This window comes from Arabidopsis lyrata (genome assembly GCF_000004255.2).
Source record: "Arabidopsis lyrata subsp. lyrata unplaced genomic scaffold ARALYscaffold_1, whole genome shotgun sequence".
Classification (NCBI taxonomy): Eukaryota; Viridiplantae; Streptophyta; class Magnoliopsida; order Brassicales; family Brassicaceae; genus Arabidopsis; species Arabidopsis lyrata.
In genome coordinates this window covers 8,337,569-8,397,848 of record NW_003302555.1, presented here as the reverse complement: position 1 = coordinate 8,397,848, position 60,280 = coordinate 8,337,569, and the positions used below count along the sequence as shown (strand labels likewise).

The window sequence follows — 60,280 nt, the reverse complement described above, 5'->3', positions numbered from 1 at the left end:
AAAAGGGAGATTAGGCAACTAGTTTAATCATTGAAGATCCGGTCATCAAAGTTAGGAGAGCAACCTCAATGGGAGTTTCTAAACATGATCTTTAATAAATAATAAAATATATGTTATTTAAATATTAGATGGGTACTTTAAATTTGGAGAAACTTAGTTCAATTGTTTCTTAACTAAGAAACAATTAGGTTAAGTTTCTCCAAATTTAAAGTACCCATAATTAAAAAATATTATTTATCTATACTTACACTTTGATATTATTTAAGAAACCAATGTTTAGAAACCTCCATTGAGGGTGCTCTGAGTTACTTCATGCTCATGGTTTCAGTTATGATAAAATATTATTATTTGAGAAGATTATTAATACAAACAAATTACTTACTTTTTCTGTTCCTAAAAGAATGATGTTTTGAGTTTTGCACATAAATTTTTTAAAAATAATTTTATATTTTTAATTATTATTTTATTAGTTAAATAATATTATTTTTATTTTTCTCCTTTCTATATTGGTCACAAAAAAAAATTATAATTATATTTTTACAAAACATCAATCTTTGTAAAACAAGTAAAAAAACCAAAACATTAAATAACTATGAACAAATGGAGTATTATAGAGTCCATACAAATAAAAGAATAAAAAATTCCCACGGTCTGTTATTATATACGTACGCATCTATTTTTACCATCGTAATTGGCTCTTTTTATCTTCTACTACGTTTTTTTTTTTTAAAGATTTAATTATAGCATGGGCGACACTTTCTTCCACCGGTATTTCTTCCGATCTATGGTTTTCCTTCGGATGGTGACTTTATCCGTGTTCGTGCTTACACCGGCGACAAACATTCACCACTTTCATGTCAAGTGGATATCAGATCCGAAGGCAGAAGCGAACCCGTCTCATGGGACGATAATACCTCTGGTCGATGAAAAAGGAACCGTTTTGTGGGAGTCTCAAGTCTATATACCATGTCTCATCCGGTCTTCCGTGGTGAAGGTCTTTTCCGGCGAAGTCGCCGAGGCATATCCGGTATGTATTACCGAGTTTTTATCGAAACTAACATATTTTGTTAGTTTTATGGTAGTCTCCGAAGACCACTGTTTCGTGGCTTTTCGATGGTTGATACAAATCTCTTTGAATTTGTTAATGAGACAACGACCACCACGAAAACCGCCATGGAATCAACCCACAACGGAGGATGGAGATGCGACTATGATGCGAATCAGAAGATCAGATCAACAACAAGTATGGGTTTACGCTACAATCACAAAACTTCATATCTCTTTCTTCAGGAGAGTTCCCAAATCTAGGGTCTTGCGATGTAACGGATGGATCGCAGACTTTGACTTTCGAAAGCGTAAAAGATGGTGCATCGATAAAAAGAAGATGTTTCCCAAGCTAGAGAGTCACACAAGATTGACGGATACGACGAAAGCAACTAAGCATATCATTCGGATTGCGACGCTTGAACTTTTTTGCTTTTTCGTTACAAATCTATTTGATTGTGTTCATACCTTTATGTTTTAACAATGTAATCTTTGGTCCACATTAATAAAGTTACGATTTGATGTTAAAAAAAAAAAAATTTTAATTAAAGCGTAATTTGTTACTATAACTCGTAAGTCGAAACCCATAATGACATGTGTTGAATTTTTTTTATGGTTGTTATTTGAATTCAATGGAAGTTACGTCATTGATGGAGAATGGTTGCAATGTTTCATTGTATATATCGTGTATATTAAATATTGGTCGGTTGCTAACGATGCATTTGTTGCATCTACGAGAAGTCAAAATCTCAGTTGAGTCGTGACTTTAGACTGAACTAAAAATACCACTTTACATCAATACTAATTAGTTAGAGAAAACCGTATATAGTCATGAGCCATGACTCATGAATTTGGGTTACATATATCAATTAGTTTTGCATCTGGTTTTCTCGTGGATTATAATATAGTAGTTATAGAGGGAGATTTTATATACAAGCAAGGAAGATTTATAATTTAGGGATAAACGTTTAGATGTAAAAATAAATAACTTACAAAAATAAAATGTCTATCTTACGGACCAGTTATAATGGATAAATTATGTGTATAAAATTATTAGTGGTATGTCTTGTGGCTCTAGACAGCGAAAACGTATTCGATTGATGCAAATTTGTTCGGAGCTATCCATGAATATAAATAATTTTTGGGGGGTCAGATATGTCATTTGAATTTATTTTACTATTGACTTTTTGACTTCAAATTTTATCGACTTTATAGTATAATTAACACCAAATGACGCTAATTTACTAATTAACATCAAATTGCGCCGCTAAATCACGCGGTTCCATGTGATCAAAGTCCCTGGAGTGGATTTGCTTGTTTGGTCTCATTCTCACGCCAATTAAAAGGTGTCTTTAAAGACTATGATTTGGCCAGGGATTACTTAACTATACCACGAATCAATTATCTCACTGATTTATAAGAGATATCTCAATAAAAGATCTAATAAATTTTAATTAGATCAAATCTATGATTTTAATAATTCTAAAACCTTTAAAGTTGTTGAAAAAAAAAAAAAAAAAAAAAAAAAACCTTTAAAGTTTAAACCATGACCATCTAATGAGTAGTTTGGTTGGAGAACGAAATGGATCCTATCCATCCGTTGGTTGATAATTATTACTCGTGACCTAAAACTTAGACTATATAGGGTTTGCTGTCAAGCAAGTATTCAATAAAAAAATGCACATTTATATAATTACTTTGTTTAACCGCATTTTCACAGCACTTGTTAAAGTTTCAATTATGAAACAGCTATAATTTTATAGTGATTATGTTCACATTAATCTCATGAACGGCAATATAGAGATCGATGGATTGTTGGGTTAGATAATTTGATTTAAGAATATAATTCTCTTACAACAGGACAATAAATATTTTCAAAAGAAAAAAAAAAAACAGTATAATAAATAATTGTATTGTTTTCGATTCAACTTATTGCTTTGCAAAATAATGTAAGAAAACATGTGAAATTATTATAGTAACGGCCTAACGGGTAACATACCAAAATGATCTAATTATTTAAAATTTTCGTAAGATTTTTACTTTTAGAATTTCATTTCAGCCAAATAGTATTTTTGTTGTGGTGTCTTATCTTGATTAAGCCAAATGAAGCAATTGCCGACAAAAATAAAAGAAGCAAAGGACGCAATTAAATATTAAAATATTACCGCACGAGGCACCTTTTGAAAAGAATTATTCCATCGCATTGGTAAAATTATGTCAAATGACCGTCTAATCACACCATCTGATTAAGCGGTAACGTTTGTTTAACTAGTTCTAAATCCAACTAGTGTTTTGAATTCTGCGTGATCCGGCCGGTCGGACCTATAAACATGCGACTTGAACACTGGTTCGGTTTGGTTAAGTTAAAAAAGCGGGATTTTTTCTTTTACCCACTAGAAGTCTAGAACTCAACAAGAAAAAAGTTCGGCAAAAACCAGTGATCCGGTTAAAATCCACACTAGGCCGGTCTTTAACACGCCAAATCACAAGAAAACAATTATCCTGGTAACCTTTGATTTTTAAATCACAAAATTTTTCATATATCTTCCTCTCTCTCTCTTTTTTTTCTTTCAATTTTTTATTATGTGATTAATTTATTTATTGATAATTTTTAAACGTTTAAGATAATTTAATTTCTACAAGACATACAAGAACTAATAAAATCACACACACACACACACACACATATATATATATATATATATATATATATATATATATATATATATATATAGCATGTTATTTGATCAAATTTGATTTTCTTGGATAATTCTTATGCTGATCTTTTGAATAATTTTAGGAATAATTAATTTAGTTTCAAATGATTACTCTAGAAGGCATTTACTTAAACATAGCCTCTGATGATAATAGTTCCGACAAAAATGAAAACAAAACATACTATATATATATATATATATATATATACACATACATGTATATATATTTAATTTAATTTTACAAATTTAATATATATTAAAATGTGTGATATTTATTGTGATGGGGATTCATTGAAACTGGAAGACAACTGTAGAGAAAGTGCCCCATAGAAGAAGATCTTCATAGTACTATCCATCTCTTTACTCTCCTTCTCTCTATCCCTCTATATCTCTCTCTCTCTCTCTCTCACCCACATAGAAAACCAGCAGTAGTAGCAGTAAATTGCTTGAGTTCTTGATGACAGAGACAATATCTTAAATGATGAAGAGAAGAGAAGAGAAGAGGAGCAATAAACCTTGGCGGCGTTTGCAGCAGTTTCTTAAATTTCCCCACCATCATTACTCTCTCATCTGCTCCCAAATCTGCTCCTTCTAAATACCAAACACATCTCCAAGTCTAGCTAGAAATTAATGAGCTAGAGAGTAAAACAGAAAGGTAAACACAAATCCCCAAAAATAATTCATTCACAAACCCCCAAAAGTCTCATAAATCCTCTCTTTCTTTTGGTTAGTGTTGGGGAAGTAGAAAAAAATGGCTGGATTGTTCTATCTTGGAGGGAGAGATCACAACAAACAAGATCATCATCAAGACAAGGATCATAATGAAGACAAGAGCAACAATTATCTCTATCTATACAAAGACGAGATCTACAACAACAACAAGGGTTTTGAGATTTTCCCACCTCAATATTTTCAACAACAACAACAACAAAATCATGTGGCTGCTCCAACAAATCTCTACTCTTTTGGTATGGTCCCGAGTGGTGGTATTAACATTAACAATAACCGGAGTACTAATCGGAGTTTGTACTTCAACGTCGTCTCCGATCATGAGCCGGTGAGATCCTCGACGGGAGGGTTTACGGTAACTAGGCAAGGAAACATGAATTGCCAAGACTGTGGGAATCAAGCCAAGAAAGATTGTCCTCATATGAGATGTCGTACTTGTTGTAAGAGCCGAGGGTTTGATTGCCAAACACACGTGAAGAGCACGTGGGTCTCGGCTGCTAAACGCCGTGAGAGACAGGCTCAGTTAGCTGTTTTGCCAGCTAAGCGGATAAGAGACACTAACTCAAGCGTTGGTGGCGATGACGATGATGACAGAGAGGACGAGAAAAATGGCGGTGGAGACGACAGTTGTGGGGGTGGCTCGGCTCTTGCTTGCACCCGTGTGGTTAATGGTAATTCTTCAGGTATGAAGACGATGAGTTTTTTAATTAATTAACATCGAGTAAATTTAGAAACTTTTATTGAGACGATCTGATTACATAAAAAATAAAAAAAATTATTTGACATTGTATTTTGGACAATGAGAAAGCAACAATATTATTTGATTGTGAATAGATGTCCACCGGCATTTTGCTGCTTTTTTTTTGCTGTTTGATTTTGATTAATACTTTTTTTAGTCACTGTTCTTTGGTAAACCTGACGACACAAAAGTTTTAATCGATTTTCATGAGCCTATATACTTATCAAATTAAGATTTAGTTTTTATTCAATACGTGACAGAAATTTTTTTGATGTAAAAATAAACAATGGTCAATTATGTTGTGTTTTCAAAGATTTCGACTATAGGATCAAGAACCAAAACGTTTTATGAGTTTTATAGTAGTTATTTGTGTTTATGAAATTAGGGTTAGAGAGTAGTCACTTACCGCCGGAGATAAGTTCCCCGGCGGTTTTCCGGTGTATGAGAGTCAGCTCAATCGACGATGAAGAAGAAGAGTATGCTTATCAAACGGCTGTGAGCATTGGCGGACACGTGTTCAAAGGCATTCTCTACGACCAAGGTCCATCAGATCACCACCGATACAGCTCAAGCGTCAACGCCGAAACTTCTCAACACCATCTTAACCTCATGGATTCAATCGCTTCAGCCGCTACTACAACCGCCGTGACCGCCGTTAATAGTAACAACGGATCGATTGACCCTTCTTCAATTTACACTGCGGTGGCGGCTCCGTTTAACGCCTATGTCACCGCCGGTACCTCTTTCTTTGCACCTCCTAGGTCTTGATATTTTAAACATTTGAAGATGTTAAAATCTTTAAAATTACGTTTGTGATTAATTATAACTACTCTTATAACTACCAGAGATCGATCTACCGTCTACGAGTACGAGAGATTATTTATTTGAGTATTTTTATTGTTGTCGGACAATATGGTGACTGTTCTGTTCGTACCTAGCTAGGGTTTGTGTACTGATTAACATGCACATCGTACGTTTTAGAGATAAATGAGATATTATGACTAAGTTTTTTTTGGGGATAAACGAGCTATTAAATTAATGTCAGAGTTTCAAATTTGATCTTCTGCTTGTTTACTTTAAAGTTTGATCTTCCCAATGTGATCAACATAACTTCTTTGTTTTTTTTATTCACCATTTTCCTATATATGTCTGAATTATTTTCAAAAAGTTTGGTCTTCTATATAAATAGGGTTTTAAAAAAAAAACTTATTTTCTTCTAAAACAGGGTTGGGTTTGATAGTGAGTTAGCTTTCTGGCTGGTGATGAACTCGAAGCTGCTTTTTCCCTGTTTATCCGTTTGCTTGCCGGATCTAAACAGGAACTTTACTAGGTTTCGTGTTCCATTGAGCAAACAATTTCAAATCTATTTATATAAAAGAAAAACTTTTCTGTTACCCAATCCAAATTTCCGCAGTAAAACAGTGGAAACCATCATTATAGTTCACGAATAATTTGTTATTTTTACATTTATGTATTATTAAAATTTTAATTTGTTACGAATAAGTTTTTTAACAAAAGCGAAGAGTAGGAAACTGCAAAATTTCATCATAAAAAAACTTTCCACGCTTAAAACAATTTAAGTAAATCCAGTCGTATCGTGCTAATGCTATATATTGTTTATTAAATTTTTTTTTTTTTTAAATTTGTGAATTTTCAATTGTCGGCGTTTCTTGAATGAGTAAGCTTGATCAGTTTTAGTGTATGAAACAAACGGACTAAACACTAATTAATCCTTGAATAAGTTTTGTTGTCGTTCTCACATGGAGATGACGACTTATCGCGGACGTTAGGTGTGATTATTGTGGAGAAAATAACATCAAAATTATGAGGACAACTCAGTGCATGTGAAGTATTAACTGTTGTAGATGAATGAATGTAAATGGAAAGTATTTTAGGGTACTTAAATCTACTAAACTACTTCTCTACAAAAACTTAGCATTTTAGCTATTTGGATGTAACTTGCATGATGTGACTATCATTGGATGTAGTATTATAGATTAACCTGATCTTAATTTTGTAACTTGTTCGATATCATTTTCATATACACATTGGTTTTATGAAAAGTTTCAAAAGATTTTAAATTTTTTAGAATTTTATTTTTAACGACATTTTTTGCCTAGTAACTACTAAAAAGTAGGTGAACAAAAAAAAAAAAACTACTAAAGAAAAATGGTATTAAGTATATCTTTAAAGGAGGTTTGGCAAACTTTGAAAATGAAAGAAACAGTTACTTGTTTAATTATTAGAGGAAATGTGGAAATTTATGTTGGAAATAAAGGGATACAATTGGGTCAAGAAGCTTAGTAAAAGTCAATGGTCAATGTATAAAAGACCACATAGATTTTAAAACATAGGTTTTTGATGCATCCCCACAACATCTGTACACCTAATTCGATTATGACTGATATGACATTCTATTTAACAAATCCTTTACCAAAAAGTCTTTACATAGTAAAAAATAACGACCATACGAAAATGTTCGTTCCTTAGATTTGATATTTTATTTTTGGTGTCTTAATACTTGTAAAAAAATACTACAAAAATTTTGGCCGAAATATATAAAGATTGGTCACTTATTTTTGTATCGATTTATATAAAAAAAAACTTTCGCATGAAAAAATGCAATTCCTACCTGCATTGGAAAAAATATAGAACAATCATGTAGAAATTGGCAAAGACCAAAATATTGTTTTTGCTCAAAAAAAAAAGTAAAGTGGATTTTGCATCTAATTTGTGGTGACACTGCCCTAAAGTCGCATGCAATTTCTAAATGGGCTCGGCCCAGTATGCATCATAAAATCGTCGGAATTTTCCTAGAGGACTTAATAATGGAGCTAAGTTGTTCTGAGTCTTCCCATGTTTATTATTCTCAGCCCGTGTAAATATGGAGAATTGGGGTCTCTTATTGATGTTAGGCTAGCTCAGGATCTTCTTCTGTTTCTTGTTTTTTTGGTGGTCTGTCTTAGTTGACTATGAGATGGTTGATGCTGAGTTATGGAACATTTCGAAGCTCTAAGTAATTCAAGAGTTTACGTTTTCTGTACTTGATAATGTAGTCACAGTTCCTATGCAAGAAAGAAAAGATGGGTTAAAGAATTATGTTTTCCTTATTTAGAAAGAGTCTCATTCAACTATTTGATATTTGAAAATTTCTTAATTTTCCTTATTTAGTGTTTTAAGAAAAGTCTTACGTTCTAAACTTTTTTTTTTCTTTCTCATATTCACTTTGTTTTCTCGTCACAAAACTCCAACAATATGTGATCCATTCTCCAAGAAAATGTACAAATCTCAATATATAGGTGGCCAGAGAGAAAAATTCGTAAGGTAAAAGAACAAAATCAACCCTTCTTTCACGATGTTAATTCAGATTTCTGTTAGATCTATGAATGTGAATTGTTGCTAACATCTTAAAAATACAGATTAGATGATACAGATTCGAGGGTATCAATGTCATCTAATGCTACGGGAATGAAGAAGCGATCATGTTTTGGATTGTTTAACCTAACTAGTCGTGGAGGAGGGAAGACAAAGAACACATCGAAATCCTTTCGAGAAGGCGTTAAAATCGGATCAGAGGGTCTAAAAACGATAGGAAAATCATTGACATCAGGTGTGACAAGAGCTGTTTTCCCTGAAGATCTAAGAGTATCTGAGAAGAAAATCTTTGATCCTCAAGACAAAACACTTTTATTATGGAACAGAATGTTTGTTATCTCTTGCATTCTTGCGGTCTCTGTTGATCCTCTGTTTTTCTATCTACCGATTGTCGATAACTCAAAGAACTGCATTGGAATCGACTCTAAATTAGCTGTGACAACTACTACTCTAAGAACGATCATCGATGTTTTTTATCTTACGCGAATGGCTCTTCAGTTTCGTACAGCTTATATTGCTCCTTCTTCTCGTGTGTTTGGAAGAGGTGAGCTTGTGATCGACCCTGCAAAGATTGCTGAACGGTATTTGACTCGCTATTTCATTGTCGATTTCCTCGCGGTTCTTCCCTTACCTCAGGTAGTTAATAAAATCCTTCAGTCTCTTGTGTTTTGTGCATTGGTTTCTTGAATTGATGATTTTTGGCGGTGTTGATGCAGATTGCGGTGTGGAAGTTTCTTCACGGATCTAAAGGAACAGATGTATTACCAACAAAACAGGCGCTATTACACATTGTCATCACACAGTACATACCAAGATTCGTTAGGTTTATTCCATTAACATCGGAGCTCAAGAAAACAGCAGGAGCTTTCGCTGAAGGTGCTTGGGCTGGTGCTGCTTATTACCTCCTCTGGTATATGCTTGCAAGCCACGTAAGCGTTTCAAAATCCATCCATCAGCATTAGGTTAAATACCTGAAAACAGATTTATTGTCTATTTGGTTCTGTTTCTAAAAAATGTTGTTATACTTTGACAGATTACTGGAGCGTTCTGGTACATGTTGTCAGTGGAACGTAACGATACATGCTTGAGATCCGCTTGTAAAGTCCAGCCTGATCCCAAGGTTTGTGTTCAGATTCTGTATTGTGGCAGCAAATTAATGAGCAGTCGCGACACCGACTGGATCAAATCAGTCCCTGATCTTTTCAAGAACAATTGTTCTGCGAAAAGCGATGAGTCCAAATTCAATTACGGAATCTATAGCCAGGCTGTGTCTTCTGGAATTGTATCTTCGACAACGTTTTTCTCCAAGTTTTGTTATTGTCTTTGGTGGGGTCTCCAAAATCTCAGGTAAAACACATTGAAAAACTGACGCATAAATGTTAACTTGTGGTGTAAATTTTCCTAACTTGGGTGTTTTTCGTGTACAGTACGTTAGGTCAAGGGCTGCAAACAAGTACCTATCCAGGAGAAGTTTTGTTTTCAATTGCAATTGCTGTAGCCGGACTTCTCTTGTTTGCTCTTCTCATCGGGAATATGCAAACTTATCTGCAGTCACTTACGGTTCGTTTAGAGGAAATGAGGATTAAAAGACGCGATTCCGAACAGTGGATGCATCACAGGTCACTTCCACAAAACCTGAGGGAACGAGTCAGACGTTATGATCAATACAAATGGTTAGAAACAAGAGGAGTCGACGAAGAAAACATAGTCCAGAGTTTACCAAAAGATCTTAGAAGAGACATCAAACGCCATCTCTGTCTGAACTTAGTTCGCAGGGTAGGTTTTCAGAAATGTGAATTGCCTAAGAATTCTACACACTTCAATCACAAGGAACAATGTTCTTTTTGTGTTTTTTGCAGGTTCCTCTGTTTGCTAATATGGATGAGAGACTACTAGACGCAATATGTGAGAGACTAAAGCCAAGTCTATACACAGAGAGCACTTACATAGTGCGAGAAGGAGACCCGGTTAACGAAATGCTGTTCATAATCCGAGGCCGGTTAGAGAGTGTAACGACAGATGGTGGAAGAAGTGGTTTCTTTAACAGAGGTTTATTGAAAGAAGGCGACTTTTGTGGTGAAGAGCTTCTGACTTGGGCACTTGACCCTAAAGCAGGCTCAAACTTGCCTTCTTCCACAAGAACAGTGAAGGCTCTAACTGAAGTAGAGGCTTTCGCTTTAGAAGCTGAAGAGCTCAAATTTGTGGCTAGTCAGTTCAGGCGTCTTCACAGTCGTCAAGTCCAACAAACGTTCAGGTTTTACTCTCAACAATGGAGGACTTGGGCTGCTTGTTTTATCCAAGCCGCTTGGCGTAGACACTTAAGAAGGAAAATCGCAGAGCTTAGACGTAAAGAAGAAGAAGAAGAAATGGATTATGAAGATGATTACGAGTATGATGATAATATGGGTGGTGTGGTTACAAGGAGTGATAGTTCTGCTGGATCAAGTTCTAGATTACGTTCCACGGTATTTGCATCAAGATTTGCTGCTAACGCGCTTAAGGGTCATAAGCTAAGGGTCTCCGAGAGTTCAAAGAGTTTGGTGAATCTAAGAAAGCCATCAGAACCTGATTTCGAGGCTCTTGATACAGAGGATTTGGGCTAAGTACTTATCATCAGGAAGATAAAAGTCAGTGATAAACACACTTCCAAACATTTCATTGTAAAACATACAAATTTACATCTATAACCAAAGCTATTACACACTTACACTTAAGACAAGATAAACAATTAGAACATATGATTGATATAAACACAAAAAATCAAGGAAACAAACATTTTTTAAGAAATTCAGGAATCCAAACCTAATTGGCCATACGATTCTCTTTGTGAAGCCTAAAGAAATAAGCTGCGGCGCTTAAGACGGCAGTAACCAAGGCAACACCTTTGAAGGCATCAAACTCATCATCCATGAAATTGAAGAAGATCACCACAAGAACCGAAACAATCGGCCATGTAATAACACTGATCACATTCGACAACACGCTCGAAACAGAGTAGACAAGTCCCACAATGCCAACCCAATAGACCTGCCACGAAACAGCTTGACCAACCATAGCCATCACATAAGAACCTTTCCCCTTTGAGAATCCATTCATCTCCCTCTTTAATTCGTGTTGCTCGCCGGCGATAAGCAGACCCACGACGGAGATGATTGTGGCGACGAGGGAAGAGAAGATTATGACTTCGAAAACAGAGGCAAAGCTTGGTTTTTTATTGGTCGATTCGGTTCTTTTGAAGATGTAACTGTCGAAGACGTTTTGGATGTTACAGAGAAGAAGAGCGAAACAGATTCCAGCGAACAGAGCAGCCCATGAGCCTCTGGCGTAATTCTCCTCTGCTTCATCAGGCTCACCGCCGAATGAAGAAGACAGAGTAAGAGCTCCAGTGATAATAGCTAAGATCACAGAGATAACAACCCATCGATTGAATTTGATTTTGTTGATGAAAGCTGCGAAAATCGGAGTAAAGAAAAGCTGTGTTGTGTAGATCAGAGTAAAAACACCAAATGGGATCTCGAGTTTTCCCATGGCGGCGAGTCTTCCTTGGACCGCCATGATAATTCCGATGCAAATGTAGATCACGGCTAAGGATTTGACGTGGATTGAATCGGAAGTGATCGGAGGTTGTTGATGATGATTGCGTTTGTTCTTGGTGATGAAGATGATAAAAGGGAGAAGAAGAAGAGGGAAACCAACGGTTTGGAGAAGAGATTGAGTCCAAACGCCATCGTTTTGACGGTTTTCGTTGTATTCGCTTCGGTTGATTTTGTCGTAGTAGAAGTTTTCGAGGAGTTTTGCTATTGATTGGCCGATGATGACGAAGATGATCGAGATGGTGATAGTTGGCCAGTGGTTTGGTTTCCGGTTTGTGTTTCCGGTTTGGTTCATGCGTGTGGTTGAAGAATCACGCTCGATGTTGATTGGTATTTGCACAAATTGTTCTGAAAAAAGAGAGGAAATTATAATAAGAATCAAATTGTTTTGCAAGAAGAGCGGAAGAGGAGATCAAGAAACCAGAGATCTGGTTTGTTAATTGTTAGTATTATTACCTGGTGGCTTGGTCTGAAAAATAGGTTGCTGATTCTGAGCCATGGATTGGAACTGATTGTCGGAGATTCTAAGCGATTTGAGTTCAAAGTATGTCGGCGATTAGATTTGGTTGTGAATATGTGATATTTTGAGTGGATGATGGTGTGGGATAAAGGAAAGAGAAGGGTTTATTATATATGGGTAAGAAAAGTCTACCCTGGCGGCGTAATGGTCAATCAAGCGAGCCTCATGTCTACGCGTCGTCGTTTTCAACTTGTTTCCGAGTTGCTTCGTCATCCAAAAAAGTGTGTAATTAACACTTAGAAGTAACTTATTCTTGTCTTAACAAATTCCAAGCATAATCGAGAAAAATGATGGGAATATTGAGGTTTTGAATATTGATTGTTTTCTCTCAACGAATATTCCGGATTGGATTTATGATTCGCAAGTTCTTAAGAAAATGGTATAGTTATAATTTATATTGACTTTGTTTGTTTTGGCCTTTCGGATTATCCAACATCCTACGTTTCGGAAATTTTGAACAAACACGGTGCCCACTTGGCAGCTCACTACTTGTAATATGAATAATCTTAAATGCGTGTCTTCTTATGACTTGATTTACAATAGCATACTTTCTCTAAGGATTTCAAATGACAATATTTTCTAATGTTCAAGATATAATCCGAAAAGGTGCGTGATTAGAATGAACTTGAACTTCGAATCATATTGTTTGCAATAACTAAGCATATTTTGAACTCAGATTCAATGTTGTGCAATGTAACATTGATCATTTTTCAACCAAATGAACTCGGAAAGTTTGGATTTAACAAAACAAGAGATTAAGAAGGGTTAACAAAGGCAATTCCCTTGGTGCTCCTTTGACACATTTTAAAGTCTCTTTGAACACAATCGTCTCGTTTAGACTTTATAAACGTCCTCACACTGTTTCCACGACGCTATACCCATTAGAACGTAATCTATCTTTTAAATATTGATGATCGAAACTATATATGAACCATATGCATAAATGCTCTCAAATATACACTGAACGCATAATTCAAATAACATCTTACTTAATACTAAACAAGTAAGCATGTCTTGACCAAGAAACTGAAGCAGCCAAAGTTGTCCAGAGCAATAACTCAAGTAGGCATAATCTATTTATGTGTGAATGGATTCACAAAGGCAAAGCAACTATTACTAAACCTTCATGGATTACTCATCTATATCAGTTTTAAACATGTGTTTTGAAATCCCCGGTTCATCATCGGTACAACAGTTTCAGAACTAAAACGCTATGGGGGCATTGAATTTGAAAGTGTGATCCTTCGATAGCATTTTTACAGGCTTTTCAATGAACATGCCAACTCAAGAAGTAACAATCTGGAACCTAGAACCTTACTTGCATCAGTAGTCTATTCTTTGATCTGAGGAAAAACCCATATTGTAGATCAATCCAACTAAATGGTCCTATGATCATAGAGACAATTAAAGATTTGGCACTGAAACTTTGATTAAGCAAACTTCTTTAGATAACATGTTGACAGGATTTCAATAAAAGTGCCAACTCAAGAAGCATGGATTTGATATTAAGAACCATAGTTGCATCACTAGACTATTTTTTTTTTTTTTTATCACAGAGGCAATCAAGTAAAAACCTTTTTCTTGATCAATCCAACTATAAACGATCCTATGAAACATCTCCACAATCTATTACCTAAGTTTCTGAAACTTTACACATTGATCAAATATAATGTATCCAATAACTGAAAACGCTGAAAGAGAGACCAAGAAATTTTCTAAATACCGATTTAACTATGGCTGCGATGGGAACACATCTTTCACTGCAGAAGCTGCGGTCAAGTAATTGAGTGTATTCCTCAGCGTCTCCCTCTCTCTTTTTAACCTAGCCGCCGTGTCTTCAAGCTCCAGCAACGCTTGCTGCTCCATCGGAGCTCCTTCGAACGTGCTTCCGACGAAGAACGAAAACGGAGTCGGGAACTGATTCTTCCTCAGATCCTGAGATTCCTTATCTGGTTTCCCATTCAATCTATTCGACAATCGAATAACTTCTTTCATCAAAACCTCAACCTCATTCGCTAATTCGTCCAGATTCTCTTCACCGGACGGTCGATCTTCAAGCCACGTCACTTTCGCGACGAGGTAAGGTTTCGTACGGACTAGATCCGTGACGCGGAATCGTTCCTGACCTTTACAGATTAAGAAGAATCGATCGTCGACGAGACGCTCGTGCTTCACGATTTCTCCGACGCATCCGATTCCAGCTGCGGAGCCTGAAACGGCGTCGGAGTAGACTACGCCGAATCTGAGATCGGATTGGAGAAGCGTTTGCATCATGACTCGGTAACGGAACTCGAAGATCTGAAGCGGGATTGTAGCGCCGGGGAAGAGAACGAGAGGTAGTGGAAAGAGAGGAAGCTCGACTAGGTCATCTGATTTCGGCGGATTTGCGTTGTGGTGCTTCTCGGAGAAGGAGGAGGATGAGCATCGGAAGGAGAGGAGTTTACAGCTTCGACGGTTGATGCTCCGGTAAGTAGCTGAGAGATGTAGAGGTTTAGGATTGAAGGCGGAGAGATACGGCGGAGTTGATTTGAAGGAAGGAGATGAGACTGTGCTTGGAAGCGCCATTAGAGAGAGTGAAGGAGGAGAGATTTCACAAGTGAAGGGCGAAATTGATTTAAGATTTTATTACAGTAGTTTCTTCTTATCTGTTGAGAAAATATATTTCATCAGATATTTTTATTTCATTTCGTGTGGCTACAGATTTGTTTTAGAAATTTTCGTGTTCGAAGAAAATAAATAAATAGGAAGAAGAACATAAATGCGAGCAATTTGGTATCGTGTGAAGTACATGCATGAATGAGCCGTAGGCGAGCCACCGGTCCAGGTGGATAACATTTCGTAGTAACCGTAAATAAGCAGGGGTAATTCTGTCAATATCTCTTGCTCATTTATGAGGAACGGAAGAAAGAAAAAAGGTGATCGGAGATTTTAGATTAGTCCTTTATTTCTCTCAGATTTCGAAGAAATGGCGGCAGAAGAGGGACAAGTGATTGGTTGCCACGCCAACGATGTATGGACCGTGCAACTCGACAAAGCCAAAGAATCCAACAAGCTGGTCTCGATTCTCTCCCTTTTGTTTTTGCTTTTGCTTCTGTTTGATTTGGGAATTAGGTTGTTGTTTTAGGGTTACAGTTTCTAGTGTCAAAGAAAACATTAGGGTTTCCGGTTATGTTTAGTATAGAGATTTTACGAATTACAAGGTTTTGATTTCGATTAACGTAGAGGGGTATTTAAGGATTGTTTGAAGGAGATCACAACATTAGATCGATTGATTCATCTTTGTAATTGTATCTTTTGTTGTGTTCCTCGTTTCGCTATTGCAGCTCAATCCTCTGTTTTTGATTGCTGCTTAGGTTATTTAGGCTTCTGATGGTATGATAATGTCATTGTTTTCAGATTGTGATTGATTTCACTGCTTCATGGTGTCCACCATGCCGCATGATTGCTCCTATTTTCACCGATTTGGCCAAGAAGTTCATGTCAAGTGCAATCTTCTTCAAGGTCGATGTTGATGAACTTCAGGTGAACAACACAAATACCACACTTTCCTTGCAAATTAATCTTCCCCACTCTTAGGCTCTAGAGTTACACTTTAGTGGCACATAGACACACTGATATATTCTATATACTTGTGATGATGTTTAACAGAGTGTTGCTCAAGAGTTTGGTGTGGAGGCAATGCCGACCTTTGTGTTCATTAAAGGCGGCGAGGTTGTGGATAAGCTCGTTGGTGCGAATAAAGAAGATCTTCAGGCGATAATAGTGAAGCATACTGATGTTGCCACTGCTTAAATCAGTTTGAGGCATAATAATAAGGTCTAATTTGTTATTTCTTAATCTAGCTAATCGTAATGGGGATATTATAGATTGGATATGAATAATGTAGAAGTTGTGATCTCTCTTACTGTTTTGACTTTTGAGTCATATATCCATGCTTTTCTTATTGGTCTTTGGCTTTTGCTTAAGTCATCTGTTTAGGTGTGCTGTTCTACCTCCATAGATCAGTGAAACAGATTCTTGCAAAAGAATAGAAAAATAGGATATTTTGTGCGAGCAGCTGTGTCCACGTGTCAGAATTTGATTGGAAGTTGAAATTCTTATCACCACCAAACGTTTCATATATCTTTGCCAAACGAACCCATTTACCAAGGTTCTTCGTCCTTCCTTATCTTCTTCGCTGAGCATATACTCTCTATTACTCTGTAATCTGTGAACTCTCTTTCGAGTTTCGTAATTGGAGATAAAGGAGGAGAAGTTCTCGTAGAGTTAATAAGAGTAATTGTTGAAAATGGAAAAGCTCTTCGTACCATCATTTCCCAAAACTTTTTTGAATTATCAGACTCCAGCAAAAGTGGAGAATTCGCCTGAAGTTCATCCAAAATCCAGAAAGAAGAATCTATCATTCACCAAGAAGAAAGAACCCAATATCATTCCCGACGAGCAATTGGATTACTTGTGTAGAAATGGAAGTCTGCTCGAAGCTGAGAAAGCTCTGGACTCGTTGTTTCAACAAGGTTCCAAGGTAAAACGAAGCACTTACCTCAACTTGTTGGAGTCGTGCATTGATTCTGGTTCTATCCATTTGGGTCGTATCCTTCATGCTCGGTTTGGTCTGTTTCCTGAACCTGACGTCTTTGTGGAGACGAAGCTGTTGAGCATGTATGCTAAATGCGGGTGTCTTGTTGATGCCCGTAAGGTGTTTGATTCAATGCGTGAGAGAAATCTGTATACATGGTCTGCTATGATTGGTGCTTACTCGAGGGAGAATCGATGGAGAGAGGTCTCTAAGCTCTTTCGTTTGATGATGGAAGAAGGTGTTTTGCCTGATGATTTCTTGTTTCCCAAGATTTTACAGGGATGTGCGAATTGTGGAGATGTTGAGACTGGCAAGTTGATTCATTCGGTGGTTATAAAACTCGGGATGAGTTCGTGTCTTCGTGTTAGCAACTCGATTTTAGCTGTGTATGCGAAATGCGGTGAATGGGATTTCGCTACCAAGTTTTTTAGACGCATGAAGGAGAGAGATGTGGTTGCTTGGAACTCAGTACTGTTAGCTTACTGCCAAAATGGTAAACATGAAGAAGCTGTAGAATTGGTAGAAGAGATGGAAAAGGAAGGAATTTCTCCAGGGTTAGTTACTTGGAACATATTGATTGGGGGTTATAACCAGCTAGGGAAATGTGATGCTGCCATGGATTTGATGCAGAAGATGGAGAATTTTGGTATAACTGCTGACGTGTTTACGTGGACTGCTATGATTTCGGGTTTGATTCATAATGGGATGAGATATCAGGCATTAGATATGTTTAGGAAGATGTTTTTAGCAGGTGTAGTGCCGAATGCAGTCACTATTATGAGTGCTGTGTCTGCTTGTTCATATTTGAAAGTTATAAACCTGGGCTCAGAAGTTCACTCTATTGCTGTGAAGATGGGGTTTATCGACGATGTGCTTGTGGGCAATTCTCTGGTTGATATGTATTCAAAGTGTGGAAAACTGGAAGATGCAAGGAAAGTTTTTGATTCGGTAAAGAATAAGGATGTATATACTTGGAACTCAATGATAACAGGGTATTGCCAAGCAGGCTATTGTGGGAAGGCTTATGAATTGTTTACAAGGATGCAAGATGCAAATGTAAGACCAAATATTATCACATGGAACACGATGATCTCAGGATATATTAAGAATGGAGACGAGGGTGAGGCTATGGACTTATTTCAGAGGATGGAAAAAGATGGAAAAGTTCAGCGAAATACTGCAACATGGAACCTAATTATTGCGGGTTACATACAAAACGGAAAAAAGGACGACGCCTTGGAAATTTTTCGGAAAATGCAGTTTTCTCGCTTCATGCCAAATTCGGTTACCATTCTAAGTCTCTTACCCGCTTGTGCTAATCTTCTTGGGACAAAAATGGTAAGAGAGATACACGGTTGTGTATTGCGGAGAAACCTAGATGCTATTCATGCCGTTAAAAACGCTTTAACGGATACTTATGCTAAGTCAGGGGATATAGGATATTCAAAAACCATCTTCATGGGTATGGAAACGAAAGACATCATAACTTGGAACTCGTTGATTGGAGGTTATGTTTTACATGGTAGCTATGGTCCAGCTCTTGAACTTTTTAATCAAATGAAGACACAGGGAATTAAGCCGAATAGGGGAACTCTTTCGAGTATTATTCTTGCGCACGGTCTGATGGGAAATGTAGACGAAGGAAAGAAAGTCTTCTACAGCATTGCGAATGATTACCATATTATTCCTGCTCTGGAACATTGTTCTGCTATGGTATCTTTGTATGGACGATCCAACAGACTTGAAGAAGCTCTGCAGTTTATCCAGGAGATGAATATTCAATCAGAGACACCCATCTGGGAAAGCTTCTTAACTGGCTGCAGGATTCATGGTGATATTGACATGGCAATCCATGCCGCAGAAAACTTATTCTCCTTGGAACCTGAAAATACGGTCACTGAAAATATTGTTTCGCAGATCTATGCATTAGGTGCAAAACTTGGGAGGTCATTAGAAGGAAAGAAGCCGAGGAGAGATAACTTGCTGAAGAAACCTCTTGGGCAGAGCTGGATTGAAGTCAGAAATTTAATTCACACATTCACGACAGGTGATCAGTCGAAATTATGTACTGATCTTCTGTATCCCTGGGTGGAAAAAATGTGTAGGGTGGATAATAGAAGTGACCAATATAATGGAGAACTTTTGATCGAGGAAGAAGGAAGGGAAGAAACTTGTGGAATCCATAGCGAAAAATTTGCCATGGCGTTTGGTCTCATTTCCTCATCCCGTGCACCTAAGGCGACGATAAGGATCTTGAAAAATCTTAGGATGTGCCGAGACTGCCATAATACTGCAAAGTACGTCTCTAAGAGATACGGCTGTGACATATTGTTGGAGGACACAAGATGCTTGCACCACTTTAAGAATGGAGATTGTTCCTGTAAAGATTATTGGTAGAGTGATTAGCCAACCACTAAGGTACAACTTACCTTGATTTCTGCAGCCTTCTTAACCACATAATCACGCAATATATCATTCTCATATTTTTTATTTGTTATTAATCGATTATTGAGTTAGCAGCATGGCGTGAGTAAAATTAGTTGAAGTTTGAAAGCTGAACTCCAATCCTTGTAACTAACTATGGAAGGTTCATTAGTGCGTATCTTTGTTATCTTGGGAAATATGATTCTTTGAAGAATATGATTCTTTTTTCCTGCCATGATTTCCCTTGATAGTGGAAACCAGAATGAAACGTGTATTATGCAATTTGATTTGATATATTCCAGAAAATCCCCAACCACAAACGTAACCTTTTTCATCTATCATAAATTCCCATTAAGTTTCTAAGCTGTGTTGCAGTAGTCAGCTCTCTGTGTACTCGAGCTTCTTACACTTGCTTTGAGTCTTTAGAGATCATCTTAATCTGAGGATGGTATTAACATCTTATGTTGATCATTCCTCATTCTTCAGTTTCTGTGTATCAAAATTTCAACAATAGAAGGCTGATATTGCAGTTATGATTATGTGAGATTAACTTGAACTTTTTCTGCAGAGTGTTGAAGGCAAGCCTGCATCAGTCGGCCCATGGGGAGGCCAATGTGGTCATGCCTGGGATGATGGAATGTACACCACAGTAAAGCAAATAATTATAGCCCATGGTTCTGGAATAGACTCCATACAAGTTGAGTACGACAAAAACGGTAGCTCTGTTTGGTCTGAAAAACGCGGAGGAAAGGGAGGCAAGAAGTTTGATAAGGTATGATTGAGACTCTTTAATTTATCAATATTCTGTTAGTTTCTCAGAATTTAATCACTGTTCTCTTGTTGTTTAGGTCAAACTTGATTACCCACATGAGTATCTGATTTCAATCAATGGAACATACGGTAGCTTTGACGTCTGGGGAACTTTATGTGTCCGATCACTTACTTTTGAGAGTAACCGCAGAAAATATGGACCATTTGGTGTTGAGTCAGGTACATTCTTCGCATTACCAAAATCAGGGTCAAAGATTGTTGGGTTCCATGGGAAGGCTGGTTGGTATTTGGATGCTATTGGTGTTCACATTCAGCCAGTTCCTAAAGAGAATAATCCTTCGTCGAAAATCCTTTTGCATTCGCATCAAAGTTTCCCTCAGGGTGATAAGAAACATGAGTACTCAGTGATACAAGGAAGTGTAGGGCAAAACTTTGATATAGTTGTTGCCCTCAGAAAGAAAGATCCAACTTTGCCTTCTTTTGAATCCCGGGATTCCGCAGGTGCCGAGATCACCAAACATAAGGTGATTTCAAGACTTATGTTATACATTCGAAAAGCAGACCTTATCACATTTTTTACTGGTTTCTTAACAAAAAATAAATCAAATTTGTTTTATCAGTTGGTGACAGATACTGAGAAGTCACAGTCAAAAGTTGAAGGTGGCGCGAAAACATATGGACCATGGGGTGGAACCGGTGGTATCATGTTTGACGATGGGATTTATACCGGTATCAGACAAATCAATTTGTCACGTAGTGTCGGGATTGTGTCGATAAAGGTCTGTTATGATTTTAGAGGACAAGCTGTGTGGGGAAGCAAACATGGTGGCATGGGAGGATTCAAACATGATAAGGTGCGTCAATTTGAAATGTTTTTTGGTCTGCTTAAGTTAAATTACACTTCATATTTCACAGGTTTGAATGTAACTTGCAGATTGTATTTGACTACCCATCAGAGGTTTTAACACATGTAACGGGAACATATGGGCCGCTGATGTACATGGGACCTAATGTGATAAAGTCACTGACTTTCCGCACCAACAGAGGAAAACATGGACCTTATGGAGAAGAACAAGGTCCTTCTTTTACACATCAAATTGATGAGGGTAAAGTTGTTGGATTCCTTGGAAGAGAGGGTTTGTTTCTTGATTCCATTGGTGTTCATGTTATGGAATGCAAGATAAGTTCCCTTAAGCCAGCATCTCCTAACAATTCAATTGTTCCTCATAATAACTCCGGCACTGCGCAAATCGAAAATTCCCCATGGGCTAATAAGCTAGTCCTTGCAGCAAACGGCCATGGCGAAGAGGTATCCATCACCATTATATTTTCCGGTTTTTCAAGTTTTCGGTTTCAAGAATAGCAGCCAATGTATAACAACTCTTCGATGGGTCAATTTATATGGTTTCCGTTTTAATAGGCTTTATCTTAGCCAAATTAAGACCTGTTTGGTTTTTAAATCGTTCTCTTTCAAGTTTGGTTCGGTTTATCTAGATTAAACACCCTAATAGCAGCGTGCGTGTTGGGTTTAAATCATTTTCACAGGTTGATCGTGGAGTCGTCAAAGAACCAACACCGAGCGGTTCTGGACCGTGGGGAGGCGACGGAGGTCAAGCTTGGGATGATGGAGTATTTTCAGGGATCAAGCAGATATTTGTGACAAGAGGAAATGATGTTATCTCTTCAATACAAGTCGAGTACGATAGAAATGGACAATCTGTTTGGTCCACTAAACATGGTGGTGATAACAATGGAGTCGCCACACACAGAGTAAACATCGAATCTTCTTTCAAATAAAGCCACTTTTGTGTTTAATGCATGAGAACCATCTCTAATGCTCTCAAATCTGTGTTGCAGATTAAACTTGAGTATCCAAACGAAACGATCACCTGCATTTCAGGGTATTACGGACCTCTGAACAATTCAGACAGATATAATGTTGTCAAGTCTCTGAGTTTTTACACGAGCCGTGGGAAGTATGGTCCATACGGTGAAGAAACCGGGACGTTTTTCACTTCAACTACAACACAAGGAAAAGTTTTGGGGTTCCATGGAAGGAGTAGCTCGCACTTGGACGCCATTGGAGTGCATATGCAGCATTGGCTTGGCAACAATAAGCCTTATTACAGCAGGGCTAGTTGTTTCAAGCTCTTTTCATAATCTTCTCTGCGCACAACAAGAAAACATCTAACCATTTATGGTTCGATCGACGCTTACAGTCTATCCATTAAGAGTTACTAATACATAAACATAGTCCTAAACGCATTTGAATTTCCTTTCCAGTTAATAACACTGTTTCTATAGACAGAATAAATACGAAAAATCTATAGAAACAAGAAGAGAGTGTATTATAAAATGAAGTAATATTGGCATTTCCGTGCTAAATGTGTTTAATGATCCGAATTGGTTGTTCGTGAGTGAATTTTTGCGTGTTGCAACACTTCTCTGAACACAGAAGCTATTCGATGAGACATATGATGTTCCAAGAACATCTCTTTTACCCTCTCGTACCCTTTCTTCCCCATTGTCCTCCTCATCTTCACGTTAGTCGCCAGCTTCACAATGTTTTTGGCAAGAGGTAACACGCCATCTTTACCAGTGTTGTGTAATAGACCGGTTGTTCTGTTCACTACAATCTCCATTGTCCCTCCTGCTGCAGTCCCAAGTACAGGAAGCTTAAAGGCCATAGCTTCGATTGTTATTCTCCCAAAGCATTCTCCTCTGGCTTGGGAGTTTTGGACAAGAACATCAATAGCCGCTAGATATGGTGCTACTTTCATTGTTTTGTTAACAAAGTGGACAATTTTCTGAAGTTTCTTCTCTTGGACAAAGTTGCGTAGCTCTGTCTCGAATTTCGTCTGTGCGCTCATATCACTTCCTACTACCACTGCATGCATTGTTGGTACCTCAAGTTTCTTAGTCTCTTTGAGTACTTTAAGACTTTCATGGAAGGATCGAAGGAATAGGTCTTGGCCCTTTCCTCGAGATACACCTGCAATTAGAGAAGCACTAGTCATAAGCAAATTAAGTACAATCTTGAGTCTTTTGAAGATTATGTTTCTTGAAGAAACTAAGAAAGAGAAAGAATGTAAGAGATGACTTACTATTAATAATGCCAAATAGTATGTCTTCATTCCTAACTCCAAGAGATTCTCGAACTTGCTCACGAAGAACATTCTTGGCGAAACTATCTTCAGCTACTTCCATCAACTCCTTGCTATTTCCTAGGTGCACGACATAAGTTTTAGGCATTTCAATCCTGTGTTACAACAGTTTAAGAATACACAGTGTTTAGCTTCTGACATTAATATGAAGCCGAATAAGAAGAAGTGCAAAGGGAGGAAACATACCCTAAGCGATCATGAGTTCTATTCTTCCAGTATTCAGCTGTTGCGTGTGAATCAATCATTGCGCCTGCAACAAACGGAAGGTGCTTGACTAAATCAGGTTTGAAATAGTGACCTCTCATCTCATGAATCCACCAGAGTACTTTGGGAAGAACTTTAGGAACATTGTCCTTGAGAACTGCATCAAGCCATTTCCCAGCAACAGCAGTATTCAACACAACCAAATCAGACTTGAGAGCTGTATCTATAGCTTTCTGACTCTTTGCTGATATAACCTGAAGGATTCAATCACTAACAATCATGATAAGACTCAAAGAAACACTATGGAGGTGGTTAGCTAAATTTGAACCTGCACTCCTCGATCCAACATTTTGTGTTCCAAAACCTTGATCACTTCATCTTCTTCAACTGGTTTCTGATTCGTGATCCAAACAACTTCAGATTCAACTCCTCTAAGCAAAAACGCCAATTCCATTAACAACAAAGGTCCACCTAAAATCATCATCATTTCAAGTTTAGCCAGAGTAGAGAATCATCGATCCATAGAAAACACGATCACAAAACATCACCTGAGAGCGATAGCTCATGAGAAACAAGCAAAACGAGCTTCGATTTCATGAAACCGAGAGGATTCAACGATCCAGAAACCGATTGGATCTTAACGTCACTGTTATTATCTTCCTTCTCTCGGCCACATCTCTTTCCACTAACACTACAGGAATCAAAAGTAGATCTCACGAGAATCATTCCTAGTGTTGATACAGATAAAACCAAGAGAATCATCAGAGGCCATCTCTTCTTCTGCAATGTTGCCCACACACTCGTTGATGGCTTCCCCATTGTTCCTTCTCCACAGCTAGAATCACATCCTAGGGTTTCCACAGTCACAATCGATCGCAGTGAAGTAGAAAGCTAAAGAAATCGAGAGGGAAATTGGTATGAAGAAGAAGATTGATCACTCACTGTTAGATCGGAAAAATCGCTAAACAGTGTCGACTCTTTGGAATTCACGCCGTTTTTGTTATTTAGAAGGAAAGTGCTTGCCGTTTCCTCAGCAGGTCCTTGTCTACGATCTTTAACCCAAGAACCTGACGGATTCCTCTTGTTCATATATAATGGGCTTAAAAATTCAGGCCTATATTTGCTAAAAGCCTAAAACTCGGTGATTTAAGTTATATAATCCTAATTATTTCATCATGTATGTGAGTTTGAATCTGAATGAATATGTATTAGTGTTACTACTACTAGCAGAAACCACTGTTACATATACTAGTTGTGTTTTAATATATGGTAGAATGAAATAGTAATAGTTTAAGCTAGCTAGGATTCATATTAGTTTTGGTGATACAATTTTTGTTTGGTTCTAATAATGGAGAGCATAATGATTAATGGGTGATGAAAATTGTCCAACAATTTCGTTCCATGGGATAGAAATGTTACAAACATGAATTTTAGTGGTGATGATCCGTCGTCAAATATGGTCCAACAATGTATGTGGCAATAAATACTTTTACTTTTTGTTACACGGCCATAACTTGTGGCTATTTATTATAAACTTTTTTTGATATATCCATGTAATTAATATATTTGACAATTCGCAAGAATTATTATACTTTTTAACCTTTTTCCTCCAAACATTTTCCTCGTTTAGCATCATCGATCCATCCTCACCTTATATTTTTATTTACAAAAACTCATCATGATTATTAATATACGTTTTTACAGAATCGTAATCATAACATTTTAAAAAAAATTACATAATTAATCATCTAAAATTTCAGTACATTTAATCCATCTCTCACCAGCTAACTGCCTATGTTTATTTTTAATCATCATTATAAATCAACATCCACGTGGAAACAAAGTCAATACAATCATCTCTCAAAGACTCGAAACCTATGAATAATTTTCCAACACAATGGTACTTCTCAAATGATTTTGTGTCGGCTGCTCAAAATCCAATCTCCAACAAACCAAAACGATAACTATTTGTTTTTAAAGTAATATATTAAAAATCAAAGGACAAAGAATACATTAGTGTAGCTATAAAGTTGTTGAACCAAAAAAAAAAAAAAGTGTAGCTATAAAGATAATCTTTTACGTATTCTGCATTGCGGAATATGCAAATACAAACATATAATACAAACATGTATGTGTATAACTAAAAAGGTTTATAACAAAAGAAATAAAAAGACAAGAACTTATTAGAAAAAAGAATTGGGTATAACAGAAGAGTAAGGAGGGACTCACCAACTGGTTGTTAAGTCATTTAATCCCTCAATTAAGCAATTGAGCAGACACACACCCACCTTTGTTTTATCTTCTTCCTTAAACCAGCTTCTCAGGGGTAGTTTTGTAATTTCGTGTTCCTACCTTTTATGACATTTCTATGTTTTCATTTGATAGAGTTTAATTTCCGCTACCATGCATAAATAACTAAATGTATATCCGTTGTATCAAACATTTATAAAGAAAACTTCAAAGATATTGAACTACAAAGTGCTCAAAAGATATATAAATCTATTAAAAATGTATAGAACTTTAACTGTATGATGAAAGCAAGGTGATAAGAACAAATAGTTTTAAAAAACATTTTAGATATGGAATCCAAATCTAGACTCTAGAATATGTGGCTGGTAATAATTTCAATAGTTTGGACCCTCACGTACACAAAACAGGAAGTCGTTATAGTTTTCCACGATACCATGGTAATGTACGCATTATAGATTATTTCGTTTAAATATTTAGATTCGGTTCTTTTCTAATTACAATTATACAAATACTAAACTTTTCATATATGAACTAAACTTTTCACTAATATATTACCAATATCATTGCCTTCGTTTTTTTTGGTAGTAATTTTTTAGTTAACTTATACGGAAAAGTAGTATGAGTCAAGTCAATGACAACACAACATCATGAAAGTATTATATAATCATCAATAAAATCCATTTATTTTTGTGTGTGGAATTGTTAAAGTCGTCATAAGAAAATATTATCCTGTAATCAAGAAACGAAATTTGGTGATTTGCAAGCTCTCACGTGTTTCTCTATGAATGGTTGGCACACAAAAATTCATTCAATTTATTTATACACTAATTAAGCATCAGAAACAGAAGCTTCTGCCGGAAAAGATTAAAAATTACAGGTAGCGGTTGTCAAACTTTTCCGGTAGTGAGATTATCTTATTGTTGATATTGCATAATAATATTTTTAAAATGTTTTAATTTCTTAAAAAATTGGGTTGGTGTCTAAATGTCCCAATGATAAGTTGGGTTGGTTTTTTTGTTCTTGTGGAGTGAACAAAAATTTGTTTATTTAAGAATTTTGCAATTATTAATCGCCTCGCTCTCTCTATCTCTCTCGGGATTGGGTCTCAAATCTTTTTTTGTCTTCAACTGTTGGAAACTCTTCTGCTTTTGTGTTTCCTGATTCAGCCACATCCACACTCACAAACACAATCTCTAGGTTTTTTTTTGAGTTTAAACTTTGATTCTCTCCCTCAGGTAGTTTTTCTTTAAACTTTTAAATTCCAAGTTCTTGATTCTTGATTCTTGATATGATTGATCTTGTACTGTGTTTCTTGATTTTTTTTTTTGTTTACTTTCTGTTTTTTTTCTCCCTTCCTTTTTGAAAATTCTCCTACAGAAATGAAATCATCAAAAACACTTTACTTCTTTATGTAATAATTGAATCTTCTCTGCTTTTGACTCACTACGTTGAGCTACACTTCTTCTTTTTACTCTGCATTTTTTCCAACCTCAAATTAGGGTTTGTTTCCCTCCCAATTTCACCTCCATAGATCGGGTATTCCTCTACGATTGCACAATTCCTGAATTGGGGTTTCCTGGGTTTCTTAAGTTCTTCACCAAAAACATTTGCTTTTATCAAGAATTTGACTTTAATCCTCGGAAAAATTTGGTCCGATTCTGTTTGTTGCTTTCGAAACTGTTTACGATATAAAAAAATTGTTTGGTGTAAAATGATTACGATGTTTTAACCTCTCTTAGATTCCATCAGAAACTTTAAAAATTCCACACCTTACACGACTCTTCTTCTTATTTTTGCAGGATCTCATTTTCCGACCAAATTCATCGAACTGAGAACTCACTGTGATAAAACTAAAAAAAAAGGTGTTAGTTAACAAACGAAACACCAATGGCGGTTTATTACCCAAGTAATGTCGGTTGTTACCAGCAAGAACCAATCTTTCTCAATCATCAACAACAGCAAGCTTCTTCTTCCTCCGCCGCCGCTTCTTTCACCGTCACCGGCAGCGATAATGTTCGAAACGAGATGGTTTTTATCCCACCCACCACCACAGGAGACGTTGTAACAGGAAACGGTGCCGTTTCGAGCAGCGATCTAAGCTTTCACGATGGTCAAGGACTGTCTTTGAGCCTTGGTACTCAGATCTCTGTTGCTCCGTTTCACTTTCATCAATACCAATTGGGTTTTACTCAAAATCCTTCAACTTCAGTCAAGGAAACGTCACCGTTTAATGTTGATGAGATGAGTGTGAAGAGCAAAGAGATGATGTTGTTGAGTCAATCTGATCCTTCCTCTGGTTATGCTGGGAGTGGATTCTACAACAATTATCGGTATAATGAGACATCTGGAGGGTTTATGAGCAGCGTTTTGCGTTCTCGGTATCTTAAACCGGCTCAGAATTTGCTTGATGAAGTGGTTAGTGTCAAGAAAGAACTAAACCAAATGGGGAAGAAGAAGATGAAAGTTAATGACTTTAACAATGGTTCTAAGGAGATAGAAGGAGGAGGTAGTGGCGAGTTATCGAATGATTTGAATGGCAAATCGATGGAGTTATCTACAGTTGAACGTGAGGAGCTTCAGAACAAGAAGAACAAGCTTTTAACAATGGTTGATGAGGTAACTAACTTAACATTTTTTTTAAATTGAATTGGTTTTATGTCCTCTTTGATTTCGCTTTTTCGATGGGATAGTTCAATTGATTTTGGATTGGTTTAAAACCGGATTGATGGAGTTTATGATGATGATTTGGTTGCTGTGGATGTGTTAATGATTGCAGGTAGATAAAAGATATAACCAATATTACCATCAAATGGAAGCATTAGCTTCATCATTTGAGATAGTAGCAGGACTTGGATCAGCTAAGGCTTACACATCAGTCGCTCTCAACAGAATCTCTCGCCATTTCCGTGCTCTTCGCGACGCAATAAAGGAACAAATTCAGATTATTAGAGAGAAACTTGGGGAGAAAGGAGGAGAGTCGTTGGATGAGCAACAAGGAGAGAGAATACCAAGGCTTAGGTATTTAGATCAACGGTTGAGACAGCAAAGAGCTTTGCATCAACAGCTTGGAATGGTTCGACCCGCTTGGAGACCTCAAAGAGGTCTTCCTGAAAACTCTGTCTCTGTTCTTCGCGCTTGGCTCTTCGAACATTTCCTTCATCCGTATGTGTTTCTTCTCTCACAAGTCACAACTTTTTCAATTTCCCATTACATAACATTTAAGAAACTTTATGTTTCTTTTCTGGTTTTTATTTGTAGATATCCGAAAGAATCTGAGAAAATCATGCTTGCTAAACAGACAGGATTGTCAAAAAACCAGGTAAACAGAGCTTTTTGTCTTCACTTTAAATTAGCAATCTTTTTGTGTTCTGCTTGAATAACTCTGGTTTCTCTGCTCTCTAATTAGGTTGCTAATTGGTTCATAAACGCGAGAGTTCGTCTATGGAAACCGATGATCGAAGAGATGTATAAAGAAGAATTTGGTGATGAATCTGAGTTACTAATCTCCAAATCTTCCCAAGAACCCAACAGCACAAACCAAGAAGACTCCTCGTCGCAGCAGCAGCAGCAGCAAGAGAACAACAACAACCTCACTTATTCATCTGCAGACACAACAAACATTGTCTTCTCATCAGAAACTAAACCAGACCGTGTTCTAGGTAATGATAACGAGCCACAACAACCGCAAATAAACAGGTCATCGGATTACGACACTCTGATGAACTATCACGGGTTTGGTGTTGATGATTACCGTTACATAAGCGGAAGCAACCAGCAAGAAAGCAGATTCTCCAATTCCCATCACTTACACGACTTTGTTGTTTGATTGATAGTATCTGGTTCTTGGCACAGAGGACATGATTCTTGAAGCGCAAGAAATGTGCTTCTGCAATTTTATAGTTTTAGGGATAATACACACATTGTCTGTGGAATATATAGTAGATGTGTAGGTTGCTTTTGTGTATAGTACACTCGTAAGCCAAATATTGATATGTGTGTATAAGATTCACGGTGGTATAAAGGATACTTGCAAGTGTGAACATCGTTTTGTTTTAGTTGGAGATCAAACTTTTGTGGTATGTTTCACGATTCTTTCTATATACCACTGGATTATAGAAACGGCATGCAGTGCTAGATTTTGGAAACAAAACGGCAGTAGTTTCTTTGTGACTATGAATCAGCGTTGGAAGTACGAAAGACCTTGGACTATCTCAGTCCTCCGATTTCAATGGCGGTTTTTCAGTTACCAAATTTGTCGCCGGAGATTCTTCTCCGTTTTTCTCCTACACCACTTGATTTTATAAATCGCAGGAGAATCAACTTTTTCCGGCCATTGTCAGCCATCGGCGATTCTCAATCCGTTGCACCAGATTCAGAATCACGAAACCGGATGTTCATTCTCGGGATGGGATTCGTCGGAGGATTTTTTGCGCAACAGCTCAAAGAAGCAAACTGGTTTGATATCTCACATTCTCTCCGATAAAATATAGTGGAAATGAGTCTGCGCCTCATAATCAATGTGATCTTAGTCTCAGCTAGGTATTAACAATTTTAGGGGTATAGGGTGGTTTCAGGGACTTGCAGGAGTGATCCGAAGAAGAAAGAATGGGAAAAGAGAGGAATCAATCTTCATCCATTTTCTGCAGACTCACCTGAGTAAGTGTTTCAATCATGATGGTAATCTCTAAATCTGAGTCTTAAAACTCTTTTGTTTTTCTTCTCTTATCAGATGGAGCTTGCTGCTAGATTCAGTGAAAGATTACACTCACCTGCTTATTTCCATTCCACCTTTAGCAGACATTGGTGATCCGGTTTGCTTTCTTCTTTCATGTGGTTTCTTATTTGATAACACTCTGTATAATAGCTGACATAACCTTATCTTTTGATGATTTCCGAAAGATGTTGCGGAATGTGGAACTTCTCAGAGGCAAGCTTTCGAGTGGAAACCTTCGATGGCTTTGTTATCTTTCATCAACAAGTATTTTTCTCCTTTTAACTTTCCTCACTACATCAATGCTTTTCCTTTCACAGTAGACATGAACTTGCAATACTTTTCTTCTTCTTGTCAATCTCTCTGATGCTTGCAGGTGTGTATGGAGATTGTGGTGGTGCGTGGGTCGATGAAAAGTAAGTTTATTTCTTCCAAATTTCATCTCTTTTGGTCATGATTGATAAGATGGTGATGATAAGGTCGTTTCATCATATTGCAGTCATCCCCCAAATCCTAAAACTCAGTCAGCCAAAGTGAGATTAGCTGCAGAGGAAGGATGGTTAAGCTTGGGTCGTGATCTTGGGGTTTCGACTCAAATACTTCGACTTGGAGGTATCTATGGACCTGGTCGAAGGTTGTTTACAGCTTCTGCTTGTGCATGTAGTGCTTAAACAGGCTTTAAAACTGATTCTCAGAAGGAATGTTTCTTTCTGCAGTGCTATTGATACCTTGTTAAAGCAGGAGCGTTTGTCTGAAGGTCAAAAGAGAAGAGCGTCCCGTAAATTCACGTCCAGAGTTCATGTTGAAGATATATGCCAAGTTCTCCAAGCTTCCACTGAAAAGCCATCATCAGGGTATGTATATATCCCACTTCGTTTCCAGTTTGTGAGATCAAATATGATCATTCTTTTGATACAGATAAATCGACTATTTTGGCAGGGAAATCTACAATGTTGTTGATGATGATCCGGCACCAAGAGAAGAGGTGTTTGAATATGCCTTGGAGTTGATCGCGAAACGTTGGCCAGAGATTATCAACACAAAACCATTTCCATTTCTGTATGAATCTCGGGAGGAGAGTTCATTGAGAGGCGAAAAACGAGTCCGCAACGAACACATGAAGAATAAACTAGGAGTGAAATTGATATATCCTTCATACAAGTCAGGATTGCAAAGCATAGTCGAGAACATGGACAACCCTTTTTGAACACAGCACAGGACTCAATTCACTGAGCTAAATCTATCTCACGTTTCCTTTGGAGACTTAGGGACTCTTAGCAAAGACAGATTTAGCTTATCTTTTTTTCTTCTGCATTCTCCAAAATGACAAATTTTGTTTCATTGGTATACACACCGTTGTCCCATGTGACAATGAAACATGAATAAAAGAAGAGGGATACAAAATGTTAAAGGCAGCTTCTCTCTAATCCAAAGCCAGTTCTCTTTTATGGATGAGATGATGTCATGTTGTCTGATTAAGGCCCTGAAATGCGGTAAAAGACGTGTTAGCAATTGAGGAACTTAACTTTGGCCCAGAGAAAGTGAAAATATTGAGTCTCGTTTGGATCTTTTACCTCAACGCTTGACGAAGTATGACTTAATCTTTTATTACTATGTCTGGGCCAAAAGCTCTTCTTCGAGGTAGAATCCCTGACTTTACTCCACTTGGCGCTGACGGAACCGAAGTGCCATTTCATAAAAGACTTAGACGTGGAGCCTTTGGTACTCGAACTAGGATCTATCTTCAGACCTTTTCCTTCTCGCTTCCCTAGTTTCTGGAACACAAGATCCTCACATTCACTGCGGACACAACTATCTACCACACGGTCCTTACATCTTTTGTAACTCGTTGCCTTCAATTCTTGCTCCGCCTTTAGAGCTTTCCTCGATAATTTAGTAACTTGCGTCTCTGCGCATATGGGACATGTAGGATCATACTTCTCTGTCTCACTTGTCATTGTCTCTAAGCATTCCGCATGGTAAACATGGCCACACGCTAGAACAGCAGAAATTGGAAGGTCAAACCTGGCAATTGAAGACCTCTCAGTTAAAAGCTTTGAGCAATTCCCACAAGTCTGCTGATCTACAGAAGGGGAGCATGAGAATCTGCTACTACTACACCCACTTAATCTTCGTATTCCAGAACCTAAGTGCTCACTCTCAAACGACCATCTCTCCATTTGAGATTGAGCCACGAGCTCACAAAAGGCGTTCATGGACCAGCCACCTTCAGAAGAAGCATTATGGGACCCAGTGGCAGTGTCGTTACTACAGGTAGAAAGCACAAAGGACGACCTTCCTTCAAATGTTGAGTAATTATTGGGAGATTTCAGTCCCAAAATTTGACTATCAGAAACCTGCCTAAACAACTGTTGCCCAGGTGAACCTCGAGCACGTCTAGTTGGAGTTGATCTGGGAGGAAGCGAATGTGTGTGACCTGATGGAAGATCAGAGACCGAGGTGGAACTTGAAGGATTTGGTAAAACTGATGAAACAATATCTGGTGAGCGAACTGTATTCTTCACCTGAAGAATTAAAAGCCGAGAGGGTTAAGAGACTCTAAAGGGAAGAAAAGAGACTATGGTTGGAGTATATAAACTATCTCACCTCAACATGAACAGGACTTGTCAAGGATACATCTGCCCAGAGAAAATAGAAAGATGAGAGACAGCAAAAGAATCATTCATTACAATATAGAAAAAAAAAAGGTGAAATGATATATCTACCAAAAGATGAAATGTCTCTCGACCTAACAGATTTTCCTGTCATTATGTTCTAATGCTACAAAATAAATGTTGTTACCCCTTTGACTGCAATGAGTAGACTGGAAAGAAACTGAAAGTCCTACATTTTTCTAAAAACTCCAAAAGAAGTGTTTGAACTAACTTACCTGAAGGAGATTGAATTGTCAAACTTTTGCCAGTTAAAGGAGCCGTAATCATCGAAGCTGTGCCCATCTCTGAGTCTGCAGGTTTCTGAGAAGCATGACTAGCTAAATCCCTTTCAGATGGAGGCCCTCTCTCCAACCCTAACGACAACTTATCCATACTAATTCCTCTGTTCCCGACATAAGAATTATGATTAGATGAATGTTTAATCTCATCAGCTACACGCCTCCTGTTGTCCCGTCGAAAACTCCATGGTGGTGAGCACACTGGATTATGAATAGCTCCACTTGCAGGACCACTAGGAAGATTTCTATCCTTTGCAGCCACACAGCAAACAGACCCCATAATCCTTAAAGAAAGCTATTGTAATCTAGTGGTGCTTCCTAATCTACCATTGAAGAACGTATCACAGTAGCAATCACAGTTCTGCAAAGAAGATCATATAAACAAACAGAATGTGAAGTTCGAATCAGAGACATTATAGTAGACATGGAGGTGCTACAAAAACCTCTAGGCAAGACATAAATGAATAAAAATTACACTCTGAAAGTATCTCTGACGTTCTTTCTGAAGGCAGAGGCCTCGATATCTACCGCAGAAATCAGCAATGGAACGGAAAAGAAGCAAATTAACAGATGATTCCAAAATCCTGTAAAAACTGGAGACAAAATCAAGCAACGAAGGCAGAAACAAGGGACTCACCAAGAAGAGCAACTAGGGTTCCGCAGGATTGAAACGAGGTATATGAAGATACGGCGGAATTCGAATTCAACGGCTGAGAGCGATTTCAATTACTCGACGGAGATCGGCGATCTCCGTCGATCTGAGAGAGAGAGATGGAGGTTGGGTGCGTCACAGGAGAATTGTGCCACGTCACCCTTCCTCTCTCCTTTTTTTTTTTTATGTTTTCTGTTGTTGTCAACTGTTTTTTTCTACTTTTTTTTACAAAAATTACACAACAATATGTTTTTTTGAACAAACATAACAATATTTCTTTGTTTGTTAACAACAGAATGAAATTTCCTAATGCAACACATGTATGTATGTTTAGACTAGAATAATTGTATAACTAACTTGTAACTATTGGAATCAATCAACACGTGCTCTTTTGTTTTCGCAGCCCATGCATTTATCATTTACAAATGTGTTTAATTCAAATTTTTATAACTACGAGAAGTCGAGAACCACAGAATTAGAATGGATCGGATAAGAAAAATCCACATTCTCCCCCTATAAATAGAAACAACTAGCTAAAGCTCGAAAGATTCATACATAAATCTTTAACACATAACTCTTTTTTCTGTTTAATACAAATGGCGACGATAGAGGACAGTCCAACGTTTTTCTCTGCGGCAACTCCGGCAGCGTTTGAGGTAGGCAGTCTTCCGACAACCGAAATACCGGTGGAACCGTTGGAAAATGATTCAGCAGCACCGCCAAAGCCGGTGAGAATCACCTGTCCAACAGTCGCCGGAACTTATCCCGTCGTCTTATTCTTCCATGGCTTTTATCTTCGCAACTACTTCTACTCTGACGTTCTTAACCACGTCGCTTCTCATGGCTACATTCTTGTAGCCCCACAGGTACATAACTTTATATAAGAAAATAATTAAAAAGAAAGCATTTAACATGTAAAAAAAAAAACAGAACATATGTATATTATTAATTGAGATGGATTCTTACGTGAAGATATATATATATATATATATGTATATAATCTCGAAAGGCTTATAAGTTTAATCATATACTTGAATGACAGTTGTGCAAATTATTGCCGCCGGGAGGGCAAGTGGAAGTGGACGATGCTGGAAGTGTGATAAACTGGGCATCGGAAAACCTCAAAGCTCACCTACCAACTTCGGTAAATGCTAATGGCAAATACACCTCACTCGTGGGCCACAGCCGCGGTGGGAAAACCGCGTTTGCGGTTGCGTTAGGCCATGCCGCAACATTAGACCCATCCATTACGTTTTCGGCTCTAATAGGGATCGATCCAGTTGCAGGAACCAACAAATTCATGAGAACCGATCCGCATATCTTAACGTATAAACCGGAATCGTTCGATCTGGACATACCGGTTGCAGTCGTGGGAACCGGACTCGGACCAAAGTGGAACAACGTGATGCCACCATGCGCACCAACGGACTTAAACCATGAGGAGTTTTACAAAGAGTGTAAGGCGACGAAAGCCCATTTCGTGGCTGCGGATTACGGACATATGGATATGTTGGACGATGATTTGCCCGGTTTTGTCGGGTTTATGGCCGGTTGTATGTGTAAGAATGGGCAAAGAAAAAAGTCTGAGATGAGGAGTTTTGTGGGTGGGATTGTGGTTGCGTTTCTTAAGTATAGTTTGTGGGGTGAAAAATCGGAGATTCGATTGATTGTGAAGGATCCTTCCGTTTCTCCAGCGACGATTGATCCTTCGCCGGAGTTGGAAGAAGCGTCTGGCATCTTTGTCTAGATTTGTGTGATGTACTTTATCAGAGGGTTGATAAATATCTAATAAACCTTTCAATGTTTTCTCCAAGCTATTGTTCATGTCCTAAGTTGCATGTGCATTTATTAGAATCTCTCAAAATTTCAAATGTCAATTAAAAGGATTATTCAACAGTATCTATAACTAGAATTAAAAAAAAAAAGTTTATTCAAAATTTTACAGCTTCTTTTTATACTAAAACCCAAAACATCTAAATATATCTATAGCTATATACAATTATATTATGAAATGTGACCAATCTTTGCAATGATTCATGTAATTTGGTTTAATGCCGTGACAAACTTTATATCTTTGTAACGTATCCTTATTCAAACTTTCTCATATTGTTGTATTCTAAAGATAATGGTATTTGTAATTTAGTAAGGAGAAAGAAAAAATTTGCACAACAATTAACGAGAAATCCAACTCGCGCTAAAACAAGTCAACAACGACAAAATTTGGGCCTGTACTACGACAACGACACAGCAAAATGGAGACAAAACTACATTAAGGTTTTTTGTAGAGTGGCAGCAAATGGTCCTTGGATTGTCTTTATACGAGAGGTGTGTCGTGAGTCTCGTGACTCGTGTGTGTGTGGTGGTCATTTTACTCTCGAGTTCCACGTCTTGTGTTACTCTCGAGTTCCACCAGCTGACCTGCCGAAGAAAGGAATTGAGATAAGCCGAAAAGGATCGAGTTATAAAGCTTGGTCCGATAGATGTTTATATGGGCCTAGGCCCATCTTGGTGATCTATATAAAACAGTTTCCCACATATCCCACTAATGTCACATCCAAACATTAACAACCTTATCCATAACCATCCCTGACACAAGCGCCGTACACGTGGCGTCCATTAGTCTTAAATTATTCGGTGACTGTTACTTGATGACTTGTCAGTTTTCCACGAGTTAAACGGTTCACGTCATCACGGCTAGACACTGAATTCTCATTTTATCCTTCGCTACGACAATTAATCAAGTGCAAGATATTAGTGAAAGGGTAAATTCGTCAATCGAAGCAAACATGAGTCGATAAAATTGACAGAGTCACAGATTCTTTTTCTCTCTCTCTTGTTTGCTCTTTGTTGATCTGTCTGTGTGGGATTCTTCCTTTAGTCCTCTGTTGATCTATCCAGTCGAATCTTACGAAATTTTTAGGTAAAGTTTCACTATTTCGTGTATTTGGATTACAAGTTATGAGATTCAACAGATTTTATGTGATTACGTGGTCAATCTAGCTACTAGATGATCTAAATTTTAGTTATCACTTGTTTTGATCAAGAATACACCGATCATTGTATTTGTGTGGTGATCAGTGATTTCTCTTGCAAGTAAACTAGTTGTATTTTTGGAAATTCGTTTGTGATTTTGTGAATCGAGTTAAGGTTTGGAGATGGTGGTGATGTTAGGCACTAAAAGTTTTCATTTTGACACTTGAATGTTTCTGGGTTCTGCATCAAAAGATTGAAGATGAGGTCGCTTCAAGCACCGATTGTTTGCCCTAGTGTTCGTCCTAGACAACTGGGTGTCTCTGCTTCACTTGTCAACTGCTCTGTTTCGAAAACTAGGAGTCTCAGAAACCAATTCTGGGGTAATCAGACCAGAAATGTCAAGTCTCAGGTTGCTACAGTGAATCTTCGTCGGAGGTCTAAGAGTATACAATGTCTTTTCAGCTCGCATTCTGATGGTACCGGAAGCACAGCAGAGAATTTCAACGAGAACGATGAGGATTATGTCAAGTCTAGTGTATTGGAAGCTGGTAATTTTGGTGAATTATACCATGAGTTGTCTCTCTTCTTCTTCGTGTATGTTGATTCTGACCATCGACGTGTTCTCCGTGTTTTTGTATATAAGTTGAGGTAAAGAGTGGACCAGATGGTTTCATGGTGAAGATGAAGGATGGGAGGCAACTTAGATGTGTCCACAATAATCCTCAAGGAGGGAATCTTCCAAATTATGCTCCACATTCTGCAATTGTGCTGAAAATGGAAGATGGAACTGGTCTTCTTCTTCCTATTATCGTCTGTATGTGATATCAAAACTCATTCTTTTGTTTTTTGTGTTGAAATTTTCCATTTTCCTGGTGTTTTGAATCTCCTTTCTCTGGTTTTCCGGTTTATTGCAGTGGAGATGCCTAGTGTGTTACTTATGGCAGCAATAACAAATGTTCAAATAGTAGGCTTCTGTTATTCTTTGCGTTATGCTTCTGTTTGAAAATCAGTCAAGAGTTGTGAAGAGAGGGTTTTATGGATTTTTTTTGGTTACTGCTTGTAGGCAAGACCCACTATGTATCAAGTGGTGAAGGAGATGGTAGACAAAATGGGTTATGAGGTACGTCTTACGGTTCCTCTCTTTTCCTATCCTGTTATTTTCACTTTAGCAATACAAATTCTTATGTGAGTAACGTTACCAACTTTTTTCTCTACAGGTTAGACTTGTTAGAGTTACCACAAGAGTTCACGAGGCATATTTCGCAGAATTATACCTTTCAAAGGTTTGGCTAGAATGCATCTTCCATTCATTTTTTCGATTGTTGTCTTAAGAATGAGAATCCCTTTCTTCTACTAAGGCTGCTCTGAATGGGATTGCAGGTGGGTAATAAGTTGGAGTGCGTTAGCTTTGATCTTCGTCCTTCAGATGCAATTAACATAGCTGTTAGATGCAAGGTATAATAGTTATATTACCATTACCATGTTTTCCAACTTTCTTTTGAAGGGGAACAATCACACAGGCCTTTCCATGAGATCTTCCTAACCGAATATGGTTATAATCCTCACTCTTTAGGTACCTATCCAAGTCAACAAGTATCTAGCTTATAGTGATGGAATGAGAGTCATCGATTCTGGAAAGCTATCAAAGCAAACACCTGCTTCAGATGGTTTATTGTTTACTGAACTAGATCGGTAATACTAGTGAATTTAGTCATCTAAGATCCTTTGCTTGTGAATTAGACAATATAAAACTTAAAAACATTGTTTTCCTTGTGTAGGCCAAACGGTCAGCCTTGTTTTGATACAAAAGAATTCGATCTATTAAGGAACATGATGCAAGCTGTTGATGAAGAACGGTATGATGAAGCCGGTAAGCTTAGTCTCACACTCCCTATTTAGTTTTCATTGACAATAATGGTATGAGCAAGTTTCTGGGTTTCTTATGTTCTTGTGTCAAGAATCAAAGATCTTGTTTGGTTTCTCCATGATTTTGCTTTTGCAGCTGAGTGGAGAGACAAGCTTGGCCAGTTTCAGGCAAAACGCAAATTAAGGAAATACACATGACAGGTATAGTTACAAAAAAAAAAGGCTAATCCAGTAGTTTTTTTACACATGAACAAAATTAGTAATTTTTGCTCTGTTATTCTTAATGCAGCTCGCAGACAGATACATAATTTATGTAAATAATAAAGAAGCCAATTACCATTTGCCGAAGCTGTAATCATGACGCACTTGCAAAAGAAAAATATCTCTCTAGTATATGATACTTTTCTCTATCTACACTTGTGCACGTAGTTGATTCTCAAGAAACGGACAAAATAAAAAAAATGTTATGTAATTGTAGCGTGATCGTGATGTGATGTGATGTGATGTGTACAATATACATTAATCTTCTGTAATGTATGGTAAGCCTAAGCCTTCTCTAATTAAATATGCTTTTAGTTTTTGTCATTTGTCTTTGCCACATTATTGACATATATAAATAAATAAACTATACTGTATAATTCATTAGAAAGTTTTAGAAGAGAAAAAAAAAACTCCTAATCGTCTCTGAACTAGAAGCAACCGAATTAACGTGGGACGTAATAACTGGAAGCGAGTTCCCGCCAAGAGCGTTCACATGATGATGATCGAGCAACTTATCGCCACGTGTCTTGATGGCAATAATAATAATAAGTAACCAAAAAAACGAAGAGGCAGAAAAAAAGATCGAATCTTCAACATTTATGGCTCTGATTTTCCGGCCGCCGTGAAAATTAGTAGCAAACAATTATTTTCACGTTCGCATAACGAAAAAGAATTTAATAAAACCCCTCACAGTTACTTCTTCATCAACCCCTTTTGATCCTTCAATTTCGAAAATTTTCAGATTTTTCTAAAGTTTCGATTTTTTTTTTTTGGAGTATCAAGTTCGATTGATTCTTCTCAATGTCGGGTCCTCTTGAACGATTCACAAGTCCATGTAAGTCCCCGATTTTGGCTATTTCTCCAGGGTTTTACAGTTACTTCTCTAAACTAGGTTAATTTTATATGATTTTTGATGGGTTTTGACTATTTAGTTATGGTTGTCTTTCTCTTAGGTTTCTCCAACAATGGTGAGAGAAGAGAAAAGAAGTCAGATTTCGAAGTTTCAGAGGATGATGATAAGAAAACTAGAGTTGGTGGTATTTTCAGGAAGAAATCATCCAAAACCAAATTCAGACATTCCCTGAAGAGGAAAGGGAGCAGCAGTAGGACGAGAAGCATTGACCGAACTCTCTCGCTTACCTTTGAAGACATACATGATGCTGAAGAATTACGATATGTCTCTCAATTCCGACAATCTCTCATCTCTGATCATTTGCTCCCACCAAACCTTGATGATTATCACATCATGTTGAGGTCAATTTTTACATATTCCATGTCTTAAGTTGAGATCATTCATATATGTTTCATCACATGCTGTGTTTAAGTAGAGAGATCATTGTTTGCTTCATGACAATTCTTCTTTCTGCAGATTCCTGTTCGCTAGGAAATTTGATCTTGGAAAAGCAAAGTTAATGTGGACTAATATGATCCATTGGAGAAGGGACTTCGGCACAGACACCATCTTGGAGGTATAAAGTTAGTTACTTTCGTATGTTGTGCAAAAGTTTTTTTGTTACAACGGCCTTAGAGAGTTACTGACTGATTTCTCCACTCCAGGACTTTGAGTTTCCTGAATTGGAACAAGTTCTCAAGTATTATCCGCAGGGATATCATGGTGTTGATAAGGAAGGGAGACCTGTTTACATCGAAAGATTAGGAAAAGTCGACGCAAGCAAACTCATGCAAGTCACTACATTGGAAAGATATTTGAGATATCATGTTAAGGAGTTTGAGAAAACTATTACTGTCAAGTTCCCTGCTTGCTGCATTGCTGCTAAGAGACACATTGACTCCAGTACAACAATCCTAGATGTCCAAGGCCTGGTACATGTCACATTTTAAATATCAAATTATGGAACTTTTTTCTTGTGCGGTTTCCTTAGGCTAATCGTCTTAATATATATTTGCAGGGCTTAAAAAATTTCACTAAAACTGCTCGGGATCTTATAATCCAGTTGCAAAAGATTGATAGTGATAACTACCCTGAGGTATTTGTTGGCTGCCATTGATTTTATAACCCAAACCTGTTTTTGAGCACAGTTTAATAACATGTGATATGACCTATGCGCAGACACTTCACCGTATGTTTATCATCAATGCCGGCTCTGGTTTTAAACTACTTTGGGGCACTGTGAAATCGTTTCTTGATCCAAAGACTGTCTCCAAAATACATGTAACTTAACCGTGGTTTCTCTTCTATGTATCCACTTTACACTTTTTACTGTAGAAAACTTAGTTATATCAATTTGATCTGAATAGGTCCTTGGCAACAAGTACCAGAACAAACTACTTGAGGTGATAGATGCAAGGTAGGAGTTCTGAGTCTTAACTGTTTTGTTTCTTATCATATCTCCAGAATATAATAATAATTCTGACCATATTTGGAACTTGTTCAGCCAACTGCCAGATTTTCTTGGTGGTACTTGCACTTGTGCAGATCAGGGAGGTTGTATGAGATCTGATAAAGGGCCCTGGAAAGACCCTGAGATACTAAAGGTGGAGTGTTTGTGTCTTCATATTGTTCGTTATGTTTCTGTTATACTGATGATTTCTCAGTCTTCATGCAGATGGGCCGCAGTGGTGGGGCGTTCTGTAGGCATGCTGGTGCTTTCCTAAGCAGTGATTTCCAGATATCCTCATCGGATAAGCAAACTTATTCGGTAAGCTTTTTTGGTGGTTGGAACATAAGTTTCTTTTTTTGGTGATTTTTTATCACTGTAATGGTATCCTCTCTTGGCTCAGTTGAAAGTTAGTGACACATCAACAGCAGAGTCAGGGTCTGAATTGGAAGAGATGGCTTCACCGAAAACAAATATGAACAATCATGTACCCAAGTTGACTCCTGTTTCTGAAAATGTAAGTGTTCTCATGTACAAAAGTGACATAGAAAACATAGAAGTTTTTAGTTCTTATACAGGACTTGATATGCTATTATACTTATTTTAGATCAAGGCCAATGGTAGCAGAAGTCCTACTGTTTTATCTGAATATGAAGAGTGTGTACCTATGGTGGACAAAGTTGTGGATGTTGCTTGGCGACCCCAAGAGATGTCAAATGCTTCTGAAGGTAAGATAAGACTTGCGAAAATCGGACATTTATACAATTGTAAAGCATACTTTAAGGTTGCAGACCTAAAATAGCATGTAGTAATATAATGGGATGCGTTGCAGGTCCCCAATATTCATCAAGTTTGGGAAAAATAGGATCAGTTAGTCACATATGGAAGTTTCTAACTGCGTTCTTCATAAACTTTTCCACACTCCTCGCGTCTCTGGCTCTGCCACAGACTAAGGAATTCTCACAGTTGCATTCTTCAAGCGCTAGAGCCGAGCTGTGTGATGAACGAGTAGCAAGGGAATCTCGTCCTCCTTCGCCTTCTCGTTCAACAATCACTGAAAGAGTTATCATTTCCTCTGTTTTAAGCAGACTTGGCGATCTTGAGAAACAGATAGAAACTCTTCACTTAAGGAAATCTGAGATGCCTCAAGAGAAAGAGGAGTTGCTGAATGCTGCTGTATATCGTGTGGATGCACTAGAAGCAGAGCTCATCACCACGAAAAAGGTATATAAATCTATGATCTGATTCTAAACCCTGAATGATGCTGATAATGAGTCATTATGAACCTTGTAATAACCGAATATTTGTGTTGATGAGCAGGCATTACATGAGGCTTTAATGAGGCAAGAAGAACTTTTGGGTTACATAGACCGGCAAGAGGAAGCTAAGTACCGGGTTAGTCTCCTTTTCTAGCTAGTTTCGCTGCCCTTCTAAGTCGGTATCTATGTATTAATGGTTGGGAATATGATGCAGAGAAAGAAGTTCTGTTGGTGAAGAACTCGAGCTTGGGAGGTAATTAGCAAATAGTGCTTGTTCAGGGATGAGATTAACACAGCTAGGTCTGAAAGCAAATATCTCTGTTGATACCTAATAATGTATATAAAATATAAGAAAAAACTTGCAATGAGATTTCAATTTCATCTCTTTCTTGTTGAATTTGCTTAATACTATTGGATTGTGTGAATAATTGCTGCTTGTGACATTGGATTCTGTATTGTAAGGTTCAAAAATAAAAAGAAAAAGGAATGACAAAAATATCAAATCTGAGTTGTGACATGAATTGTATAATGTATAGTTTGATGTAAGATATAGATATATAAAAAGATGTTTATATGTTAAGAGGAAAGGGGACTCGTCGACCATCCACTTGTTTATATGACCAAACAAAGGACTCGTCACAATTCCAAGTACGGTCTCTCCACCCTTTTACTTGTCCTTGTGATACAATCTTCTCTAAAAATGAGGATTCATGTATTAAAAATGCCACAAAATATCGTTATCCTTTTACTATGTGTTGCAAACATTGAATTAGGCTCAACCAACTTTAGTGAAAATGTGAATCGAATCTTTAAATGGTACAATATGATTTGACAAAACAATATTACCATTAAGGACATCATGGTAAGTCTCTTATCAATTATTTATTTGGTTTTAACAACTCTATCAAATTTAAGTAGGTCTATAAAAATTTAAACCAGACTTAACGAATATGATAGCGAACGTCTTTTTCAACCACAATAAAAATATGTAGAAGGGTTTTAAAGAGAGACACATTTGACATAATGACATTTGTATCCACAAAATTTTCAAATCAAAAGATGTTTTGTTTTATGCAAGTAATTTGGTTCGTGATTAAGAGGTTTTGACTATAAGGTTTAGAACTCAACCAAATTATACAAAAGGGAAAATTGTGATATTAACATGTAGACAAATTCACTTTATCATCATCCGATTAAAATCAAACACGTCAGTAAACAATAGTTTAAATTTTTTAATATCATATCAAATTTAGTTTTGTCACTTATTCCACGTACTTACAGTCTATACTCTTCTATTAATTTTTAACGAGATATAATTTTTGAAGAATAAAGATTAGATAGAACTAGAGAAAGAAAAGGACTGAACTTTAGTGCATGATTAGAGAAAGAAAAAAAAAGATTATTTTACTAAACGTAAAGTACATTGCATACAAAAATGATATCACAATTATATGTAAACACTAAAATTCAGTATCATAGACGGTAACTTACCTAGTATTACTAAATTTAGTATAAACTTTTGAATTTTAGCTTTAGTATCAACTATACCTAACGTATGTAGTCGAATCATTTTTTAATATATTACAATTGAAATATCTATGATTTATAGAAAATCGTTGTACAATCATGAAAAAATTAGAGCACTGTGCTACGTGTGTATTATCATACCAGAATTTTTTTTTTTTTTTCCTTGTCTTCGATAGTTCTTAAGAAATTGCAGTGAATAACCAACAAAAATTTCATAATTCATCAAGTAACCATATAACGCTTATGGCTATGATATTTTGTGTGTAACCTATAATATATACCATTTTGTCATTTGCTACCATGTCACTATGTCAGCTTCTTTTGTCTATATCATTTATCTTCCTCATCTTCCCTAACGTCTCCTTTCCTCTTAATTACATCAGTTAATTATAAAAAAAAAAACAGACCAATTCATAACTCTCTCTTGTATTCATTTTTCTTTTAAAACTAGTAATTAATATTAAAAAAGGAAGCAAAATTCTATTGTAAATTTTTTATTTGTCGAAATATTAGCTGCCATAGTATATTACTGTTTTCAAATAGAACTATTGAAATATTAGTGTATAGATTATAAGTAATTACTCGAGTCGGTTATAGAAAGTTACAAATAATGACAAGAAAAATTAGTGAGATTTTAAATATTCTCACACAATTATATAAAAAGATTCGCCATTCTATATAAAAAATAAATTATTTTATTCTACATTTTAATAGTCAATAATTTAGAACGGTTTTAAGTGTTATATTTATTTCTTAGAGTATAGTATTTTTTCTTTAGCATGCATTTAAGTTGACTATTTGGGTTTTCTTAGTTGAATCCCTTAGGGTATAGCTTTTGTTAGATTTACGTGCGTTTGACTCAGCAGTTTGAATTTCCTATAATTTGGCTTGCGTTTAATTGATCATTTGAATTCTCTATATAATATCTCTTAAGTATAACTCATATTCGGCGTATATTTAACACTAATTTCTAAAAAAAAATTAACATATTTACTCTTTCAAAGAAATTGTAAAAACATAAGTTTTAGAGCTTTAGTTTATTAATAATCTAAAATTTAGTTGGTTAAAATAACAATTTAATAGAGGAACACATTTATTATTTTAATATAGATGTCTATATAGAATAGTTTCTTAGTTATTGTTGATACTATTTACTGTTTAAAGAAACACTTATCTGTTTTTTAAAATTCAAATCTTGTTGTATGCAGAAAAATATCAAGTTTTTTTTTTTTGTTACAAGTTTTAATTCAACATTACTTTGAGTTAATGTTACAAACAAAATTACTTGGGGAAATCATTTTCTAGAAAAAAGAAAGAGACAGAGGTACTTATGAATATCTCTCTCCAGCCAATATTATTTCTCTCGCTATACGTTATTCTCCCTATGTTTTCAGACATTTTGGTAATTTCACAAGGCCTTTCAGTTACTTTCTTAATTTATGGAATTATGATGCTATATTCTTTATTTCATTATGAATTTTGGTTATTCAGCAAATTGGCCCGTAGTTCTTTTTTTCTTTCTCTGAAGTCTGAACTCACCAAACAGGTAGACAAACAGTAGCTAGCTGGACTTGAGTCTTCTCTTTCTCCATTAGCTATAATTAAAAGATAGATTTGTGTCACATTCTAATATTTAGAAATAATTAAGTAGTGTCTATAATTAATTATTTTAGAAATATTTAAGTCTAAAATTAAGTCTTATATAGTCAGATAATAATCCAAAATAAAAAGAGAAAAGAGGCTCATCGTCAGAACGTGAAGCAGAATGTTCACGTGATATTACTACTTCATTTGGCAATCTATTCGCGTCCGAAAATTACTTGGCAGCAAAGGCCACGTGGTTCACGACAATTCCTTGGTTTCTTTTACATATTAATAGTATACTAATGAAAATGAAAAAGCATTGCCTATCTAGAGTCAGATAATTGCATGGCTTGCAAGAAATAAATTGAAGATAGTTAATAGATTGAATATTCCTTTTAGTTTCGATTTACTTTTTAAATTCGTTGTTAGATACTTTTATACCAATACCATAGGCCACAAAAAAAAAAAAAACGTGACAAAATAATGTGTTCTCATTTTCTTCAGATATAATAATTCGAATATAATTTGAAATAAAATGTTCAACGAACCATATGCCGTGGTCCAAGCGTAAAAAAGTTTTTCAAAATATTAACTCGGATCTTATTCGGTCTAATTTTTCTTTAGATTGACACTTTATAATATATGCCTTGATCTCGTATTTTTCTAAAACTATTGAGTCGTCGGGGCCTCTGTCTTGTGTTTATCACGCCGATTCTTTCAAAAGTCGGTCGGAAACTCTTATGTGTTGACATTATTAAACCCTACAATTATTTACAAAACAATAAATTAATTTATAATATCTAAAATTTCATATACGTATAGAAATATAAATACATAAATGAAGGTATTTATAGTTTTTTATTCATAAATTACTATTCGTTTAATATTAAAAATGATAAATGTCAATGGCATAAAATCTAACTGTGTATTCGTTTAATTTCATTTTTTATTTGTCGATTAATATACTGGGACCATATATTAGAATATGGGCTTCCAACTCAAAACCAATTGGCAATGAGTGGAGTGACCCATATCCTTTATATATTACTTAGGATCCCTTCCAACTTCCGATGTGGGACATTATGTCCTAATATGCCCCCTCGAGATGATGACTCTTTGGCCATTAATCTCGGAATGTTCGGGCTTAGATCGACGGTATCAATTTTGGGCCTTGTCGATGATTGGACTATCTTTGGGTCGGATCGGGTTGGACATGTGTGGATCGGGCTCTGATACCACATTAGAATATGGGTTTCCAACTCAAAACCAATTGGCAATGAGTGGAGTGACCTATATCCCTTATATATTACTTAGGATCCCTTACAACTTCCGATGTGGGACATTATGCCCTAATACCATATTGCTGCTCAGAAAATACAAACGTACAAGAGACCTAATCTGATATTCTTGCCTACCTTAAAAACTTGAGAAGACAAAACCAAATTAGAGAGCTAGAAACTAACACGTACAATATAAACGTTTAGATATCAGCACGCAGTCGATTACGACAAATCCTTTGACACATCAGTAATTAGAATCGATAAAGTACTTGTAAAGTTGTATATTATAGTTTGTCTATTTACGATTAGTCGAAATTTCAGAAAATTGGTTTTGGATACGCTTCCTTAATTATGTTACTGAAAATATGTGTTTATATATAACAAGCCTTATATATTAACAACGTACAATCCTAAAATAGAAGTTGGCTGATAAATAAATTTACTGTTAAACTACCTACTGTAAATAGATATTGATCAATTAACACTAATCCTTCATCGGTTAGAATCAATCAAGAATTGTTTAGGTTATAACTGTATATATTATATATGCCTGCAATAGTTAGTCGAAATTCCAAGATTTGTATTGATTGTTTCCGTAATAAGTTTATGTTACTAAAAAAAGGCGAGAGCTTAAAATATATATAACAAGCTTTTTATAAGTGTCAACCGTCAAAAATGATTCTAAAATGGATACATTGCCGTAATCGATCAGTATATAATATCCAAGTCTTTAATTTTGTAGACCTAACGAAAAAAAGTTTTACATATCCAAGAAATGCTAAATAGAACACATTTGTTAACATTTTGCTTTGTGGAAAGACATATTTTGTGGTATATTTTCACATTAAAATAATAATAATATATTTATATTTTTAAAGGCCTCATCCAATTCAGTTTTTCCTTATCAACAATTTTCATTGTTTTGAGTTTTTTACCATCGACCTCTAAATGAAAAATAATCTTCTTCTAATATGTACAACAAACACAAAGACTCAGTCCACTATTAGTAAGACTATTCTAAGATCAAGCATGTTTAATGAAAATTTGTCATCATATTTTATTATATATATTTTATTATAAAAGTTTTTCAAAAAAGTTGAGAAGGTTTCGCAAAAGAAAAACTTTGAGAGATTTTCTCAATTTTTTTTGAAAAACTCTTATAGTTAAATAATATTATTTACTATTTGATCATATTTTGTAACTAAAAATTGTAGTGAAAAACTCACAAATGCACATGGTCTAAGTGGACCCAAACAAAAGAAACCCATTTCCATGAGGCATGCCATTGCTTCTTGTTTGCTTCTCTTTTTAAAATTATGTACCACTATTTTCTGCTGTAGATTTTTTTTCTTTGCAACTTTTATTATTGAAATCTAGGATAAATCTAAAATACTTCATGGAATCCGGAAATCATATGAAATAAGCAGTGGCTAATAAGAATTGATCTTCGTACTCGACTTACATGAGATTAACTATTGGACATATAATGGTACCTAATTTTTAATTTTAGTTTTTCCTTTTTCATAGAATTCTTGGCTAATAAATTTCATCGAACCAAAGACTATTTCCGGTTTTGACAAATGAGTTTCTTTATGACGTTTAGCACGGATTAAAACTTAAATTCACTACAATTTACTCAAATTTTCAACAACCTGATTGAACTTATTAACTGTGTGTGGATACCGTTTAAACTTAGTTGTTCATATAGAGAAAAATTGTACAAGGGACCATCGCGATGTGTGGAGAGAGAGAGATCTATCCAACGTACGTACATAAGCTGCATGTAGTTTATACTTTATACCAAAAGAAAAAACACCACAAAAAAAAGATACATGTGGCTAGCTGTCAAACAAAACTCAAAACACTAATCTCTTATAGTCTTATAACACGTCTTTCCTTATATATATCGACCTAGCACCACTTACTATATTCATTAATTAACATTCTGCTTCATCAAAAAGAAAGAGACACAAAGAGAGGGATGGAAGTAATGCGAGTTCTTCACATGAACAAAGGAAACGGTGAAACAAGTTATGCCAAGAACTCCACCGTTCAGGTTGTTATTTAATATAAATATGCATTATATTCTCGTGTACACATACATATACGAGTGAATTATTGTTAAAAGTTAAAACTTAAACATAATTTGGTTCTAGAAGTAGAATATAATAAGGAAAAGTGTATAATGATGTGTAATCTCGCAGAGCAACATAATATCTCTAGGCAGAAGAGTAATTGACGAGGCCTTGAAGAAGCTAATGATGAGAAATTCAGAGATTTCGAGCATTGGAATCGCCGACTTAGGTTGCTCCTCCGGCCCGAACAGTCTCTTGTCCATCTCCAACATAGTTGACACGATCCACAACTTGTGTCCTGACCTCGACCGTCCAGTCCCTGAGCTCAGACTCTCTCTCAACGACCTCCCTAGCAATGACTTCAACTACATATTTGCTTCTTTGCCGGAGTTTTATGACCGGATTAATAATAACAAGGATGGTTTAGGGTTTGGTCGCGGAGAAGGAGAATCGTGTTTTGTGTCAGCCGTCCCTGGCTCGTTCTACGGACGTTTGTTTCCTCGCCGGAGCCTTCACTTTGTGCATTCTTCTTCTAGTTTACATTGGTTGTCTCAGGTGTGTGTACTGTTTCTCTATGCCAAATTTTCACCCCTTATTAGTATATAACAATTACGAACTTTTTAAAAAATTGCCAACTATATATCGTTCTGAAAAATGAATTTTCAAATCTAATCTTATGAGTTATGACAGGAATATCATAGTTGTGACTTGTGGCAATTTTTAAAAAATCTAACATTTAAATATTCAGAAAACCTTTGACAAAAAAAAGAAGTATCCAGAAAATTAAAAGAATGAAATGCTCTATTGTTAATTACTTATTGTCATTACACAAAATAAAATAAAAAAAAAAAGTTAATGAAGTTCACGACATTTTTTCATAAAAAGTAGTAATTCACGAAACAGCACCGAAAAAATATTACGCAAGTAATATACCTTTCATTAAACGAAATTTAATTGAGTGCGTGGGAATCTTTCTCATTCGGGAAACCAACATAACAAAACAGAAATGTAGTGGTCCACATAAGCTTATCATTTTATCAAAATATCACAAATAGACATGCTAAGTTGCTAACAAGTTGAATTATCATCCATATATTTTTAAGGTTCCATGTCGTGAGGTGGAGAAGGAAGACAGGGCGATAACAGCTGATTTAGACAACATGGGGAAAATATACATATCAAAGACAAGTCCTAAGAGTGCACATAAAGCTTATGCTCTTCAATTCCAAACTGATTTCTTGGTTTTTTTGAGATCGCGATCTGAGGAGATGGTCCCGGGAGGACGAATGGTTTTATCGTTCCTTGGTAGAAGCTCGCTGGATCCCACAACCGAAGAGAGTTGCTATCAATGGGAACTCCTAGCTCAAGCTCTTATGTCCATGGCCAAAGAGGTATAATCAATAGCGGACCCACGATTATTTTTTACTCAGGTCAGACATAGCTATTTTTTTTTTGTCAAGCTAAATGTATTTTTTCTCATAATAATAAGTAAAATATTAAAATTTAGGGAGGTTACATGACCCTGCTTTCTTGCGCGTAGGTCCATTGGGTATAATGGTATATATATGTTAACATTTATTTATAACCAACATGCAAGTCACTTACAGTTATAAATGGCTCATATTACTCTATAAGGATTTGACCAGGCCACCGTACTTGGCCAATTAAGTCCTAGTAATGTGGCCCATGTGTTCTTTTCAAAATTTGTTGAGGTTTCTCAAATTACTTAAGTTAGTCAACAAAGATTTTGACATTCAAGTTAGTCAATTTTATATGGCGAAATTTGATATATATACAAATACATTTGATACCATACAGAAATTATTGTAATGCCGAATACTATCTAAAATTTCGAGTTACTAAACATTTAAATTCTAACTATATATATAGCATGCAATCAGTTAATTTTGGAGAAAACATGAATACTTATGAAAAAACATATTTTATTAGTTCCTGATTTTTTTTTTCTTGATGATAAAGTAACAAGGTATGGCAGCAAAACACTTTACCCTCCTCATAATTACAAATACTCAAATAGTTAATAATATATATTTGGTAATTTAAACTAAATTTCTTGATTTATAAAAAAAAAAAAAAAAACTTGATTTCTCTATATTTCAACATAACTATTTAGAACTCAATATATATATTGAGTTCTAAATAGTTATGTTGAAATATATATATATATATATATATATATATATATATATATTGAGTTCTAAATAGTTATGTTGAAATATAGAGAAATCAAGTTTTTTCTCAATATATATATATTGCAGCCTAGATTTTTCTCTAAAACCACCCATGACTATTTCCTACGATTTTCTAGAAATATGATCAAACTAATGCTAGATCTTGGGTTTGATCTAACAAGATCGATAGATTATTGGATCAATAGATTAAAAATAACCCAACCATAATTACATTGGAGCAATATATGATTATCCCAGTTAGTTTAATACTCAATAAGTCATAACTAAAAGGTGCCTTATTTTGTTTCTTCATCTTAAGGGTATAATCGAGGAAGAGAAGATCGATGCTTTCAACGCTCCTTACTATGCTGCAAGCTCCGAAGAGTTGAAAATGGTGATAGAGAAAGAAGGGTCCTTTTCGATCGATAGGCTCGAGATAAGTCCGGTTGATTGGGAAGGTAGGAGTATCAGTGAGGAGAGTTATGACCTAGTAGTAAGGTCCAAACCTGAAGCCCTAGCTAGTGGACGAAGAGTGGCTAATACTATAAGAGCCGTGGTCGAGCCGATGCTAGAACCTACATTCGGTGAAAATGTGATGGACGAGCTTTTTGAAAGGTATGCAAAGATCGTGGGAGAGTACTTCTATGTAAGCTCGCCTCGATACGCTATTGTTATTGTTTCGCTCGTTAGAACCGGTTGATCGTGATATAACATATGCCTATATATATACATGTCTTTGGACCTACAATGACATGATTTGTAAGTTTTCTAATCAAGTATACTGTATATGTAATATCATTTGCTTCGAGAATAAAACAATAAAATAGAGTGTGATTTTACGGTAGACCTATAGATTATTAAAACAAGCGGGACCTTGAAAAGAGAGACATATATGGGTTCATGTAGAGACGCATCAGTCGCGAATTATGCAAATAGACTTAACTTTTGGGTAGTCACATATTTATCGGGGGGTTTCTTTTCTTCTTTTTACTTTTCCTTTTATAAAATGAACACTAATAAGGCGGAATGTGAGTTGTGTTGTGACGTGAGAATGTTAAAAGTGAAACATCACTTTAACTTGCCACTTAGGAGTTGTGCCGTAACAAGTGGAAAACAAGTTAATCATGGCCACTCGTGACTCGTGAGAATGTAGGGCAATACCGTAACAGCCTCTCTTCACCTTCCACGTGTCTCCCAAATTATGATTTTTCTATTTCTGTATTTCTATTGTCCCTTTTGTTTCAACTTTCAGCGCATGGCGTCACCTCCCATGACCAAGACAATTTGATCTTAAGCAGCGAAATGGTTCCATAACCAAAACATTTATTTATAGCCGTTGAAATGTTTTCCATATGCTCATGATTTATTTGTAATCTACCAAGGATCGTGATTAGCTGCACAATACGTCAATGCCTTTAACTCTGTAACACTAGTCTCTAGATGATTTTTTTATCACTACAGAAGTTTGATATACCGATAATTTTCATATATATATGAAAAATGTTTTATTTATTTATTTTGTTAAATTAAATCAAGAAAATGTTATACACCAAATTTTACATACGTTAACCTTGAAAACAAAAACAGAAAAGTGTTTTAAAAAAAAAGTTTACAGACGTTATTCTCTTGGTTTAATATACCTTCTTTAATTTGTATAGCCAGCCTCGATTGATTTATCTGAAAGAAAATAAATGTACACACACCTATTCAATAATTTTAGTCTAAAAAAACATCATGAGGAGTAACAAAACGATCAACACCCCACTCACTCGTTACACAAAATATCTCTCTATATTTATATATGAACAAGCTCGAACCAAGATTGTATACTAAAATTTAGAACTAAATTACACCAAATGGAACATCTTTGCGTCTGTCTTGTCCTCTGCGCTGCGATGCTAGCACTTGGAAAATTTCTCAAAATTATGTTCCAAGATCGAAAGAAATCAACAGCTGATGTTCCACCGGGAAGCGATGGTTTTCCGGTGATCGGAGAAACACTTCAGTTCATGCTTTCTGTCAACAGCGGCAAAGGCTTCTACGAATTCGTCCGTAGTCGCCGTATCAGGTAAACAAAAGAAGCCTCTGGCCCATCTAGCTAGAAGGTTTCCAGTTTACATGATATATACTTTTTATATATTACAGGTACGGAGGTTGCTTTAGGACAAGTTTGTTCGGAGAGACACACGTGTTTCTTTCGACGACCGATTCAGCTCGGGCTGTTCTAAACAACGAGTCAGGGATGTTCACGAAACGGTACATAAAGTCTATAGGTGAGCTTGTAGGTGATCGGAGCCTTCTATGTGCTTCTCAACACCATCACAAGATCCTCCGTAGCCGTTTGATAAACTTGTTCTCCAAAAGATCGACGGCTCTGATGGTTAGACAATTTGACGAACTCGTCGTGGACGCTCTTGGTGGATGGGAAGACCGTGGTACGGTGGTCTTGCTCACAGATTTGCTCCAGGTTTGTTTCACATGCCGCGTTGTATTGGGCCTATTTAGAGAGCCTTTTATCTTTCGGCCCATATAGTAAATGAACCATGGCCCAGTTTTCTTCTCATGTTCTAAAATAGAAATTCTTAAATGATTAGGATTAGAAAAAGCACTATGATAAATTAACTTTAGTCAAATCAAAATTTCATTTATTTTTCTTATTAAAGGCAAATCTTAATTATAATTTTTTTGATGTGGTGATGTTGCAGATAACATTCAAAGCAATGTGTAAGATGTTAATAAGTCTAGAAGACGAAGAAGAATTGGGCTCCATGCAAAAAGATGTGGGCTTTGTTTGTGAAGCCATGCTTGCTTTTCCTCTCAATTTACCTTGGACTAGATTCCACAAGGGAATCATGGTAAGTAGTTTCAATTACCCTCTTTTAGATGTCATATTATATACTAATTTATAATTTAAATTAAATGGGAATTTGGTTTAATTCACAAGAAGTGTCGATCTTTGAAATCTCATATTAAATACTAATCTAGAATTTAAATTAAATGGGAATTTGGTTTGATTCATGAGAAGTGTTGAATGATGCAGGCAAGAGGAAGAGTTATGGAGATGTTAGAAAAGATAATTAGAGAACGGAGAAATGAAATAAATAGTCAAAATAATCATCATGAAGATTTTCTGCAGCAGCTTCTCGCAGTAGATAACTACACTCCTAAGTTGACTGATGCTGAGATTAAGGACAATATTCTGACCATGATCATTGCAGGTCCCATTTAATAACCATCCATCATTTTAGACCAGCTTATAGAGAGGAAAATATAACAAAAGAAAAAATTAATAAAGGGTTAGGAAAAATAAAAATAAAAATATCAAATATTAGTTGCATCTTAATTATAATTTATGATGAATCCGGTTTATACAAAAAGATATTTTCAAATACAGGACAGGACACGACGGCTAGTGCTCTAACATGGATGATCAAGTACCTCGGTGAAAATCAGAAGGTTTTGGATATTCTTATTGTAAGTTCTATAATTAGTTTCTCATGTGGAATATTTTAACAATTATTTAGCACTTTTATTTATGCATTTCAATTTCAATAAAGACAAATTTAAAGGGTTTTGTTTTTTAAAACATGTCATTGTCTTTGTCTGTCAACAGGAAGAGCAATCTCAGCTTACAAATAATAAGGCGTCAAATAAACCTTTTCTTGAACTAGAAGATCTCAGTGAAATGCCATATGCCTCAAAGGTAATATATAAACGTTTTTCTCAATGAACTAACTTGTTTAAAAGTTAAGACTATGTTTACATGTACATATAATTTTTGGAAATAGATGGTGAAAGAATCTCTGAGAATGGCGTCTGTTGTGCCTTGGTTCCCAAGATTAGTACTTCAAGACTGTGAAATGGAAGGTTTGCTTTGATTAATTCCTATATTCTGATTTTTTTTTTATAATAAACTATCTCTAGACTTGGATACATTTTTTTTTCCTGATTTAAAAGGATATAAGATCAAAAAAGGGTGGAATATAAATATTGACGCAAGATCCATTCATCTTGATCCTACTGTGTATAATGAACCTCACAAGTTCAACCCTTTAAGGTTTGAGGTAAATACAACACAATTTAAAGTAAATATACTTAAATTCACAGTTCCTTTATTTAAATGCTTTTGGTTTTACTTAATAAAACTAAATTTAATAAAGGAGGAAGCAAAAGCAAACAGTTTCCTAGCATTTGGGATGGGAGGAAGAACATGTCTTGGACTTGTTATGGCCAAAGCCATGATGTTAGTATTTCTCCACCGTTTTATAACCACTTACAGGTTAGTACGATTTTTTTATATTTAGTATTAGCAAAATTTGAATAATTCTGTATAACAGTAATATTTAAATAATTGTGAAAAATAAACTGAAGATGGGAAGTGGTAGATGGAGATCCAAGCATCGAGAAGTGGACACTGTTTGCAAGATTGAAGAGTGGATATCCAATTCGCGTGTCACGTAGATTGTAAATTCATATGTTTCAAATTAGATCTTATATCCCAATAAGTGTTCCTAGATACGATGAATCATATCCAAATGTGTATTATTTTTACGAGTTTGCATGAATGAATGTCATTTTGTCATTACTCTAACACGAAAGACAGGTGAAGTTTCCTCGTTGTCTAGTGTTTTGTGGACACATGATTGATATTCCTCCATAAAATTAAATAACTATATTTAACACCATAATAATTCTAATGTTGATCTATAAATTTTCAGCTAAGGGATATCAATTATAAAGTAAATCAATGATGGTTGTTTATTGACAGGTGAGTTTCTTTTTACTATCATAAAACATTCATATGGAATTTCAGAGTACTATAATATTTAACTGTGGAGATTTCTAGTCAAGTGATTCTATGCTCAAATGAGCTTATTAAGATAAAATAAACTAAGAATTTGAATAGTTCATGAAGAGCTTTATTATGCAAAGAAACTAAAATGAGAGAAAGCTTAAATTGTCACCAAGATCAAATGATTCTAGATTTGATATTTCATAAGATGAGAATAAGAGAGTTGCTCCAAATCGCAACTCCCAAAGTTGCTTACATTGAGTCTCATAGTACCATATATATATATATTAATCTAAACTTACTAGAAAACCCTAATTACATAGGATGATGTGCTTCTCATGAGACATAGTTGGTGGGCTTCTTGAGACCTCTTATATTAACTACATATAAATTTTGAACATCTAGCATCTAGTAAAAGCGATTATTTTATAAGACTATATTAACAAAACGATAACCATTACACTACTAGTATACGTTATTTATTTGAGATAAATGGGCTTATGCAAAAATAACACTTTCAATACAAATCCAATTTCAGTTTGATTCCCAATTGCTTTGATGCTAAGGAATGGCTCAAAGTGAGAAGCTTAAGTATGTACTTTTTAATTTCAATGTGATAAAATAATCGTACAAGGATATTAAAATTTTTTTAGGAACGGTTGTGTTGGAGATACAATCCAAGTCTCACATCGGAAGTTTGATGGGACAATCAATAATATATAAAGGGTTAGGGCCAATCCACTAATTGCCAATTGGTTTTTAGTTGGAAGCCCAGAATTAGCCCAAATTTAACATGGTATCAGAGCCCAATGTTCAAATTCTGGTGAACCTAGAAAAGTGGATACGGACATACCTCAAACCCGAGTAATGGGGCCCGAGAAAGGGGCTTATTATCGGTCCGAGTGAGGGATCGAGGAGGTGTGTTAAGATCCATGTGGTCCTTGGATTGAAGGGGAGATTGTTGGAGATACAATCCAAGTCCCACATCGGAAGTTTGATGGGACAATCAATAATATATAAAGGGTTAGGGCCAATCCACTAATTGCCAATTAGTTTTTAGTTGGAAGCCCAGAATTAGCCCAAATTTAACAGATTGTACAAGTGGATAATGGTTCGCGAAAGATGATTAGTTTATAATTAAATTCCAAAGCAAGTCCAATTTATGTCATGGACACAACAAAAGTTTGATTAAAGGAGATCAAACAGGTTGTGGATCCTAGGAGCAAGTGTTTTGTTCTAATGTCAGCTTGTGATTATGGATTTGTATATCTTCTTCGTGTCATTAGTCATTACTATATCAATTTTCTCTACTTTCCAATACTATATCATATTAATTAGAACTTTAATATCGTCTTATGTGGGCTTACTTAGAGCAACTTCGTAATCGTTTCCAAAACAATATTTTCTTATAATAATTTTTGCTTCCTCATAGTAGTACATATTCAATATTTAATTATGGCTAGAACTACATTTGTACTATATATTTGCTAGTAGAATCTTCAAAAAAAAAAAGTTAGGAAACTTTTTCTTGCAAGAAAATAATAAGAAATGTTAAAGCTATATAAATCTGTACAAAATGACGAAGTTTTACTTCTGGTTATCAATTTTTACATTTTTAATCTTATTATTGTACTAAAATCACATTTATTATAAGAAAAAGTTTGTAAGTGCCTTATGCCTTGCAACTCTAATACAATTCTGTATGTTTTTAGGTTGTCAATGACAAATGTGTCGGGTCCAATAATATTGTATTATTCATCTCATTGTGAGGACGTGGACTCATGTATGCTTATGAAAAATATAATATAGAAACAACAAAAGTAAAAATGTTGGTGACTTGGTGCCAATAATTTTTAGAACAAACAAAGTAGTGGATAAGAACATGTCTTAATAACTTCATACTTTGGACAAACTTTTTGGGGGGACAAATGTGTTAATAAATAGATTAAAAGGAACTTCCATTGGAAAGAAGATCAACAACTAAATTAAGATTACCAGTTGAAATTTTTCATATATTTTGATTAAAAAATATTATGTAGCCAGCGAGTATTCAATAGCACAATTCGTATAAAAAATAATACCCATGTATGTGTTTAACAAAAAAAGTAAAATAAAATACGCATGTATGATGACAAAGTAACAAAAATGATGCTTTTTAAGAATGTTTATTTATTTTATATGATCGTAAGAAAAAAAAAAAAAACTAAATTACAATAAAACCTTTATAACAAAATTGATAAGATAATAAAATAAAATAAAAAATTCAGAAACTTTTATATAAAAATATAGTCCTAATAATATTACATTAATTATATACATATAATATAACTACTAATGTATGGTTTCAATGTTTTTGAAAAACATAGTTTTTGTTAGAGGTCGTCTCTAATTTTTAAGAATGTTTATTTAAATTATTGTATACAATACAATAATTTAAATAAACAACACTGTGGAAGTCGGATTCACACACTCAAGTATTTTATTAGGTGGGAAAGATTATTCTTGAGGGACAAAAATGAATATGTAAAAACTTATAAATTGGTACGAAAAATTGCTATAGTATTTCTTTTCTCCAGAAGAAGATCCCCTTTACATGGCCATTGGCCTCTATATTTATACATAGATAAACGACATTAAAATGAGTAATTAAGTACAATTATTTCTTCTTAAATGTGTCCGTTTTGATTCTTCGGTTTTAATGCTCAACGTTTGAATTTGAGTTGACTCTGATCTTCATGGGCCTCGCCTCTTTTGGCCCAAGTGTCCTTGAACCGACTTACCCGTGTCTTCTTCACCGAACTCGTGTCACAGTGCAGTCACTTTGGATTCTCGAAATGGTGACAACCACTTCGACCGTCCCTTCGGCTCACGGGTCCAATGGGCTTCATCCTTTATGGGCCATTATCTTGATTATGTGGCAATCTTTGGTTGGTCTCGTACTTCTGATGCGGGATCCGACACCAACAATTAGCCCCCCAAGTTCTTCGAAGTGCTATTCCAATTCGGAGGACTTTAAATGCTCAAGTGGCCAAAGATTGCGCTCGAGAATCTTTCTGATTTCCCGCCGAAAATCTCATCACTCCTTTAATTTCGGCACTAGCCATTTTTAACCAAGTGACATCTGTCATCATTATGACGGTATATTGATTAATTACTATTAAAACGGGAAAAACCTTCCCACTTTCCACACGACTTCCGAGGCGGTTTCATCATTAGCTTGAGGTAACTTCTTTTCACCATTACTCTCTTCTTTTACTTTTGTACTTTAATCAAAACCTCTCTCTTCGTTCCTTCACCAAAACCCTTCTTCGCCGAATCTTGAATTTTTCTTTCTTCCCAATGACTTCCGATTCCGATAGACCCGAGTCTCCGTCTTTCGATGAGAGGCGTTCTAGCAATGACGAGTGCACCCGCTCTGATGATATTGCCGGTCCGCACTATAGGTCCACTTGTACTCTTCAATCCCTCGAGCGGTTGAAAGAGCTTTGCCGGATTCCGCCGGAAATTATGGCGGAAGCACAAATAGCTTCCCCCACAGAATCCCCAGAGAACCATCGTGATGGTTACTTCTGTGTGTATGAGATTTATTTCAAAGGTTGCGGGCTGACCTTTCCTCTTCCCGAAGCCCTAGTTCTATACCTAGCGGCTCTTGAAATCGCTCTTCCCCAATTAACCCCAAATCTTCTCCGTACTATTCTTGGAATTATAAC

At 36.0% G+C, this 60,280-nt stretch overlaps 15 protein-coding genes across 26 annotated transcripts; 11 read left to right on the top strand and 4 right to left on the bottom strand.

The window, feature by feature from the left end:
- The first annotated feature begins 4,047 nt into the window (after window positions 1-4,047).
- On the top strand, window positions 4,048-6,286 carry LOC9329128 (protein SHI RELATED SEQUENCE 7). Of its 3 annotated transcripts, none has more exons than XM_021012093.1 (3): window positions 4,048-4,416; window positions 4,507-5,173; window positions 5,615-6,286. In XM_021012093.1, the coding sequence occupies exons 2-3, from the start codon at window positions 4,513-4,515 to the stop codon at window positions 5,995-5,997; spliced, it is 1,044 nt and encodes a 347-aa protein (XP_020867752.1). In that variant the 5' UTR covers window positions 4,048-4,416; window positions 4,507-4,512; the 3' UTR covers window positions 5,998-6,286. The 3 variants fall into 3 exon arrangements, with proteins under 3 accessions (XP_020867752.1, XP_020867750.1, XP_020867751.1); XM_021012091.1 differs by having other exon boundaries at window positions 4,493-5,173; XM_021012092.1 differs by having other exon boundaries at window positions 4,048-5,173.
- Window positions 6,287-8,407: 2,121 nt separating this feature from the next.
- Window positions 8,408-11,307, top strand: LOC9326416 (putative cyclic nucleotide-gated ion channel 8). The gene is made up of 6 exons (XM_002893020.2): window positions 8,408-8,553; window positions 8,649-9,240; window positions 9,321-9,533; window positions 9,638-9,951; window positions 10,032-10,380; window positions 10,464-11,307. Exons 1-6 carry the CDS (start codon window positions 8,507-8,509, stop codon window positions 11,205-11,207), a joined length of 2,259 nt encoding a protein of 752 aa, XP_002893066.1. The 5' UTR covers window positions 8,408-8,506; the 3' UTR covers window positions 11,208-11,307.
- Window positions 11,237-12,813, bottom strand: LOC9326415 (probable purine permease 14). Its single transcript, XM_021012079.1, has 2 exons — window positions 12,654-12,813; window positions 11,237-12,545 (listed from the first exon to the last, which is right to left on the bottom strand). Exons 1-2 carry the CDS (start codon window positions 12,694-12,696, stop codon window positions 11,407-11,409), a joined length of 1,182 nt encoding a protein of 393 aa, XP_020867738.1. The 5' UTR covers window positions 12,697-12,813; the 3' UTR covers window positions 11,237-11,406.
- A 1,438-nt stretch (window positions 12,814-14,251) lies between these two features.
- Window positions 14,252-15,396, bottom strand: LOC9329127 (lon protease). Its single transcript, XM_002890306.2, has one exon. The coding sequence runs from the start codon at window positions 15,280-15,282 to the stop codon at window positions 14,449-14,451; it is 834 nt and encodes a 277-aa protein (XP_002890352.1). The 5' UTR covers window positions 15,283-15,396; the 3' UTR covers window positions 14,252-14,448.
- Window positions 15,397-15,484: 88 nt separating this feature from the next.
- On the top strand, window positions 15,485-16,666 carry LOC9329126 (thioredoxin H4). Of its 2 annotated transcripts, XM_021013349.1 has the most exons (4): window positions 15,485-15,578; window positions 15,672-15,772; window positions 16,114-16,239; window positions 16,366-16,666. In XM_021013349.1, exons 2-4 carry the CDS (start codon window positions 15,683-15,685, stop codon window positions 16,507-16,509), a joined length of 360 nt encoding a protein of 119 aa, XP_020869008.1. In that variant the 5' UTR covers window positions 15,485-15,578; window positions 15,672-15,682; the 3' UTR covers window positions 16,510-16,666. The 2 variants fall into 2 exon arrangements, with proteins under 2 accessions (XP_020869008.1, XP_002893065.1); XM_002893019.2 differs by lacking the exon at window positions 15,485-15,578 and having other exon boundaries at window positions 15,607-15,772.
- Window positions 16,667-16,765: 99 nt separating this feature from the next.
- On the top strand, window positions 16,766-22,910 carry LOC9326414 (jacalin-related lectin 3). Of its 4 annotated transcripts, XM_021013347.1 has the most exons (8): window positions 16,766-18,893; window positions 19,811-19,823; window positions 20,288-20,489; window positions 20,566-21,012; window positions 21,109-21,342; window positions 21,423-21,797; window positions 22,034-22,258; window positions 22,346-22,910. In XM_021013347.1, exons 1-8 carry the CDS (start codon window positions 17,006-17,008, stop codon window positions 22,646-22,648), a joined length of 3,687 nt encoding a protein of 1,228 aa, XP_020869006.1. In that variant the 5' UTR covers window positions 16,766-17,005; the 3' UTR covers window positions 22,649-22,910. The 4 variants fall into 4 exon arrangements, with proteins under 4 accessions (XP_020869006.1, XP_020869003.1, XP_020869005.1 ...); XM_021013346.1 differs by lacking the exons at window positions 16,766-18,893; window positions 19,811-19,823 and adding an exon at window positions 19,616-19,711 and having other exon boundaries at window positions 20,286-20,489; XM_021013345.1 differs by lacking the exons at window positions 16,766-18,893; window positions 19,811-19,823 and adding an exon at window positions 20,060-20,165 and having other exon boundaries at window positions 20,286-20,489.
- LOC9329125 lies at window positions 22,730-24,876 on the bottom strand. Its single transcript, XM_002890305.2, has 5 exons — window positions 24,405-24,876; window positions 24,185-24,327; window positions 23,839-24,110; window positions 23,593-23,747; window positions 22,730-23,480 (listed from the first exon to the last, which is right to left on the bottom strand). Exons 1-5 carry the CDS (start codon window positions 24,673-24,675, stop codon window positions 22,879-22,881), a joined length of 1,443 nt encoding a protein of 480 aa, XP_002890351.1. The 5' UTR covers window positions 24,676-24,876; the 3' UTR covers window positions 22,730-22,878.
- Window positions 24,877-26,783: 1,907 nt separating this feature from the next.
- Window positions 26,784-30,185, top strand: LOC9329124 (BEL1-like homeodomain protein 10). Of its 3 annotated transcripts, none has more exons than XM_021014505.1 (5): window positions 26,784-26,983; window positions 27,906-28,722; window positions 28,883-29,268; window positions 29,365-29,425; window positions 29,513-30,185. In XM_021014505.1, exons 2-5 carry the CDS (start codon window positions 27,994-27,996, stop codon window positions 29,930-29,932), a joined length of 1,596 nt encoding a protein of 531 aa, XP_020870164.1. In that variant the 5' UTR covers window positions 26,784-26,983; window positions 27,906-27,993; the 3' UTR covers window positions 29,933-30,185. The 3 variants fall into 3 exon arrangements, with proteins under 3 accessions (XP_020870164.1, XP_020870165.1, XP_020870163.1); XM_021014506.1 differs by lacking the exon at window positions 26,784-26,983 and adding an exon at window positions 27,081-27,642; XM_021014504.1 differs by lacking the exon at window positions 26,784-26,983 and adding an exon at window positions 27,082-27,341.
- A 48-nt stretch (window positions 30,186-30,233) lies between these two features.
- On the top strand, window positions 30,234-32,232 carry LOC9326413 (protein YeeZ). The gene is made up of 8 exons (XM_002893015.2): window positions 30,234-30,561; window positions 30,670-30,762; window positions 30,836-30,917; window positions 31,006-31,084; window positions 31,194-31,233; window positions 31,317-31,451; window positions 31,534-31,671; window positions 31,757-32,232. Exons 1-8 carry the CDS (start codon window positions 30,335-30,337, stop codon window positions 32,022-32,024), a joined length of 1,062 nt encoding a protein of 353 aa, XP_002893061.1. The 5' UTR covers window positions 30,234-30,334; the 3' UTR covers window positions 32,025-32,232.
- LOC9329123 lies at window positions 32,106-34,610 on the bottom strand. 2 transcript variants are annotated; one of them, XM_021014508.1, is made up of 6 exons: window positions 34,408-34,610; window positions 34,246-34,294; window positions 33,708-34,131; window positions 33,425-33,456; window positions 32,392-33,342; window positions 32,106-32,300 (listed from the first exon to the last, which is right to left on the bottom strand). In XM_021014508.1, the coding sequence occupies exons 3-6, from the start codon at window positions 34,048-34,050 to the stop codon at window positions 32,280-32,282; spliced, it is 1,347 nt and encodes a 448-aa protein (XP_020870167.1). In that variant the 5' UTR covers window positions 34,051-34,131; window positions 34,246-34,294; window positions 34,408-34,610; the 3' UTR covers window positions 32,106-32,279. The 2 variants fall into 2 exon arrangements, with proteins under 2 accessions (XP_020870167.1, XP_020870166.1); XM_021014507.1 differs by lacking the exon at window positions 34,246-34,294.
- Window positions 34,611-34,899: 289 nt separating this feature from the next.
- Window positions 34,900-36,318, top strand: LOC9329122 (chlorophyllase-1). Its single transcript, XM_021014509.1, has 2 exons — window positions 34,900-35,288; window positions 35,465-36,318. Exons 1-2 carry the CDS (start codon window positions 35,019-35,021, stop codon window positions 36,167-36,169), a joined length of 975 nt encoding a protein of 324 aa, XP_020870168.1. The 5' UTR covers window positions 34,900-35,018; the 3' UTR covers window positions 36,170-36,318.
- A 684-nt stretch (window positions 36,319-37,002) lies between these two features.
- Window positions 37,003-39,846, top strand: LOC9329121 (bifunctional nuclease 2). Its single transcript, XM_021011673.1, has 11 exons — window positions 37,003-37,342; window positions 37,648-37,943; window positions 38,039-38,209; window positions 38,310-38,359; window positions 38,459-38,515; window positions 38,613-38,678; window positions 38,776-38,850; window positions 38,969-39,087; window positions 39,174-39,265; window positions 39,398-39,462; window positions 39,551-39,846. Exons 2-10 carry the CDS (start codon window positions 37,655-37,657, stop codon window positions 39,457-39,459), a joined length of 981 nt encoding a protein of 326 aa, XP_020867332.1. The 5' UTR covers window positions 37,003-37,342; window positions 37,648-37,654; the 3' UTR covers window positions 39,460-39,462; window positions 39,551-39,846.
- A 232-nt stretch (window positions 39,847-40,078) lies between these two features.
- Window positions 40,079-43,635, top strand: LOC9329120 (phosphatidylinositol/phosphatidylcholine transfer protein SFH4). 2 transcript variants are annotated; one of them, XM_021011671.1, is made up of 14 exons: window positions 40,081-40,357; window positions 40,476-40,776; window positions 40,892-40,991; window positions 41,080-41,346; window positions 41,433-41,510; window positions 41,594-41,695; window positions 41,782-41,831; window positions 41,919-42,018; window positions 42,090-42,182; window positions 42,265-42,378; window positions 42,469-42,589; window positions 42,694-43,085; window positions 43,182-43,256; window positions 43,335-43,635. In XM_021011671.1, the coding sequence occupies exons 1-14, from the start codon at window positions 40,324-40,326 to the stop codon at window positions 43,353-43,355; spliced, it is 1,848 nt and encodes a 615-aa protein (XP_020867330.1). In that variant the 5' UTR covers window positions 40,081-40,323; the 3' UTR covers window positions 43,356-43,635. The 2 variants fall into 2 exon arrangements, with proteins under 2 accessions (XP_020867331.1, XP_020867330.1); XM_021011672.1 differs by lacking the exons at window positions 43,182-43,256; window positions 43,335-43,635 and having other exon boundaries at window positions 40,079-40,357; window positions 42,518-42,589; window positions 42,694-42,726.
- A 5,627-nt stretch (window positions 43,636-49,262) lies between these two features.
- Window positions 49,263-52,617, top strand: LOC9329119 (jasmonate O-methyltransferase). The gene is made up of 4 exons (XM_002893011.2): window positions 49,263-49,567; window positions 49,716-50,141; window positions 50,690-50,977; window positions 52,098-52,617. The coding sequence occupies exons 1-4, from the start codon at window positions 49,493-49,495 to the stop codon at window positions 52,476-52,478; spliced, it is 1,170 nt and encodes a 389-aa protein (XP_002893057.1). The 5' UTR covers window positions 49,263-49,492; the 3' UTR covers window positions 52,479-52,617.
- An 828-nt stretch (window positions 52,618-53,445) lies between these two features.
- Window positions 53,446-56,391, top strand: LOC9326412 (abscisic acid 8'-hydroxylase 4). 2 transcript variants are annotated; one of them, XM_021013675.1, is made up of 10 exons: window positions 53,446-53,846; window positions 53,924-54,245; window positions 54,484-54,633; window positions 54,819-54,996; window positions 55,173-55,252; window positions 55,392-55,481; window positions 55,567-55,645; window positions 55,736-55,842; window positions 55,939-56,057; window positions 56,164-56,391. In XM_021013675.1, exons 1-10 carry the CDS (start codon window positions 53,635-53,637, stop codon window positions 56,237-56,239), a joined length of 1,413 nt encoding a protein of 470 aa, XP_020869334.1. In that variant the 5' UTR covers window positions 53,446-53,634; the 3' UTR covers window positions 56,240-56,391. The 2 variants fall into 2 exon arrangements, with proteins under 2 accessions (XP_020869334.1, XP_020869333.1); XM_021013674.1 differs by having other exon boundaries at window positions 53,452-53,846; window positions 56,150-56,391.
- Window positions 56,392-60,280: the final 3,889 nt, after the last annotated feature.

Excerpts from the sequence above, each read along its gene's own strand:
- LOC9329122 (XM_021014509.1), top strand. The coding sequence starts at position 35,019 with ATGGCGACGATAGAGGACAGTCCAACGTTTTTCTCTGCGGCAACTCCG. Across the intron at positions 35,289-35,464 it reads ACATTCTTGTAGCCCCACAG|TTGTGCAAATTATTGCCGCC; the intron begins GTACATAACTTT and ends CTTGAATGACAG.
- LOC9329124 (XM_021014505.1), top strand. The coding sequence starts at position 27,994 with ATGGCGGTTTATTACCCAAGTAATGTCGGTTGTTACCAGCAAGAACCA. Across the intron at positions 28,723-28,882 it reads TTTTAACAATGGTTGATGAG|GTAGATAAAAGATATAACCA; the intron begins GTAACTAACTTA and ends TAATGATTGCAG. Across the intron at positions 29,269-29,364 it reads TTCGAACATTTCCTTCATCC|ATATCCGAAAGAATCTGAGA; the intron begins GTATGTGTTTCT and ends TTTTATTTGTAG.
- LOC9326416 (XM_002893020.2), top strand. The coding sequence starts at position 8,507 with ATGTACAAATCTCAATATATAGGTGGCCAGAGAGAAAAATTCGTAAG. Across the intron at positions 9,241-9,320 it reads CGGTTCTTCCCTTACCTCAG|ATTGCGGTGTGGAAGTTTCT; the intron begins GTAGTTAATAAA and ends GTGTTGATGCAG. Across the intron at positions 9,952-10,031 it reads TGGGGTCTCCAAAATCTCAG|TACGTTAGGTCAAGGGCTGC; the intron begins GTAAAACACATT and ends TTTCGTGTACAG.
- LOC9329128 (XM_021012093.1), top strand. The coding sequence starts at position 4,513 with ATGGCTGGATTGTTCTATCTTGGAGGGAGAGATCACAACAAACAAGAT. Across the intron at positions 5,174-5,614 it reads GGTTAATGGTAATTCTTCAG|GGTTAGAGAGTAGTCACTTA; the intron begins GTATGAAGACGA and ends TTATGAAATTAG.
- LOC9329123 (XM_021014508.1), bottom strand. The coding sequence starts at position 34,050 with ATGGGGTCTGTTTGCTGTGTGGCTGCAAAGGATAGAAATCTTCCTAGT. Across the intron at positions 33,457-33,707 it reads GACAATTCAATCTCCTTCAG|ATGTATCCTTGACAAGTCCT; the intron begins GTAAGTTAGTTC and ends TTCTCTGGGCAG. Across the intron at positions 33,343-33,424 it reads CAAGTCCTGTTCATGTTGAG|GTGAAGAATACAGTTCGCTC; the intron begins GTGAGATAGTTT and ends TTAATTCTTCAG.
- LOC9329126 (XM_021013349.1), top strand. The coding sequence starts at position 15,683 with ATGGCGGCAGAAGAGGGACAAGTGATTGGTTGCCACGCCAACGATGTA. Across the intron at positions 15,773-16,113 it reads CCAAAGAATCCAACAAGCTG|ATTGTGATTGATTTCACTGC; the intron begins GTCTCGATTCTC and ends CATTGTTTTCAG. Across the intron at positions 16,240-16,365 it reads TCGATGTTGATGAACTTCAG|AGTGTTGCTCAAGAGTTTGG; the intron begins GTGAACAACACA and ends GATGTTTAACAG.
- LOC9326413 (XM_002893015.2), top strand. The coding sequence starts at position 30,335 with ATGGCGGTTTTTCAGTTACCAAATTTGTCGCCGGAGATTCTTCTCCGT. Across the intron at positions 31,234-31,316 it reads GGTGCGTGGGTCGATGAAAA|TCATCCCCCAAATCCTAAAA; the intron begins GTAAGTTTATTT and ends ATCATATTGCAG. Across the intron at positions 31,672-31,756 it reads ACTGAAAAGCCATCATCAGG|GGAAATCTACAATGTTGTTG; the intron begins GTATGTATATAT and ends CTATTTTGGCAG.
- LOC9326412 (XM_021013674.1), top strand. The coding sequence starts at position 53,635 with ATGGAACATCTTTGCGTCTGTCTTGTCCTCTGCGCTGCGATGCTAGCA. Across the intron at positions 53,847-53,923 it reads GTCCGTAGTCGCCGTATCAG|GTACGGAGGTTGCTTTAGGA; the intron begins GTAAACAAAAGA and ends TATATATTACAG. Across the intron at positions 54,634-54,818 it reads GATTCCACAAGGGAATCATG|GCAAGAGGAAGAGTTATGGA; the intron begins GTAAGTAGTTTC and ends TGAATGATGCAG.
- LOC9326414 (XM_021013347.1), top strand. The coding sequence starts at position 17,006 with ATGGAAAAGCTCTTCGTACCATCATTTCCCAAAACTTTTTTGAATTAT. Across the intron at positions 20,490-20,565 it reads GAGGCAAGAAGTTTGATAAG|GTCAAACTTGATTACCCACA; the intron begins GTATGATTGAGA and ends CTTGTTGTTTAG. Across the intron at positions 21,013-21,108 it reads CCGAGATCACCAAACATAAG|TTGGTGACAGATACTGAGAA; the intron begins GTGATTTCAAGA and ends TTGTTTTATCAG.
- LOC9329119 (XM_002893011.2), top strand. The coding sequence starts at position 49,493 with ATGGAAGTAATGCGAGTTCTTCACATGAACAAAGGAAACGGTGAAACA. Across the intron at positions 50,142-50,689 it reads GTTTACATTGGTTGTCTCAG|GTTCCATGTCGTGAGGTGGA; the intron begins GTGTGTGTACTG and ends TATATTTTTAAG. Across the intron at positions 50,978-52,097 it reads TTATGTCCATGGCCAAAGAG|GGTATAATCGAGGAAGAGAA; the intron begins GTATAATCAATA and ends CTTCATCTTAAG.
- LOC9329125 (XM_002890305.2), bottom strand. The coding sequence starts at position 24,675 with ATGGGGAAGCCATCAACGAGTGTGTGGGCAACATTGCAGAAGAAGAGA. Across the intron at positions 24,111-24,184 it reads TGTTGGATCGAGGAGTGCAG|GTTATATCAGCAAAGAGTCA; the intron begins GTTCAAATTTAG and ends TGAATCCTTCAG. Across the intron at positions 23,481-23,592 it reads ACTATTTGGCATTATTAATA|GTGTATCTCGAGGAAAGGGC; the intron begins GTAAGTCATCTC and ends CTCTAATTGCAG.
- LOC9329120 (XM_021011671.1), top strand. The coding sequence starts at position 40,324 with ATGTCGGGTCCTCTTGAACGATTCACAAGTCCAT. Across the intron at positions 41,832-41,918 it reads CTTGAGGTGATAGATGCAAG|CCAACTGCCAGATTTTCTTG; the intron begins GTAGGAGTTCTG and ends GAACTTGTTCAG. Across the intron at positions 42,019-42,089 it reads AAGACCCTGAGATACTAAAG|ATGGGCCGCAGTGGTGGGGC; the intron begins GTGGAGTGTTTG and ends GTCTTCATGCAG.
- LOC9329121 (XM_021011673.1), top strand. The coding sequence starts at position 37,655 with ATGAGGTCGCTTCAAGCACCGATTGTTTGCCCTAGTGTTCGTCCTAGA. Across the intron at positions 38,516-38,612 it reads TAGACAAAATGGGTTATGAG|GTTAGACTTGTTAGAGTTAC; the intron begins GTACGTCTTACG and ends TTTTCTCTACAG. Across the intron at positions 38,679-38,775 it reads CAGAATTATACCTTTCAAAG|GTGGGTAATAAGTTGGAGTG; the intron begins GTTTGGCTAGAA and ends ATGGGATTGCAG.
- LOC9329127 (XM_002890306.2), bottom strand. The coding sequence starts at position 15,282 with ATGGCGCTTCCAAGCACAGTCTCATCTCCTTCCTTCAAATCAACTCCG.
- LOC9326415 (XM_021012079.1), bottom strand. The coding sequence starts at position 12,696 with ATGGCTCAGAATCAGCAACCTATTTTTCAGACCAAGCCACCAG. Across the intron at positions 12,546-12,653 it reads TTTTCAGACCAAGCCACCAG|AACAATTTGTGCAAATACCA; the intron begins GTAATAATACTA and ends CTCTTTTTTCAG.